The sequence below is a fragment of the Mytilus trossulus genome, chromosome 4, assembly GCF_036588685.1.
Source record: "Mytilus trossulus isolate FHL-02 chromosome 4, PNRI_Mtr1.1.1.hap1, whole genome shotgun sequence".
NCBI classification, from domain to species: Eukaryota; Metazoa; Mollusca; class Bivalvia; order Mytilida; family Mytilidae; genus Mytilus; species Mytilus trossulus.
This window is the reverse complement of record NC_086376.1, coordinates 92,579,815-92,651,903: the sequence shown is the minus strand read 5'-3', so window position 1 is coordinate 92,651,903 and position 72,089 is coordinate 92,579,815. Positions and strand designations below refer to the sequence as shown.

Below are 72,089 nucleotides of genomic sequence, written 5' to 3'. Positions count from 1 at the left end.
CACCTGACATCCATGATATAATAGGAATCAGAATATTTTTTATTTAAGATTGCTGTAATCTAGAAAAAGGTGTACATTGAAATTGAGTATCAAGAAATTGTTAAAAGATAGGACAGGAGTTATTTTCCTTTATTTGAAAACAAAAGATTTACAGAATCACTGCCACTCCATGTTTTTAGGCAGTGAGAGAATTTACTCCCTAATATTACCTCAGCAAAAAAAATGGAGCTGAGCTGTTAAATAACCTTGCCAGACATTAACAATTGTTAATTGAACAAGGGAGATAATCAGACATTTACCAGCTTTATTGGACAAGGGAAATAACTGGTGTTAGCTTTTCTTATACTTTATTTATTTTAGAAAACAATGTAAAATAGTTAAAATATAAAATGGGCTGTGACATTTATATATATTTAATGTAGTATTTGACTGTTGTATTTAGTCTGATTCCATCTTCTGACTAAATATATTATTAACTAAATGTTGTATCATTGTTAATTAATTCTAGTCCACGTCAAGTTTGTTTAATGAATTCTGTTTTCTTGTAATATGGTGCCTTATTAAAACATGAATGATCTTATACAGCAGCTAATGGAATTAAATAAATACTATTTGAAAGCATTAAACTGTGACAATATTATAAGTACAGAATTGGTATTGTGTTTAGTAGTATGAACATCTATAAATAAACATGATTAATTCAGTTTTTGAAAGTTTTTTTCTAACCCTCCCCCAAAAAGTAATACAAAAATTGAGTGAAGAATGGCTCATAGCTATGCACTTTTGGTACAGTTCAAACACAACTCTTTACCTCACCACACTATTTCTATGCACAAATATAAATCTAGTGAACATGAATCTGTGTATTATATTTTATAGATTAATGTTGTTATAATGTTAAATAAATATAGTTTATAGTCATTCTATATAAATGTGAAATTACATTTTAATATTTATAAACTTTCAAAGTTATTCAGCATAGTATACATGTATATTAAAACCTTGTTATGATAGAATTATTGGGTGTATAAGAGAGAAGAACCTGCACTATTTTGAAGATAATTTAAGATATCCGACAAATAAAAAACTGATGATAGGATAATAAGACAATAGCAGAAAAGAAAAAAAATAGAGAAATATAACAAGGTTTAAATATTAGATTTAAGTCATCCTGACCATATTCCTCTGGTGAATGTTTTGAACCTTAAAAAAATAATAAATTGATATACACCTGTTAATTTGTTTATTTTATGCCTTTCTTGACTTGTTGGAGTGTATGCAATACTGGCCACTTGTTGGGAGTGTATGAAATATTGGCCACTTGTTGTAGTGTATGAAATATTGGTGGCTTGTTTAAGTGTATGAAATATTGGCCACTTGTTAAAGTGTATAAAATATTGGCCCAGGTGTTGGAGTGTATGAACTATTGGCCACTTGTTGTAGTGTATGAAATATTGGTGGCTTGTTTAAGTGTATGAAATATTGGCCACTTGTTAGAGTGTATAAAATATTGGCCCAGGTGTTGGAGTGTATGAACTATTGGCCACTTGTTGTAGTGTATGAAATATTGGTGGCTTGTTTAAGTGTATGAAATATTGACCACGTGTTGGAGTGTATAAAATATTGGCCACTTGTTGGAGTGTATGAAATATTGGTCATTTGTTGGAGAGTATGAAATATTGGCCACTTGTTGGAGTGTTTAAAATATTAGCCACTTGTTGTAGTGTATGAAATACTGGTCATTTGTTGGAGAGTATGAAATATTGGCCACTTGTTGGAGTGTTTAAAATATTAGCCACTTGTTGTAGTGTATGAAATACTGGTCATTTGTTGGAGAGTATGAAATATTGGCCACTTGTTGGTGTGTATGAAATATTGGCCACTTGTAGTGTATGAAATATTGGTGGCTTGTTTAAGTGTATGAAATATTGACCACGTGTTGGAGTGTATAAAATATTGGCCACTTGTTGGAGTGTATGAAATATTGGTCATTTGTTGGAGAGTATGAAATATTGGCCACTTGTTGGAGTGTTTAAAAATATTAGCCACTTGTTGTAGTGTATGAAGTACTGGTCATTTGTTGGAGAGTATGAAATATTGGCCACTTGTTGGTGTGTATGAAATATTGGCCACTTGTTGGAGTGTATGAAATATTGGCCACTTGTTGGAGTGTATGAAATATTGACCACTTGTTGGAGTGTATGAAATATTGGCCACTAGTCGGAGTGTATGAAATATTGACCATTTGTTGGAAAGTATGAAATATTGGCCAATTGTTGCAGTGTTTGAAAAAAGTTTCAAATGTCAAGTCTGATTCAAATACTAAAGCGATTGGTCAACTATCTTTGTTGTTTGGAATGACACAGATGTACATGTCTGTCTTGTTTTGACTGACCGTTTCTTCATTTTCATGGTAAAGTGTTTCTGTTAAGGTTTCTACACCATTATCAGTAGAAGATGAAAATGTCTTGGTGTAAGGAATAAAAGTAAGGTTTACATGTAAAGAAACTTGCCACTTTTTATATAAAAGTATACAGATTAAATAATTTGGGAGAAAAATGCCTATGTGAAGATGTCCATATAACAAGAGTCCTTTTAGATGGTTTCTCGGTCAAGGTCAAGTTTTGAGGTTGGATCAGTTTTGAGATGTTTTCATAACTACATGAAGGTAAACTTTGTCTGGAAACTGTAATGATTGAAAGAACACGATTGCCTGAACTGGATCAAATCATCATGAAATGTTACAAATTCTTCAGGACATCTACTTTTCTATATTTAACTTATAAATGGACTTCGTTTTTTGGCAGTCAATAGTGAACTTTTACCCTGACAGCGGCAATCACAGGCGAGAAACAGGATAACGCTGTACTGTAAATTCTGAAATTTTTGTGTGCATTTCTTATTGAGTCTTTCATTTTAGATTAAAACACCATTTAATTTTTTGTCATATTGAGAACAAGAATATTTTTGTCATATTAAGAACAAGAAACCCTTGCTATAGTACACGGATGCCCAACTCGCACCATCAATTTCTATGTTCAATAAACCACAGAAATTGAGATAAAAAATCTTTATTTGGCATTAAAATTGAAAAGAACATGTGCACTATTAAGTAGCAAGTTGTTTCATCAAAAACTACCTTGACCAAAAAGTTGAACCTGAATATGGACAGACTGAATGGACACAGACCAGAAAAATTCCAGTTAATAGTATTGTGATTATAACCCTGTTATATTTTTTGCAGTAATAAAAACATTGCAATAATTTCTGAATTTACAGTAGATAGTTGTCAGTGTTAAGGAGTCCGTGGAATTTGTTTTGCCATAAATTACCAGTGAATCAACATTTTATCAAATAGAGATGTTATTAACCGAAAAAATCCTCAAACATATGTTAGAATATCTGATACAGTGTATTTGCCATCTGGTATATAGCTGCTTTAGCTTTGTTGGTAACAAGTAAAATAAATAAATTGCAGTAGTGATGTAGTTAAATAATACAGGAGGAGTTTAGACTTGTTTGTTTTTCAGTGAACAGGCTGTTTTTGTGAAAAGACCACAGATATGTAAACATTGTATTAGTTTGTGATTAGGTCAGTTTAAGGATAAACCAGAAGGATATGTAGGTCAATGAAAATAAGTGTTCTAATGTAATGAATGTGTATTATAAAATTGACTTTGAAAGTATGACAAAGGCAAAACCCCTTACAAGGCATACAATGTGGATCTGGTTTAAAGTTGATGTGACCACCTAACATGGCTAACCCAACACTCAAACCAGATACATTTATGTATATGGGTTTAACTCACAAACAAACCAATGTAGAAAACATCTTACACCACATAATGTAGAAAATATCTTACACCACATCTATAAGCATTTGGCATCATGAACATGTAAATGGCTCTATTTTTAAAAGATATTTATTTTCAAATGGAACTTATTTGAAATCACAGAAACACATATAAAGAGAGCTGTCTCTAATTGTTAACAATCAATCTTTTAGAGGTATCCTTTGATGTTAGGAATCTTTTCTACCTGAAAAAAGAAATTGAATTACCTTATTATGCAGTTAATTCTTAGTATAGCAAAATCCATGTTTATCAAAATGAAATCCTATCATGACTTAATTTTGATAACAATAATACAAACTTCAATTCTTTTCCACTGATTTTTATACATGTATAAAAAAGACTGTTGATTGCCTAGTGTGTTTAATGTTTTGCTCTGATAATCATATAAATATATATACACTTTAAATTCTTGTGAGACAAATTTTTACTAAACAAACTTTTTTTAAATTGTAAATTTTGTTTTTTACTGCAATTCTAGCCTATGGTTGTTCTACTGTATACTGAGTTGATTGTTTGATTGTTGTTTCCCCCCTAAGTAGACACCATATAAATTGAAGTCAGTGATGGCAGTTTTACATTCTTCTTTTATTTCTAATACACCTAATCGCTATTTATTCCATTCCGTATAAGTTCTAAAATTACACAACTTTTTCATCCAGTTGAAGCTATCTTCATGATCTTGGACCCTGTTTAAACAATTCACCATGCATGATACTTTTAAACGAGACCTGTTTGAACTACCGTAAATACTTGAGAGAAAATATATTTTACTTCGATTTTCATTTCGATAAAAGTGGATCATACTATATCAAAGTTTCTTGATGATCACTTTCAAAAGTTTTTTCTCCCTCAGCTCACTTCTGATGACCTCCATTTTTCAGACGGTGACCCAAACAGGAAGTTTGTATAAAATTAAATGACTGTTTTTCCCGGAATGGACTAAATAGCGATAAGGTGTATTCCCTCAAGAGAAGAATTTCAGTTGAGCACCTTCAATATTTCTCAAAGACAACCAGGGAACTTGTAGTTCTTATAAAAGATAAGTTTTAATATGGTTCCATGTAAGCCATATTTACAATGTTCCACCAGTTATATATTCATTGTACAATGTTCCACAAGTACTATATAGAGACATGCCTTCCATTGATTTCTATGAGGAATTACCTACCTATTAGACATAAAGTTAATGAATATCTTCAGTATCTACAAGATATAGCTCTGGTTTGTCGTAACCGTGCTCTTCTGGTGATAAAACTCCTAACTCATCTAATGTTGGTCTAATTTCTTGAACTATATATGGCCAGATGGCAGTATCAGCCTTTGCTTTCTCCTACAACAACAACAATATTAAATATTAAATCAATTTTAATAATCTGTCGTTTGTTTATGTGTCACATAATTGTTTTTCATTCATTTTTTATATAAATTAGGCTGTTAAGTTTTCTCGTTTGAATTGTTTTATATTGTCTTATCAGGGCCTTTCGTAGCTGACTAGGCGGTATGGGATTTGCTCATTGTTGAAGGCCGTACGGTGACCTATAGTTGTTAATGTGTCATTTTGGTCTCTTGCCGACAGTTGTCTCATTGGCAATCATACCTCATCTTCTTTTTTATATGAACATGTGCTGAATCAAATCCATACAAAAGTATTATGGGATTTGCCTCTTTAATATTCTAGTGTAAAATATAAGTCCTTAATACTGCATTCAATTATAGATGTGACCTTTCGTTTTAGGAATTTTGATAAAGAATCAAAGCCCCATATCATAAAGTAAGCTAGAATTGCTCTGCTATCAACACAACTAACTTCACCAGTAATTAACTTCAGTTGTATTATAGAACTAAAATGGGACTACCTATCCCAAAAAAACCAGAAACTAATGTTTCATGCAGCTTCTTGACTATTTAATTTTTTATCTTTAACCTGCGTTTGGAAGAGTAAATTAATTTCTAAAGAAAAAAATACTGGTCAATAGTACAAAAATATAAACTAGAAGCTCCAAAGAGCCTGTGTCGCTCACCTTGGTCTATGTGAATATTAAGGACACAGATGGATTCATGACAAAATTCTGTTATGGTGATGGGGATATGTTTGTAGATCTTACTTTTCTAAACATTCTTGCTGATTCCAATTATCTCTATCTATAATGAACTTGACCCATAGATTCAGTGGAAAATGTGAGAATTTAAAAATTTTTGAAAATTGTTAAATATTGACTAAAAAGGGCAATAACTCCCTAGGGGTCAATTGACCATTTTGGTCATGTTGACTTATTTTTAGGTCTTACTTTACTGTACATTATTGCTGTTTACAGTTTATCTCTATCTATAGTAATATTTAAGATAATAACCAAAAACAGCAAAGTTTCCTTAAAATTACCAATTCAGGGGCAGTAACCTAACAACAGGTTGTCTGATTCAGCTAAAAATTTCAGGGCAGATAGATCTTGACCTGATAAACACTTTAAAATAGTCAGATTTGCTCTAAATGCTTTGGTTTTTGAGTTATAATCCAAAAACTGCATTTTACCCCTATGTTCCATTTTTAGCTGTGGTGGCCATCTTGGTTGGTATGCCAGGTCACCGGATACAATTTTTAAACTAAATACCCCAATGATGATTGTGGCCAAGTTTAGTTCAATTTGTCCCAGTAGTTTCAGAGGAGAAGATTTTTCTAAAAGATTACTAAGATTTACGAAAAATTGTTAAAAATTGACTATAAAGGGCAATAACTCCTTAGAGGGTCAATGGACTATTTTGGTAATGATGACTTATTGTAGATCTTACTTTGCTGAACATTTTTGCTGTTTATAGTTTATCTCTATCTATAATAATTTTCAAGATAATAACCAAAAACAGCAAAATTTCCTAAAGGGGTTGTCTGATTCATCTAAATATTTCAGGGCAGATAGATCTTGACCTGATATACACTTTTACCAAAGTCAGATTTGCTTTAAATGCTTTGGTTTTTGAGTTATAAGCCAAACACTGCATTTTACCCCTATGTTCTATTTTTAGCCATGGTGGCCATCTTGGTTGGTATGCCGCATCACTGGACACAATTTTTAAACTAAATACCCTTTTGATGATTGTGGTTAAGTTTGGTTAAATTTGGCCCAGTAGTTTCAGAAGATTTTAGTAAAAGTTTATAGACGACAGACGCAGGACAATGAGAGACGCCAAGTGATGAGAAAAGCTCACTTGGCCCTTTGGGCCAGGTGAGCTAAAAAGATAACAGAGAGAAACTGAAAATATATTTATATTGGATTACCTTGACAGATTCTAAATACCGTACAGCAAGGGCATAGTCATTTACTTTCCTACATGCATGAAGTACAGCACTTATAACCTTTGGCTCTGGTACCAAATCTTCACCCTGAAAAAAAAAACCTAAGCAATTATTCAAAGAATGCATAGATTCAATATTCTGCTTTGAACTGGTTTTTAAACAGCACCATATAAAAATAAGATATATAATTATCATAAGTACAACAATCAATCATGACAGTAAAAGTTACATTGTCTTATCGGAGACTTTTATAGCTGAATATGCGGTATGGGGTTTGCTCATTGTTGAAGACCGTACGGTAACCTATAGTTGTTAATGTTTGTGTCATTTTGGTCTTTTGAGGATAGTTGTCTCATTGGCAATAATACCACATCTTCTTTTTTTATATAAGGTTTATTTGTGTTTTCAATTTATAATCTTTTTTGTGTTGGCTTGTTTCAATGTAAGTTGCAAACAAGATAGATAAACACTTACACTAACCAGCACTATTTATTTGATGTTGATGTTTGATGTGTACTGATTGATCATTTAGTTTCAGGTGCATGATTTTTTTTATTACATGTAGATGCTATCGGCTTTGAACTTGCAGTCAGTAACTGAAAGGTCTCTCAGATCTGTACTTTGTATCTTTTTTTGGTTGGGATGTACAATTTTAGTATCTGTCCATGTCATTTTGTTATTCAAATAATCTGGTGAGATAAGCCTTTTTCAACAGATTTTTATGATTTGTTCTTATATATGTTGTACTGTTACACCACTGTCCCAGGTTATGATTAGTAATGAGTTACTGCTAACATGTTTAACCCAGTCACATGCAGTATGTGCCTTCCAAAGTCAGGAACCTGTACTTCTATGGTTGTCATTTGTTCTGTGTTACAAATTTGGGTTTTGTTTATTATTTTGTAATAGGCTGTTGAATTATTTTAAATTTGTCATTTCTATGCCTTTATAAGCTGACTAGTTAGTCTATGTGGTATGGCCATAATGGGCTTTGCTAATTGTTGAAAGCTGTACACTGACCTATAGTTGTTAATTTCTGTATCATTTTGTATCTTGTGGACAGTTGTATTATTGGCAATCATACAAGATATTTTGTATATTTTTGATAAACCTACATGTTGATGTGTAATAAAACTTCTGATCTGCCACCCAGTAATATTTGGCCTGTTAAGATAGGTTACACATGAATCATCAAATTCTTCATCAGACTGAGGAACATATGTCACATGACGTACTGTTGCTGCTGCTGAAAATAAAAAATATAAAATCACATCTCTGTATGATCAAGTTCATAATTAAGCATGATTTGTGCACAATTTTATTTAGTAATAAACCAGTTAAGTGATTAGTAATGATAAATTAAGTTTCATGAATGCAAACAGTAGTTCAAAGAGAGGTTGATAACAAGTCTCATTTTCATTTTTTCCACATTGATTATTCATGTACTGCATCATTTAATGAAAACAAAACAATGCATCACTTTCAGAGATAAATAAATAGTTTAAAATCATTTTACACCAAACTGTATAAAATTTGTTTAGACATAAAAATTCTGAGCATAATAAATCTAAAATTTTGGAAATTCTGGTCTGTCAAATAATGAGGTTGATGTGAAGAATCTTGGGAAATCAGGGAAGCCATTTCAATGAAAGCAGTAAATTTCATGACTCTGTGGGATATAACTTATTTCATCATTACATTTAAAAATATCTGGAAAAAATTTGCACAAACAAGGTAAGAATTTGTATACAAGTTGTATGCTTATGTTACGTGTAGCTCCTGATTCAAACAAAAGCTTAAGGTGTCCAAAGTCAAAGGCAACAATTTCCATGCTTTTAGAATGGTTTTTGCTTTACATGAAAAATTGCTTTTACACTGCTTTCATATTGTTGATACACAATGTTTTTTTTTGTTCCACTTCAAATATGACCAGTCGGACACCTTCATGCAGAATTTCTGTCTGTGCTGGTCAGACCCATGCTGCACAACACATTATAAAGGCAGAATATATAAATATTCAAATGGAATGGATACTACATTCGATTACCTGGTTAATGGTTTGATTCCTGTTTAATATCTAGGCAAGATAATGTATGTATAAATACTTGTAAATTTGATTGCTACACTTGTACTTTTTTTTTGTGTTATTTTTTTGAAGACCTCAGATTAATCTTGGCCAAGTCTGTCCTTGGACTTATGGTTTCTGATTAGCATCTGTGCCCTTGAATAAACCTTATCCCTATATGCAAATGATATGTCCACCATCACAACAGTTCCCATAAAATAATGTATGAGGTCATAATAGAAAGTATCTGATGCCACAATGAAAAGGAGGTTGTTGTAAGACATCAAAAGTTCAAATGGGACAGATTCTTTGGTCAAGCAGGACAGATTTCCAATTAGCAATAAGCCAGAACATGAGGTGAATTCAATACAAATATCGCTGATCCAATCTGACATAAGAAACTGTGCCGCTTGAACTACTGACGTCATACAACAATCACTTTTCCTTTGTGGCGTCAGATATTTTGTATTATAAAGTCAAAATTTTACAGGAACCTGTGTGATATCCAGTAATGACAGACAAATAGCAATAAGCATGATAAGGTGTATATATTTTTTTTTATCAAATTCATGGGACAGGATTGCTCCCCTTTGAACATGTGGTAGATACTTAGTCAGCCGTAAGCGGTTGAGCTAAATTAGTACTTCTTTTGCTCAGTCTGTTTAAGCACTGCCTTGTAAAACAGAGGTCCCAAGTTTGAGTCCCTGTGGAGACAAAGATGATTTTGTATGTAGAATCATGCTCTCTGGTTACACATATATATTTCATAATTTGCAATATTGACATTGCCAAAGACATAGATTGAACATGATTACAGTTTTTGAATATTGCCTTCCCTTTTCCCTGTTTAATGATAAATTATATGTATGTATGTATGTACTGGTATATTCCTCCGTCAATCTGAGCACCCCTTGAGAGCTGCGAGTGTACAGTGGAATCTGTGTACACTCCCTTTCGGGATTAATGGAGATGTGTCACCAACGTATTTTACAATGTGCAATATTTACAAGGACAATCCCCACCCCAACACAAAGGGAGTGCTAGGACACCTGGGTAAACGTTATTACGGTGGAGGAAGCCGAAGTACTTAGAGATGAACACGGTGACACTCAGAAGAAACAGACAAACCAAAGAAATATCAGTAGCTGATTGATCTCCTGGTCAAAGCAGGGTACAACTTTGACCAACCAAGGCCCCCAAAGTACCCATTCTAGTTTAAACTCCGGTCTGGGTACCAGAGATGTGTGTGAGAGGGTGAAAGCACCCTTCTGATGTACTGATAATTTTAGCATCCCTAGTTAGAATCAGATACATGTCAACTCGTACTCAACCAACTCGTACTTTTACCAACTTGTACTTCTACTAAGTTGTACCGAATATTTTTTAACATTATAATATAAGTTATCTACGTTCATATCCGTAAATATGGATATTTTAACACCCTGGAGTACCCAAGTACATCCTGAGGCGCATATTTTATTATTTTGTAGATCCATTTTTACTGAATATTGTGATGGACATGTTGTTTGTTGATGGTTTACATATTTGTTTTTCATTCATTTTTAATATCAATAAGGCAGTTAGTTTTCTCAATAGTTTAAGAAAAATAAAAAATAAATTTTGTAGAAATAAGCGTTTTTTCTTCAAAGAAAATATTCAGAAAAAATAAATTGTGACTTTTTGTCCTGTGACTAGTTGTCCGTGACTTTTTGTCCTGTAACTTTCTGTCCTACATTCAAATATTCACATCTCTTGGGCATAAAAGATTTATATAAAGTCAGTTATACATATAACAATACAACATGTATATATTTTAAATTGCTCTATAGGTCCGTAACTTTCTATCCAGGTGTATAAACGAAGGGTCGACAAGTGCGTAATTTGTTTTATATAAATATTTCTGGTATGTTCTTATCTGTCCTTCACTATTACATGATTGACGAGTATATACTCACATTTTCCAAAATTTACCCTTGGAAAATTCGATGAGGATGATGATTGTTGAGGTATAACTCAACGGCCTTTGATGTTCATAGTGCCGCACTTATACCAAATTTTTGTTTTCATATACTTCTCTATGTTTATTCAAATTTAAATTTAAACAAATCTATTCTACTTTTGTAGGTCTGTTACCCACTAATTAGTATATTGTGTACTCATAATTATTTTAACTTTGCATATCAAATAAATTGCCCTCCTAACAATTTCAAACAATCAATTCTAAGGAATACTAATGATTATAATGATTAGCATTAGATAAGCTTTGATATATTTAAAACAATTATGATTGCATCTTATCAAGGATTTGTATAGTCTTACTATACAAATCCTTGATCTTATTAACAATGTTTTTTTTTAAATTTATATGTTGCTACATGCATGACATGTATATAATGATATACGAAAGAAAGTTACAACAACTATGCATATAAATAATAACAAATAAAGCATGTCCATGGGTGGTATCGGGACCGTTCGCCCTAGTAACATGTTCGCCCTGGGTCCGTTTGCCCTGAGTTCGTTCGCCCTTAGAGTCCGTTCGCCCTACTGAAAAATATTGATATTCAGGGCATTGAAGTTGAATAAACTTAATCAGATATATTTCTATGGTATATATTCTTGAAATTTATGGAAACATGGAAATATCTAAAAGTGTATGGCTTGTTAAGGATCATTTATTTATTGTTTTATGACAAAATAATTCGGATCACTGCTTATTGTGATACCTGTCTTTTGATGGATTTATAATATAAAAAATAAATTTCTTTTGATAATATATTCAGCTTGAAATTAATTTAAAAAAAATGTACGAACTGTAAAACGGATTTACAAGTTCATTCATTACAATACTCTAAGACTAGTCTTTAAAAGTTATACTGCATACATTAGTGAATGACTGAATACAATTATTTTGTTAACAAATATCAACAAAGATAAATACATTGTATTCCAGTATTCTACTGCAATCAAAGGGAAAATGACGAAATCGATTGCGGCAATATCAATATTCGGTGATTTTTTCAACAAACTTCAACATATTTTATTCAAATACTTAAAATTATGCCACTAGACAACAATTAGTAAAAAATAAAAATCAGGGCGAATGGACCCTGGGCGAACAGGTATCAGGGCGAACAGGTACTAGGGCGAACGTGAATTAGGGTGTACGGACCCGGATTCGCCATGGGTACAAGTTGGTTGAGTATGAGTGGCCAAAAGTACAAGTTGTTGTGTACCCATTAGAATCAAACTCGGGACCTTCAGCACTGCAGCCATCGGTCTTAACCACTAGACCACACACATGATTTTATATACGGTAGACTAGAAAAAATCTCACACACATGATTTCATAAATTAAGATCAAGATTTATAGAACTTAGAAGGAAAATGGATGTATTTAAAAGGCATAATTTTGAATGGCTGTTTAATGTGAAAATAATGCTATCTTTTCTATCATTCACCTGTTTGTGGTTTAGCAAAGAGATTAGAGCGAACACTGGCTTGTACAGTTGTTCCAAGTCTGTTTGCTACAGTACGAAACATTTCGACCTTGGATGAAAAGAAAGATCTCTGGCGTGTTTCTAAATTCTGAACCAACTGCGTTTTTTTTTATTTCCGGTGTCGAATTTCCGGGTAATTTGTTTTAGATGTTTCCGAATAAAAAATAATCAAAAAGTGAGAGAAAGTACTTAGCTTGTGCAAGATGATAGAACAGAACTATGAACATGCAAAATGCATACAAAATTATTATTGGAAATTTAATCTTCCGTCGTACTTGATTTGTAAGATAAGATAAGATAACTTTATTAGCACTAACACATTGACAATAAATGGTTATGGCAACAAATTAAAGACTAACTACAATAACATATATACAATGAAGGAGTGACAGTGGATATTATTATGAGAGAAATATATATAAAAAAAAAATGAGAAGCAAATACATTATTACAGAAATCAAGTACCTTTTAATAATGAGTTTCTCACCAACAAGCATTCATTCAAATAGTTGACAACAATTTTTAATATTGTTTGGGAATTACTATTTAGAATTGATATAAGCAAGTAATATGATAAGGAAGGAAATTTGTTGTTCAATAGAACATTATTTAATTTTTTAATAAGGTTATCTCTCACATATTTATAGGAGGAACATTTTAAAAGAAAGTGAAGTTCATCTTCAATGTCTCCATTGTTGCAGCAAAGACATACCCTACTCTGCTTTGGTATTTTTAGATATCGCCCTCTTTCAATAGATAAAGTATGAGCACTTAACCTCAATTTGTATGAAGCAGTTTCGACCATTTTCAGCAATTTATCTCGCCCATGAATCAGACTTTGTAATCAGTTAAATGTTTATTTCCACGGTGGCAATGTTCATTGAAAATGATTGAGTTTTGCAATAAGAAGAAAATGGCTTTTGCCATACTGTTATTAATAAGGTAGACTTTGAAATACACACTGTTAACTGTCAGTCCTTCAGTACAAGCTAAATATAATAGTTTGTTCATGTTGCACTGTGAATTTAATTTCTCTGATTCCACAGACAGTGTCGTACACTTTTTCTTGATACAGTAACTACACCCTGCATAGGTCTATATATTCATAATAACAACAAATTACAACAGTAACTGCACCCTGTATGGTCTTAGATACACTATAACAACAAATTACAACAGTAACTGCACCCTGTGTGTCTATAGATTCCTTATATTTATAACAACAAATTACAACAGTAACTGCACCCTGTATGGTCTATATAAACACTATAACAACACATTACAACATTAACTGCACCCTGTATGGTCTATAGATTCCTTATAACAACAAACTACGACAGTAACTGCACCCTGTATGGCCTATAGATTCATTATAACAACAAATTACAACAGTAACTGCACCCTGTATGGTCTATAGATTCCTTATAACAACAAATTACAACAGTAACTACACCCTATATGGTCTATAGATTCCGTATAACAACAAATTACAACAGTAACTGCACCCTGTATGGTCTATAGATTCCTTATAACAACAAACTACGACAGTAACTGCACCCTGTATGGTCTATAGATTCCTTATAATCACAGATTACAACAGTAACTACACCCTGTATGGTCTATAGATTCCTTATAACAACAGATTACAACAGTAACTACACCATGTGTGGTATATAGATTCCTAATAACAACAAATTACAACAGTAACTGCACCCTGTATGGTCTATAGATTCCTTATAACAACAAATTACAACAGTAACTACACCCTGTGTGGTCTGTAGATTCCTTATAACAACAAATTACAAGTGGGTCTCATAATCTGGGGTCTAAGCGTGATGAGGGATTGCCGATTTTTGGTAAGTGTGAAACGTGAAAGTGGGTCTCATTGGGGTCTTTGCGTGACGCGGGATTGCTGATTTTTTTGTAAGCGTTACACGTGTAAGTCATATTATTGTGTCGTACAAACGGGAAATGAGGCCTTGCGGGACCTGTGAAATGAGAAAAAAAAATAAAATTGCTTACTTACATAGTGTAAGAGGGATACAGGAATCGGACAAAACCGTAAGCGGGATCCGAACACCCCAATGAGACCCCTGTGAAAGTCAAATTATTTTGTTGTGAAAACGGGAAATGAGGTCTTGCGGTACCCGGGAAATGACAAAAAAATGAGAATTGCTTACACACATAGTGTAAGCGGGATACGGGAATCTAACAAAACAGTAAGCAGGATACGGGATCGGAACCCCCAATGAGACCCCCTTACAACAGTCACTACACCCTGTATGGTCTATAGATTCCTTATAACAACAAATTACAACAGTAACTACACCATGTATGGTCTATAGATTCCTTATAACAACAAATTACAACAGTAACTACACCATGTATGGTCTATAGATTCCTAATAACAACAAATTACAACAGTAACTGCACCCTGCATGGTCTTAGATACACTATAACAAAATAATAAAAACAGCTTATGTTCGTCTATGTTTATATACCTTGCCGACTCTACATAAAGCTTATTTATAGTAACTGCACCCTGTATGGTCTATAAATTCCTTATAACACCAAATTACAACAGTAACTGCACCCTGTAGTGTATGATCTATATACATGATACCTTGTAACAACATTTTTTTTGATATGTCTGGTTCTTTTGTGGCCAAGACTCTCTGACCTATAAACATATCTATTTGAGATCTATCATCATATATTCAATAGGGTGAATGGTAAATAAAGTCTCCTGAATTGGAACAAACACTCAAAGATTGTGTCGGGGTTAATCATGTTTGTGATTTAGTGCCATATCTAAGTCTGGTTACAAAGGTTACATATACATAGGAAAGTCAGGTTATAAGGATGTTTGTGGCAATGCTACCCAATACATGGTTTTCATAACCTGATAACTGCTGATACAAATAAAAAATGTGGCCTTCAAGAAAACTGAAGAAAAATAAATGAATAAATTGTCTGTTTTTCAGCTTTTCTGTGATAACATTGATAGTAAAGAGTGTGTGGGCATCAACAGACTTCCAAAAACTTAGTAAGTACAGGTAACATTTATATGGTCATTTACAGATAAAACATGCCACAAAAAGCACTTCAAATAATATGCCCTTGTGCTATTTTCAACTGCCATTATATAAATATCAATATCAAAGTTTTATGTTTTCCATTCTCCCTGTACAATATTCTAATATAGTATAAGATTCTAATAATTTATAGTTTCATTTATTTAGAGGAACTATAAGTTATTTTATCTATATAAGTGGTTGTAGTCTGTTTTAGCATAATAAAACATGCACGATATTACCAGTACATAACAAAAAATAAAGAAACAACTAAACAATAAAAATTACAATTATAAATTTGTAGCATGGACCACTAGTACATGTATAAAAATAAAAGAAAAGAAAAGGCTGGAATAAATTCACAATAAAAGTTAACTCTTTAAATAAATTTTCTAATTAATTTCAACATGGTAAATGTAAAATATAAGTACAATGTATTTTCTGATTTATATGTTTCAGTATCCAACACAACAGCATGTAAAGATGTAGATATAGTTAATACTCAGACTTGTTTTAGATGCAGTAAAAAAGAACTGGTTAGTCTAATAGAAATAAGAAGATGTGGTATGAGTGCCAATGCAACAACTCTCCATCCTAGTCACAATTTGTAAAAGTAAACCATAATTTAACCATTATTGGTCAAATGTATGGCCTTCAACACTGAGCCTTGACTCAAACCAAACAGCAAACTTTAAAAATTACTACCCGGTAATTTAAAACCTTTCTAACAGGAAAAGCCCACAGTCTAATTCATAAAAAAAAGTAAAAACGAAGAACCCTTACATGACTTATGAACCACATCAACAAATAACTACCACTGAGTAACAGGTTCCAAAGTTTAGAAATGTATTGTTGTTATGTAGCTTTGCAATATGTTTCAAATAAAAATCTTTCTCAAGACAAAATATACATTAAGAAGTCATGCATATTTTAGACAAGATCCCATCCAAATAACACTTAATATGAACTCTTAATACAGCAGATATTCTACTACCCAATTTAAACATAATTTATTCTAAACTCCATGAGGTGAACCAACGCCTGTGTGAATCATTTCAATAGAGTCCCTAAAGTGGATACCTTGGTATGCAGGGTTGTCAAATTATGCAAATGAATGCAACATTAAAATAACACTCCAAAAACAACACTTCAAATGCTCTGCAATTTTTTTTGCTATGGTCTACATGTTACGCCCGCAAGGCAGGCTTCATCAGGACAATTTTTATACAGAAATTAATCCCTGAAGTACTCCAAGTGGTGCATTGAGAGAAACAATGAAAAGTGAAAGTAGCAATACAGAGTTATAAATAATTTATTTTAAAAATAGAAAAAACAAGCATGTGCAATTATATAGTGAAGATTTTTCTAGGTCTGTTTGATTTTGTGTTTTAGATTAAAAATGAATGATCTGTTGTATACAAAATAAGTCTGTGGACTGAGTTATGAATTTAGCTTTTTCATCTGATCAGTTTTCTGATAGGTTGAAAAACATCACAATATAGGCATAATGCAAAATGTACAGATTCTTCCTCCTTTTGTAGAGAGCAGAAGTTCCAGTATGTTCAAAAACAGGATACAAACAGACAGTTCAATGTAAAGATGGAACACAATTTTGGAGAAGGTACATATTTATTGCAAGTTTATCATTTTAAAGAGATGAAACTAGGAGAGTCTTTATGGCCATTTGGTATTGAGTAAGACAACATGTTCAAAGCCTTTTGAATAAGCTCTTATCAAAAAAATTATCTACTTTCAATCAGATTTGATTGAAAACAAAAAAGAAAGAAGAATGTGCTTAAGAACATGAATGCTCCGCTCAAGCTTTGCAATGTACTTACAGTAGTTAAAAATGTATGGACTGAAGAGTTGTTTAGGGGGTGGCAAAATTATCTACTTACAATCCAGTGTGTTTATAAATGAAAATTAAAATTGAGATTTAGAAATATAAAATATGACAATAAAAATGAAATCTCACAAAATTATTTCAGCATTTAACAATCAAACGACTGATATACATGTAATTGTAGCTAAAACTTATGAATACAGTAAACTAAAACATTGAAAATATTTTGCTGTCATGTTTTGTCACACTATTACGTAACATGGACATTTAAAAAAAAAATCTGTAACATCAATAGTACACAGATGATTTTATGGCTTAAGATTTAAAAAAAAAAGAATGAATGATGTCTGAGGTGAAAAATCAATTACATGTTGGTAACAGATTCTCTCCTTGATAGAAATGATTGCATAATTCAATTTGATTATCTTTTTCCATTATACAGATAGCTATACATCTGATGCAGATTAATTTTAAACATTTTATCTCAGATTTTTTTTTTAGACATATTGAATTAATTTGACCATGTAAAAAAAATATTCATCATAAGGAACATTTATTTCATTAATTTGTCAGATTTAAAAGGAATACTAAATTGGTTGTGTACAGAAAGATGTTTGGGAAATGTTATTGAGATAGCAACAAAAGAAGTCAAACTAATAAAACTCATTAGGGATTGGATTGACTTCTACATGGGAAAGTAACCATTTCAAATGACAAGCTCATTGTTGTCCTAAGTCATTTATTAATAAAATTAAATAGAGAAAACAAAAGTATCAACACTAAATTAACAATTAATCACAAAGAAACAGTGACATTCCTTATTTGTGACTACAAAAAATATGGAAAGGTTACACTAATTGTGTAAGAACTCAATCTTCATACAATACCTTGGTCTTTGGAATAATAAAATGATTTATGAACATAGAATAAAAACATGCCAAAGAAATAACAACTCAATAAAACCAATACAGTAATGACAGTACATGTATTACAGAAAACAAGACAAAATGTCCAGAATTCCAACAATTCAATTTTAAAGCAGGCCCACTTTTCATATAAAAAGTGAGACCAACCAGCTTTTACATCTTCTTATTTTTTAAGCATTATACATTTTAGCTTTTTATGTCTTTTACAGCTGTGAAATAACACCTGATATGGATGAGAAGAATTTCTGGATATTTTGGGCTGTTAATATAGTGATAGGACTTGTGGCTTTTGTATATGTCAGAAGAAGACAGAAAACATTGGATGGAATTCTTATGGAAAAAATTAATAAGCAATTAGCATCTGGTTTATAATAGATACTTGTAACGGTTGTTTGGTGGAGAAGGATTTGATATGCAGAGGCGGATTTAGGGGGGGCAGGGGGGCTAGGGCCCCTCCTTTTGAGAAAAAAATTTTGGTTGATTATATAAGGAATCACTGAAACGGGATGGAAGCAGGCCCCCTCTTAGTCAGCCAGTGGGCCCCCACTTATGAAAATTTTTAGATCCGCCACTGAATTATTGTTTGTCAATATCAATTAAAACACAAGTTTTCACACATTATCTGAGTTTAGCTATTTGATGCATTATTCAGTAGTCTGATAAATTATTGTGAAGGAAGTATTCTTCATGGGATGTTGTTTACAACTTTATCTTGAGAATTATTCAGAATATGCTAATATGAAATTTAAGAGCAAGAACAATTTTCATTATTTTATATCTTTTAGATATTACTGCTTTTGAATATTTATTATCCCATTCTGATTCATAGGTAGTGAACATGTATACTGCCTTACTTCTGTCAGTCCACCAATGTGTCCATCTGTTCTATAAATGTTTTGTCACTTTTTTCTCATGAACCATAACTCCTTCCATTGTTTTGGTATCAATCTTCATGTAAGCACTCTTTACCATGTGATATATAAACACATTCTGTTATTAACTTTCTGTTTATGCAATACAATTCGTCCACAAAATAGCCATGTATAAAAAGATTTTACCCATTATTCATACAGGAACTACAAATCAGAGTTGCCTGAAATTTGGTATTAAGCTTCATGCAAGCTATATAAAGAGCATCTGATGTGTTTGCACATTTCCTGTCATCTACACTCAGTTTATCCAATTCTTATTTTAGGTTAATCGTTATCATCAGTCGGCAATACATGAATAAAAATTCTTGCCATGATTAATAGTAGGGTGTGAATAAAAAAAAACATAAGTCATTTAGTTTGATTCTAAAGAAAATGAATGGTCGATTTATGTCTTCGAGAAAATGAATTGTTTGAAAGTATTCTCTCAAGAAAACACTTTTTAGATATCTTCCTGAACCATGGTGGTAATAAATGTATGGTTAGAAAGAATTTGTAATGAATTTAGAAATAAATCTCATATATAGACATAGAACTGGAACATATTTACTGAATTCATTATCAATGTTTGCATCATATGTACATTTAGCTTCTATCATGTCTATCACAAATCATCATGTTAGTATTTTGTTATTTATTATTAATACATACTTGAATTATTGCACACTTTGTTTTTGGAATAAAAACTAAAATTTTATTTTACTCTCCATTATATTTCATTTGGCTGTTCAAAGGACCATGTATAGCCAAATTATTGCCCCCATACAAAAGTGTACATGAACAACTCTTTGACAAAATTAAAAGGATCCACCTAGTTGAAAAAGAAGTAATGTCTTTTTGCACAAATTTAGAACGTATACAATTTAATACTGTTCTACAGAATAAAAGGTGCTATGTCTTGCATACTATAAGAAATTTTGATAGACAAACCCTGTACTCTAGGCAAAATTTCCATAAAAATTCAAAAAGTTCAACAAATATAATTTTGTGAAAAATCAAAGAAGATCAAACATGAATATCTCCTACAAATGATCACATATGTATGTACACATATTCTAAAAAATAAAAAGTTCTACCTTGTTAACAATGAAAATTCAATACTAGACATCCTATAGAAAGATGGATGGCAGGAAGGACTCAACCAACTGGAGAAGATTCATTGATATGTGCTGACTTTTCCTCGCAAGGTTTAAAGAGTCCAAAGTCTACATACTCCCCCTATGTTAATTACTCCAAATGATTCCCCCTGGAAGTAAAAAGGTAGTACTGTTGGTTTAAGTCCATTTTTAGAACGTTCAAACTGTTTCAAACATTTCAAGTTTTATGGATTCTAGGGACGATCATGGGTGGCTTTGTATATACATTCCCTGACTTGATTTATTTACCTTTATATTATTACCTAAAACATAACCATGCATTGTCTTGAAATACAATGTATTTCTTCAAGGCTTAAGGAGGCTCGAGGGTATAAAAATTTCAGAAAAAAATTAAACATTTGTTTTTCATTACAAATTTTATTTGTTACCTTTTGTAGTTGTTACTTTATCATATGGTACAAAAATCATTCAAAATAATCAATTCGTGTTGGCCCCAAATGACTTTTAAAATGTATACATCATTGAAAAAGTTCCAAATTATCTCCCTTTGGTGTAAAAATGCCAGTTTTTTGCTTTAGAATTGTCATATCTTTTTTAACTCATCGGTGACCTATATCTTTTAATATAATTTCCATATAAGCTGCACTTAAACTAAACTATTGTAAAATTTGGGCGATTTCTGTAATAAATTTCTTTTTTTATTTCGATATAACCTTTTATTTCTCCTATTACTTCAACAGAAAAAAAACACCTTTACATAAATGTATGCTTTTTTTGAAGGCAGATTGTGAGCGCAAATGAACGGTGACCCCATTTTTTTATTTTATTTTTCTATTAACTATAAGATAAAGTTCTTTTATAGAAAAATATAGAGAAATCCTATATAAATGATTAAGACCCGCGAACCCCCTTAAAAATGGTAGAATGTGAGGCTAACCGATTTTTAAAAAGACTGCAAAAATTGAATTTTTTTTGGTCTTATATTGGTATCACGTCGTCCTCATCAGCGTCTTTGTCAGCGTCGTCTGAAAACAAATGGTTTCTGGATAATAACTTTATTATAAGTCAATAGAAATCGCAACAGCAAAGTGTATTATAAAAAGCCAAAAATTTAGCATATATTACCATTTTCTAAGTTCTTTGACTATGGTAAGTTGTTCTGTGTCCGAAACCTATTATGTGTCAAATATTTAGTGGGCCCTGTTATCAAATTGGTCCACATTAAGGTCATAAGGGTCCATAATTAAACTTTGTTTGATTTCATCAAAAATTGAATTCTTGGGATTCTTTGATATGCTGAATCAATCCATGGTCATGTATTTAGATTTTGGATCAATTTGGACCATAATAGGTTAAAAAAAAAATAAGTTCATTAGACCACATTTGAGACCTTATGCTGTGTCAACTATTTAATCACAATAAAATATTCAAAGCTGTATCAAGCTTGAATGTTGTGTCCATACTTGCCCCAACTGTTCATGGTTCGTCCTCTGCAGTCGTATAAAGCTGCACCCTGCAGAGCATCTGGTTATCCTTTCAAGCAGAGTACAAACAACATTTATAGTTATTCTTTATACTTTATCTTGTACAACTGTTCCAAATTATATTTATGGTAATTTAAAACTTTGCTTTTTAATGCTTTTTGGAAAATGACGCAGTCATTGTTCCATAACTGCCGACCTGATTTCTCTGGCTACCGCGCTTGGTTTCGTATTTACTAATTTCAATACAAACTGGAATGTGCTTGCATTGTGTTATCATTATGCATGAGCATTGTGTAGTAATCAGCCAGGAACCAGTTTACAAACTAACTGGTTTCTGTTTGTATTCCACTACAGTCGAACAAAGTGTTGTAGTTTTACAGGAACCAGTCCAGAATTTTGTAAACTACAAAACGTAATCGGTTATTATCATTCCGTTTTGGTGTTTCATACCGACTTATATGGTTTGAATAAGCTTAAAACCCTCCAAACCTTAATGTGATAGGTATATTAAAGACTGTTTTACAAAAGGATGAAACTGTTTTGCTTTAAAAGTCGTACTATAGTGATATATGTTATGTACGGATTTTCACTCTCACCGGTTAATTTCTTCTTTTACACGTGCTTTTGAAACTTCCTGTTTAAACATCGCAAGTTTTAAAATTGTTTTTTGAGTGAATTAAACTTATTTTAACAATCACGAAGCGTTCGGGAATCATTTCAAGCAGTTTCTTCTTCTCTTTGATGATGGAAAATAGGTTTTCTCAAGAAAATACCGCAAACGATCGCAGAGGAATTGAAATGTACAAGTCAAGTCGGCACCTGGTTAAATTGGCATCTAGTCAAATCGGCACCTATTTGACGGTAATTCGGCTTCCAATAATATTTATTATAATATTTTCTATTCAATTAATTAAAAACTGTTACCAAGTACATAGTGAATATTAGGAAAAACAACGAAACCAAATTGAATATGTTGTTGTGTCTAAAAGTAAACAACGAAGCTATTGTTTTAACCATTAGACAATTATTAAGATTAAATGGAAAACTATGAGTCCCTTTCAATAAATCAAACTTTCATGCCAAATAATTAGCAAATTTAAGGTGTTTTTTTTTTCAGTAATGTTTAAACAGCATTAAACAAACAATCCTGTAAAAGACTCAACTGGTTAAATAATGCATAAAAATATCCAATATCTCATGTATAATTTAGTCCAAATAATAATGATGTCTGACAAGGCTATTTTATTTTTTTCTGGGACGCCTTCCTAAGACGTTAGTAGGAAGGCTTCCTAAGAAGGCGTCCCAGAAAAAAATTAACATAGCCTTGTGGTCATAGGAAGGTGTCCCAGAATAAAATTTAAAAAGCCTTGCCAGACGAAATAATTATTTGGACTACTCATATATATCATTAAAAATACACCAAAAAATTCATGTAGTTGAGAAAAATAAATACATACAAAATGTACATGAACATCCAAAAAAGTGAAAGTTAGTATTAACTCTTTTTGCTTTAAAAATTTACAACTGCATTTAAGTATTGAATGCTTTTTTTTTGTAAATTCATTGAGGTGTAAAAGCGTTGACCAAAGTACTTTTTGTATGAAGCGCGTAAGCGTAAGCGCTTCATTCTAAAAATGTGCACACAGTCAACGCTTTTGCAACCCTATGAGGTTACAAAAAGAAACATTCAATACTTATAATTACTTTTTTTAGCTAGGATAATGAAAACACGAATTTTATAACTTTTTTATTCAATTCATCTGTGCACTTTATTGTGGGACCACGTGTTATCATGAATGAAAAGTTTTATTTAGTGATGCAATTGCTTGAGGAATAACATGTGATGTGCAGTTAGCCAATCAGAATAAAGTATTATAATGAAACATATATCAAATGTAATTATAACAAAATACATTACGTTGTAAGAGTTATCTCCCCAAACACTGTTTTTCTTGTGGCCACCTCTCCTTCGTAACCGTAAAAGATTTTATTTTACCAAATTGCTAGTTACATATTTAGGATAATAATATTCGTTTGAACCATAGCTCTATGGGGACTCCATATGAGAGTTATTCCCCCTTTTTCATTTGATTCAAGCGATATGCATTTTCAACTGGTAAACCATAACTGATAGAGACCTAGGGTCTTCATGAGGTCATTGGTACTAAAAATGAAAATGAGGTCAATGTCAAAGGTCAAGGTCATATTATAAATTTTGATTTTGGCTTATTTTCACTTCTTTTCAAATACTGTATGACATTTTGACAAATAATTTTTCATAAATTATTAGTTGCAACATGTCCTTACTTGTATATTTTGGTTGAAAGGCTGCGCATACAATAACAGGGAGTTTTGTCCATCTTACATTTATAATTACGCGTCAAGTGGTAGTACTCATTAACCAAACATATTAAAGACCTAGGATATTTTGATTCAAGGTCTATGGTTTGTGACCTTGAAACTGAGATCAAGGTCATAGGTTAATAGGACGTCATAAAGCCATAGGAACTAACATTTTTAAACTGATTTTTCATATTTCAATATAAAAATAGATCTTTTCTAGTGGAAAGACTTCAATTGTTTTCTGAACAATTTGTTTTTAATTTACTTCATATTTTGTGGGAGAAGGGGGTTCAGACTATGTGGTATCAGGTCTGTTTGCGCCCAATACACTTTCGCACCTCGCACGTTCACACCCAAGGTTCGTTCGCACTCTACTCATTTGAGCCCAATTTTAATTCAAATTCAAGTTGAATAATTGGAAAATCATGATTGTTGTTTTAAATTGCTTTGGTGTAAATACTGAATGTATTTATAGCTTGGTATGAGTAAAACATTGAAGATTTTAAAGGAAAAACACAAAATATAATTGTTTTTAAGCCCTTTGATCTGAAACAACGAAACAATAAAATATAGGAACCAAAATATAGCAATCCACTATTATAACCAAAACATGATAAAATTTATTCAACACACAGAAAAAAAAAAGTCAGAATCTCACTTCATTATGAAAGAGGTCAATGAAACAAAGTATAGCAATGCACTAACCAAAACATGATTAAGAGTTATTCAACGCTAAATAAAACGTTGACAAAATACCACTTTATTTAGAAAGGATTATTATTATCTTTAACAATACGCTATCACAAAACATGATTAAGATTTATTCAACACAAAAAAAAAATGCTGTCTCACTTTATTTTGAGACAATGACAACAATTATACTTATAAGAAAACACTTGCTTACAGAGTTATTAAACACAAAACCAATTAAGATTAGTTGCGAACATATAGGGTGTGAAAGTGAAAGGGGGCGAACGGACCCGGATTCAGCCTATGTACCAGTGAGAAATATAGAAGCCTTTCTACGGTATTTATTTGTACAATTCAGGTAGTCTTGACCTATTCATTTGTCTTAAAAAAAAACAGCCAGTTGGCACCTTCACTTCACACACACACATATACGAATATCAATTATATGCTTACAAGACATGTTGCATTGTTAAACTAATTACGGTATGTGAAAATCAAGACTTGCATAAAAACTATATCAATATTAGAGACAGTGGCGTCATTTTTCTTCAGAGCTTTCAGCTCTTTGATTAAAGCTGTAGTATAAAGTATTTAGTAAATAGTCTCATAATTTAGTTTTATCAGTGCATTCCTTATCTTTATGTGGTTTATCCAACCTAGTGCAATTGCTTATAATTTCCATATTCAAACCTTATGTCTATTTTGCCGAGAGATTATTATTTTCTTTTATGTTGTGGTAAATGAATATGAAAGTTATTTTTTTATAACATAACAAGTGTGGACACAGATGAGTGTGGATAGTATGTATGGATGTTTGACAGTGTCTTATGACAAAATGAGTTCTATGTTTTTTCTATATGGTGTTATTAACTATGTTGCACGATGACAACCAATCTGAGCATTATGAGTATTATTTATTAAATTTTTTATGCCCCCACCTACAATAGTAGATAGGCATTATGTTTTCTGGTCTGTGGGTCCGTTCGTTACTTTAGGTTAAAGTTTTTGGTCAAGGTAGTTTTTGATGAAGCTGAAGTCAAATCAACTCGAAACTTAGTACACATGTTCATTATGATATGATCTTTCTAATTTTAAAGCCAAATTAGACTTTTGACCCCAATTTCACGGTCCATTGAACATAGAAAATGAAAGTGGGAGTTTCAGGTTAAAGTTTTTGGTCAAAGTAGTTTTTGATGAAGCTGAAGTCCAATCAACTTGAAACTTAGTACACTTGTTGCATATGATATGATCTTTCTAATTTCAAAACTCATAACTGCTCCAAAAGTAATCTGATAGCATTTCAAGCATTTTAAGCCAATATTATCAACATCTACTAATGAGTCTTAATATGTCTACATATCTAAAAAGTCATAGTATTCAAAAGGTAATGCAAAATTATTCCTTTTCATTTTTTTTGTTATATGGATACACATTTGAGTGATACATGTACCAATACAATATTTGTTGTGGTATGAAAGTGCAGTAATTAGCATTTACTGTAACTATGTTAATTCACACAAATTGAAAAATAAACAAATGAATGGACCAGAAGCTCCGCAGAGCCCAGCTTTATACGACTGCAGAGGTCGAAGCCTGAACAGTTGGGGCTAGTATTGACACAACATTCAAGCTGGAAACAGTTTGGATTGTGATTAAATAGATGACACAGCTTAGTTTTCTGACACAGAATGAATGTGGTCTAATGAACTTAAAATATTTGTTTTGCTTTTGGGTTAGGAGCAATTCACTATGGAGTTGAATATTAATCCTTTCAAACAAAAATATCTGAAGAAATTTTCTTTTTAATTTCTGAAATGAGAAACATTTAGGGGAGACAAACTTAAGTTAAGAGATCAGAAACTAAAAAAATGTATAATTTTTCCATTTGTAAAAGGGCATACCCTAGAAAGTGCTTGCAATCACTGAATGGTTATTAATGACTGCTTTAATTTATCAGTTGGTAATAAAGTGAATATTGCATTGTATATTGTATAATTGATTTAAGTTGACTGAACAAAGAAAGATAACTCCAATTTTCAAAGAAGATTTCATAAAGCATTGGTATTAGGTAATTCAAGAACCATTCTGGACAAACTCCAATTAAGGGTCTTGAATTTACAAAAATGTTTGTTTTTGGTCCGTAATTATTAGACTGTTTGTCCCATAACCCACACAATATATCCGAACCTTCTACTTATGGTATTAAACATTGTGGTACAATTTCAGAACAATTGAAATACTTATACACAACTTTTTAAACCGACACTAGATTAAGGCTTGATTTGGGCACCTTTGTACCCCTTATTCCTAAACCTTAGGGACCAGAACCCCCAAAATCAATCCCAAGCTTCCTTTTGTGGTTATAAACGTTGTGTTATAATTTTGTTGATTTCTGTTTACTTATAATAAAGTTATTATCCAGAAACCATCCATCTTTCGGACAGGATACCAATTTACGACCCCAATTTTTTTGTGGTTGTATAAAAATGTTGAACATGTGCAATGAAGTATAGTTTTAGAAATCGATTAGGGAGCTTCCATTTGATTTTTATGGGGGGGCTAGGATGAAAAATTTTGTCCTGCCTTTTTTTTTAGTTGTAATCTCTGTCCTGCCTTTTTATTTTTCAGTCTATTCGGTCCTGCCTTTTTTTTTCTTAGCTTATCCTGACTTTTTTACAACAATTGTCATCCTGCCTTTTTTTTTTGCCAAGTTACTCATCCTGCCTTTCTTTTTTACTCAAAATCCTGTCCTGCCTTTTTTTCAAATTCCCCCCCCCCCCCCCCCATAAAAATAAAATGGTAGCTCCCTTAGACTGGATAGGCCTTATAATTTTTTTCCCTCCTAATTGAAGGACCATTTACACTCAGGGCCGAGTGATCAACAGGCAATACAGATGTATTAAAACAACCTAGCATCATATTGCTAGTAGTGGGAGTAGCATTGTCTGGTAAATTTGTTCCCACTTTTTTTTATAAAATGTATGGTTCAAATCAAAATAGAATGCTTTTATCTCCTGAATACTTACATTGTACATAGAGATGATACTACTTTGACAAATCCTTGTCCATTAGAGTTGTCTGTCAAATCTTAATTTCACAAAGAATGAATTGCATAACAATGAACTGAGCTCAAAGCAAAGTACTTTAACAATACACTTAGACAAAGAGCTAAATCCAGTGATATACTTTGTACTACAGGTCCTTCATGACCATCCATCCACCCAAACCATATCTCAATAACATTCCATACTACATGATTGGATTCAGAAGTCCTGAAAAAGACATGACTTTTTTTATCTTGTTTTAAGTATATATGCACAGGTTAAACCTTTATTGTGGATATAATCATTCAGTATCTAGCAACTATCAATTTGCTTCATGCACATATTGATATAGGTTGATTGCTCCTCTGTTGGAAATTAGAACACACCTCCATCTAATTTTAGTCAACTGACGAAGAAAAATTCAAAACTATATAAAATGTTATCTAAAACTTGTCAGTCATGTCAGTGTCTATTTCCTTTGCCACTGAATAAGATTCCATATTTACAACCAATGAAAATCAAATATCCCTCTAATAGACTTAGCATTGAAATCGTTTTCTAAAATGGTAGTTATGTGGACCCTAGAACTAAAAAAATTGAAACAATATATCTTAATTATTTCAAATGCATGTACATTTAATAATTCTCCAAAATTCACTTTATTTTTCCTTTTATGTAGCCTTTTCAACTTATAAAAGGGGGGATACATTTCCATAGAATTAAACTTTTCTGAAAGAATTGATTCCATTTATTTTCAATAAACAATAAATATTGAAGTCTATAACAGGCATCTAGGAACAACATGTATTAATATATACCAAAATGTGGACTAACCTACATTAAATATTCTACTTCAACGACTTTAATTAGTGGAGTAGATCATATTAAAAAGTCACAATGGTTAAAAACTCCAATGGCAGTCTTTCCTGCTAAAATCTTGATGTGTAGAATGTGATATACCATTTTTGGGTCTATATACTGTCCTTTAAATTTAGGTCATTTTGACACGGCAAAATATGAAAAAAAATGTAAACTATGGTCTGGCAAGCACACATTTTGTGATATTTTAAGGTATCTTTACTAAGAAAACCTGCAAATCTCAGTGGCAGATCCAGAACTTTTCAAAAAGGTGTGGGGGCTCTGATGGACCAGAGGGTTGCCCATTCCCATCAAGCTTCAATGATTTCTTACATATATGTCATCAGCTAAATTTCCCCCACCCCCTTGGTCTGTCTATGCATCTGTTTATCGTTCTGCGAAATAGTACTAATACTAATTTTTCCCCTCCCTTACCTGGCCCTAGACAGATGCTTACCTTTGTAAACATTTTATAATTATAGTCAGGTATATATTGATTGAGAGTAACTTACATAGTAGTTAATGGGACTCTATTTCACACGGTTCTGTGAAATATAATACGGCAAATATATACCCGTACATACTATCCGCATAACACAGAAATCTGATATATTTTCACTCCTCTGGGAAAAATCAACCTGTGAAATGAAATACCATGCCTGGAAAAAAATTACCGGGACAAATTATCCTCAGGATAAAATATCACAGAGGACGAAATAAACCGTTACATTGCATGAGAAGCCGGTTTGGTTACAAATAATTATGTCACGTGAAGGCGCACTGACGTCACAATTTGCATTAATTTTGCAATACACTACAGTTCACTCATACAGAACCCATTATCATGCAATCATGCAACGTGAATGTGATTGGTTATCAAATAATACAGAATTTATGCACGTACAGTTAATATAGAAGAAATTAGTTCATCAAATGTGAGTTCGTGATCTTGTGGTTAAGACCGATGGCTACAGTGCTGAAAGTCCTGAGTTAGATTCTCACTTGGGGTGCTAAAAATATCAGTACACCAGAAGGGTAATTTTCATCCTCTCACACACATCTTTGTTAATGTTCCGGGATTGTTGAAAACTTGCATATTCATCAATATTTGATTTTATGGTTTTAACAATCCAGACAGACAAATAGCAATAAGGTGTTTAGGAAAACATGACCTAAAACCTCCTTCATATATGACAAAAATACATGTGTGGTCAAATGTGTTCAATATGAAAATTGAGATGGTAAAATCAAATATTAGCCGTTACTGTAAATGGACTTAAAGTATGACTTTTCAGCAAATTTAAAGGGAAATGACACGGAAGGGGCCAAATAGTGTTCAAGGGGAGCAAATGCTGTTTAAGTTAGTATGCAGGTTTTAAATATAGAGGGAAGTTGAGTCATCTTTTTGGGTGAAGTTAAATACTGACTAGTGTGTGGGTCTCATTGGGTCTAAGCGTGACCAATATTGACAATTTTTCGTAAGCGTGAAAAGTGAAAGTCAAATTATTGTGTCATGAAAACGGGAAGTGAGGTCTGTCGTGAAAACGGGAAATGGGGTTCTGCAGGACCCCGGAAATGACAAAAAAATGAAAATTGCTCATGTACAAAGTGTAAGCGGGATATGGGAATCTGACAAAACAGTAAGTGGGATCTGGGATCAGAACACCCCCCCTCCCCCCCCCCCCCCCCCCCCAAATGAGACCCCCTTATGTAGATTTACCTTCTAATTCTATATATAAAAAAAAACTAATAAGAACTACGTTTAATTCACTTTGACTACTGATATGCAAACCTAGAAATATTTCATAAAATAGTGATTGAAAGATTCATAACACTTTGAAAGGATAATTCAGACACGTGTTACGCGGGAGCATGTTTTAAATTTGTTTACAAATAATAATTTCACGTGATCGCGCACTGACCTCAAGTTGCATCGCCCTTACAATTCACTAATACATGACCATTTTCATGCAAACATGCAACGTGAATGTGATTGGTTATCATATAATCAGAGACATATAATACATTGTATTATATGTCTCTGATATAATACAGAAATAATGCATGCACAGTTTAATAAGAAATTAGTTCAATAAATCGATGCGATTTTCACTTTTGACACGAATAGGTCGGGTTGACATTACTGTCATCGGAGATAATATTGAGATAAATGGGATAAAACGGACCGTCAAAAAGGTCTAGAGAAGCACATCAGTAGAACCTTAACATTAATAAGTAATACTTACCAAAATTTCTCTAATTAAAGAACTATATAACTGAAATTTCACAAAGATAACGGTAAACATTTTGTTGATGGTGATCATCATGATGCTATTATCGATCCGTTGAATTCAGGGTCAACGGAATTTTTTGCGTTGCGTTTAAATCATTGAGGCCGTCTATTTTTATTGCGGGTTCCACATATATAAATCGGAATATAAGAAAAAATGGAATGTTGTTAGCAGAATCAAAACAGAAATGATGAACATTGCAACATTTTCAGCAAAATATAAATAGGATGGAGGATCTGTGTATTCACATTATTTGTAAAACTCTCCTTATTCATGTGAAGCGTGTGCTTTACATCGAGGCTTGCTATGCTTATCATTGACGCCACAGTACTTCAACCAATCAGACAATGTTTATTTTGGGCATTTGACTTTTTTTAACTCAGATTTTGGAATATTTTAATCGAAATTATAGAAAAATGGAATGTTGTTAGTACATATAAAATAGAAAATGATGAATACTTTTAGCTAAAGATAATTTGGATGGGGGTTCTGTGTATTCACATTATTTGCACAACTCTCCTTACTGATGCCATATTTTGGAATTTCCGTGACCTAAATGGTTCGCGAAAATTAATATTTTTATATATAGTATAGTAACTAGGCAACGAACTCCCAAGGCAAATTGAAAAAAGGAGAAATCCATCACAAAACCTGACTAAAATAACGCTACCAATCAACAGAACAAGTGGAAAACAACTGCCTTGTTATTTAATTGTTGCAGGAATTTGCCACTTGCATGACAGTTGTATAGTTCAATTACATGGAAGTTAGGTTTGAGGGCTATCTCAATTGTCATTTGAATGGCAAAGATGTAAGAAGATTACTTTAAATTATGTTTCCACTGAGTGTTGCATAAAAAATTATTCCATGGCATAATTATTTGGAGCAATAAAAGAATTTGACACAGATTTTAGAAAAGCTCCAATTTTTTCAATAGAATAAACCTGGTAAAGTGAGATTTATATGGATAAATCAAATGTATTTATGAAATAAGCCTATTCATCTTCAGTTTAATATAATTTTAAAGATGATAGTTCTTTTTTTTAACACAGAAACATCGGCTCAAAAGCAACTATTTACAATATATTTAGGAGGAAGGCCAGTTTGATTTGTCACCTTAAAAAGTTATGCGATATATATACAAGACAATATTATATCTGGGAACAGTATGATTATATCAATTTTTGTTTTGTTTACACTCCTGACTCACTCCTTTCCCAATCTTTCAATTAGTAATTTGATCACTTTAATTATATAGGAAGTATATCACAAGACACGTTTTTCTCAGAATTTTATGAGCTGAAAGGGGTGCGTATAAAGAGGAAAATAACGTATTTTTTACTGAAAAATTAAAGAAAACAAACTTCTACAATTCATTCCTCGAGTCGTCCGATTTTATACGCCCCTTTACAGCAGTGTGTTTTACTATTATCCCTCCGTCCGTAAGCCGACTCGTAAATATATCAGGACAATTTATCAAAAACGCTTTTTCAAATTAGCAAGAAACTTTGATGAATTGTTTATATCTAAAGTTATGAGCTCCCGTTTAATTTTTATAAATTTTAGTTTTACGGTTTCGAGTTAAGCGATTGTCGAGCTCGACATACATGTAGGGATAGTGATCCGGCGTCGGTGTTAGCCAACTTCTTTAAAGCTTTATATTTTAGAAGGTGAAAAACTTGATGCTTCATACATTATATACAGATGTCATATGTTACGAAGTTTCCGTCTGTCATATGTCCATTGTCCTTTACCTCATTTTCAAGGTTCAGAAAGAGCTCTGTCTGATGGACTTCTTCTTCTTCTTTCGGTACAGAAAACCATCAACATTTTGAAGATTGCTTTCCGTTCTCACTTAGAACTTGATCGCAAAACATACTTATGTGATTAGAGGAACAAAAATATAAGAAAGAATAGAAAGGTCAAACAACATAGAATGAACAGCACATATCTTGGCAAAAAAACTTGTAAGTTTCAGAACTTGAATAACTGCATGGCCATTACCGAAAAAGTTCCTAGTATTTATAAGATCATTGATACAATAACCATGTTATATTGTAGTCTGGCTATCGGTAGTCTATGAGACAGATGATACCATTAAAATTTACCATCAACGTCAAATATCCCAAATAAATCTATATGATCCTTGTTAAAATATCAAGGACTTATATTTCAATTATACGTCCTTGGTTTATATATGCCGGGTATGTTCAGATTAAGGTCTTCTTAAACATCAGAACACAGATAATGAATTCTTGATTTTTAACCGTGAATAGTAACAGCATCCCTAATTATGTCATTAAAAGATAAAGTATGATCAATGTCCTCAATGTTCAGTATTGTCCAATCTAGAATCAAAATTGCAACTGAATGCCGGGGGTAATACTGATTTTTTTTAAATAGTTTACTATGATTTATTACTACCAGAACGTTTTCACAATTCTGAACTTCATGAACGGAGAAGCAAATTTCGGGTATATATGGTAAAAAGTCTGTAATATCTGGGACTATTATACTAACTTTGAATAATAGTCCCAGATAATATTCAAGGATTTGTATAGTAAGTCTTACTATGGCAAATCCTTGTTAAATCAGAAATATTGTAGATCATTGTAGCTTATCGAAGAGGTCTACGAGTCGCAACAGTAATAATAAAAAAAAGTTTATATAATACATTTTATAATATTGTAGACTAGTTCTATCAAAGAGGTCTACAAGGCGCAACAGGAATGAAAGCTAGAAAGTTTTATAAGTCCGTAAAAAAGACGTTTCATTCTCCGAAATCGTTCCGATTTCTATCATTCCAAACAGGAAGTAAACAATGAAAGACAAATGAACAACTTCATGTTTTCTATTTATTTACTTATTATACTCTTGATTCATTCGTCATGCGTTATTTCTTCAAACGATAATGTAAATGGTATGAAAGTCTTGAATTTAGATATATTCAGTTGTCATATGCGTTTGAGAATTTGCCTGTTACTCAATAATTGTGGCATTTATTGATTTAAGATTGGTATCTCATCATTATCTGAAAAAAGATTCAACATGACGAAGACAATATGCTGTATAGATATTCATTTTATATTCATCAATATAAAATCTTTTATTTTTTAATCCTAAATTTTATTATATGTCATTGATATTCAATGCACTTGTACATGTATCATGTTTACATATACTTTAATTTTATAGGTCTAAATATGTGACAACTTTATGACCTTTATCAGGACTCCAGGATCGGCCTTTTTAAGGTCGGGATTGACCCTTTCGGGATCCAAGAATTCTTTTTTTTGAATATCAGGCTGTCAGGATTTTTTGTTTTTAAGCCCAGGATTTCGGGATCAGGACTGTTTTTACCCCGACCCACCCAACCATTAAATCTATTTCATTGCTCTCTGAAGTTATTCCTTAAATCACTTTTCCATATTAATTTCCTCTAAAATATAGAAATGTGACAAAACAAAATGTATGTGCTGTTGTTAAAAGTTTATGATAATTATACATCAGTTGTCATGGGAGTTGAAATTAAGCAAAAGGAATTCAATGATACATGTATATCAGGGGCGTAGCTGCCGTTAGGCACTATAGGCACGTGCCTACACATAATTTTTTCACAATTTTTTTTTTTAATTAAAAAAAATCATGTATAAACAACGTTATCTGTAGATGAACGCCAGTGAAGTTGTCAAAACTCTTTGATTATCGAATGTCAGGTGTACACTAGCCTCTCGTCGATCCTTAGTGAATGGAATATTGGATATAATTGAATGTTTTTATATGATTTTATCTTATATGAGGGGGAGGACAGGGGGGTACCCTTCTCCCTTCTCCCACCCCTCTTCTCCTTTCTCCTATCCCAGTTCTCCTTTCTCCCATTTGAATAAAACATCTCCTTTTGAGATATTTTTTCTTGAAATATTAGATCATTTTTTAAAAGGAGAGATATTTTATTTTTTCTCCTTTCTCCCAGCCTTCCTCTCCTTTCTCATACCCCCTTTCTCCCTGTCTCCCTTACCCCTGTCCTCCCCCTCTTATATATAAACTAGAACTTTGGTCATTTGTTGGTACTGATCATTTCACTTCTATGAACAAAAACTTGAATGAATCAAAACTTATACACATGATTTTTTTAATTAGTTGTTGTTAGTTTTCAACTAGTTTTCCACTTTGTCTTCACCCGACCTACAATCAAACCTTTGCCAATGTTGGTCGTCCGTTTTTTGCCCATCGCTTTACAGGATGTATGAATACGCATTCACGTCTGGTCAGAATGGGGACATTAAATCTGATGCCTAGTTGTAGAGAGAATGCCACTCTTTGAGGAGTTCGTATTTAGTCTACTGACAGGCAAAATTTCTGCTCCTATCCAAGTAATCCATCATTTTCCAATGCATGCCATTTTCAAATTTCCAGACCTTCGTTCTATACGGCACCTATTACAGGACCTAGCTCCCTGTTGCATTTATTGTAAAAAAAAAATTTGTCCTGAATTTGCATAAATATTTGACACTGGATGTTTAAAAATCGATCAATCAACAAGCTTCCAGTAATTTTGAGTACTCTCAGATCTGCGTGTAATGATCACAATTATTCAAATTTCTAAGCAGGTAGGGATTTTACAGTAGAAGATATAAAGACATATAAATTTCTTGAATTTTGTTACGAGAGTATGAACAGATCAGAACTTTTGGATTAGGCATCGACTATGTGTGTATGTGTTTGTGTGGCTTGGGTGAAGGTTTAAGAATCAAAAGATTGCATTGCATGATGGTTGATGTCTAGCCAAAAGGATAGTTTGATTATATAGTAATATCAGTGTAAACGACTTGCCTAATTTTTTTTATGAAGGATTGTCAATATGTACGTACTATAAATTAAGTTAAATGTATATATCAGTCAGAACGGGATAGTCTTAGATATGAAAATACCAAACAGAGTGTACTGCTTAATTAAAGGGATACGCTGATCTATGCTGGGCAATGCATACTTTGAAATATATATTTTTTTATATCCTGCGTTCCTGATTGTACTGCGTTTTTCACCAGTCAGATGTTATGGTAAATTATTCATAATTCTTCGAACTTTTCATCATGTATATTATAATTTCCATGATTAGATAACCAGTAAATTTAATATTTTTGTACATAAAATTTTGCAGCTAAAACGCTGAAAACTGTTTTCTGTCGGGGGGCTCTGCCCCCCTGAATCCCCTACCAGCAGCCCTGGACCTGCTGGGGGCCTTGAGCGGACCCCAGACCCCCTGCCGATTTGTGCCTACAGTTGACTGAATACCTAGCTACGCCCCTGTATATACAAATGTATGAATTATATATATTATATAGGGTGCATTTTTTAACTAAATTTATTATCATGATTCAATGACCATAATGACTATGCATAGGTCCAAGTCTACCAAATTTGCACCAAGGGAAAGTTCATAAAAAGTAAAATGATGCATAAGCGACCAATCAAAAGTTGTTTTAAGTCTGCTAAAATGTTAAGCTAATATTTTAACATTTTCAAAATATACATTGTAGGTCAAGGGTCAACACCAACTGTTGGTAAAGAAGTTACTTCCCCTTCTTACGATGTCAACAGTACAACAATTTCAACAACAACAACATTAGCACCAGAGTTTAATGCCAGATGTCCTGATAATGTACAATGTTATAAACTAGGAGGAGAATGTATCAACTGTAAATACAATAAACATTGTTTCTACGGGAAACCTAATGAAACATCAGAATGTCAAGTTAAAGATGAGATACGTTGTATAGTAAGTAAAGTGCTATCAAATTGAGAAAGTTGTTAATCAGTTCAGATGTTGATTATTGGTTCACTATGGAATATAAATATTTGGAGTGGATAACACATAATGTAGACACCTACATTGCAGAATTATCATTATCACAAAATGATGCAAAAGAGAAAGACTTCAACAGTCTCAACTTATAAGTTACATCCAAGCGTTACTTAATATATCATTCTATATTTATTGTGTTCATTAGAAAATCTATCAGAGTTTGAAACGTGTTTGATGAATTTTTATTTAAATAATCTTGTTTAAAGCAATGTTTAATAGTCAACAAACTCTAACAACAGAGATATACATGTACATACACTGTTGCTATATAAATATTTTCTATTGTAGGGTCAGAGAAAATTTAACAGGACTCATGAATGTAAATACTGTTACCAGTTGGACAAGTCTAATTACTCATGTGATACAACAAATGCCTCATGTCAAGTTATAAATGGACAGATACAAAAATATATAGCACAATGTACAGTAAAAGACAATGTTTTATGTCTAGGTAAGTAAATAAAGACAACAGTAGTATACCCTGTTCAAACGTCATAAATCAATTGAGAGAAAACAAATCTGGGTTACAAATTAAAACGGAGGGAAACACATCAACTATAAGAGGAAAACAAATTAACAACAGAACACTGCAGTGCAACAAAAAACAAACATCAATGCAACATACATAGAAACGAACTATAAGTTAAAAAACTGTCTTATTCCTGACAGTGACTTGGTATAGGACATTTTAAGAAAAAATGGTGGGTTGAACCTGGTTTTGTGGATAGCCAAACCTAGAACAAGAAAAGAAACCTTATCATCTATACTTAAGGTGGTTCCTAACACTTTCACTAAAATTAATTAGGCTCCTTTAATTTCGATAAAATTTGACAAAGTATTTAATTTACCCTTTAACAAAAATATAAAAATTTCATAAATTTTGAACCAACCGTTTTGTCAGAAAAATTACACTGGTTTAAAAGCAGATTGACAAACACCAATTTTGATCTTTGGGAAGCTTATTATTCCCTTTACAACACAACGTAATTAAAACGTTCAGCTGACTTTACAGAGTTATCTCCCTGTATTGTTAGGTACCACCTTAAGTACATGTACATGATTTAAAAACAAATGTGATTTGGTATGAATCGTATGATTGCCAAATGCCAATGAGACAACTATCTAGCAGAGGTCAAATGATGTAGATGTAAGAAAATAGTGGTGCAAGAGAGGTAACTGGAATTGATCTTGATCTATTTTGGGTTTGAAAGGTTAAATGATCTAAAATCAATCATGATATTGAACTTTCTGAAATGCTTATACATTTGTTTTATTATATATGTAAATTCATGGTATAACACTCAACTCATTTTAATTGTCCTCAGAATTTTATAAATGCACATAGAAATTAACATAGCACTGTTTTTCCAAAAAAATATAAGACCATGGCTGTTATACATTCTATTATAAATCATTTGATCAATAAAAGAAATTACTTTAAAAGTTAATTAAGTTTACTTTAAAATCTATTTCCTTAGGACAAAGAACATTCCTGAAGAATTTGCCATGTAACTGGACCAGTGGATATAAATGGTCAACAGCACTCATTTTAAGGTAAGAGTAGTTAACCATTAAATTTTTTTTTTAAAATGTGTAAAGATTTTTTTAAGGACACAAAGAGATTTTAATGTTTGTGTCGTTAGATTGCTGCTACATTGTTGTATGTACATCACATCTCCATTTACTTTTTCTTGAAGACATCTCCTATATGTTGATTTGATTTAGGAATAAATAGAATGTTGATTTCATATATGAAAAATAGCATATTTCTTTCCAAGATCTTACGTCTCAGTCCATCTGATCTGAATATACATGCTTCACATCTGTATGCTCAGTGTACTAAATTTAAGGCCTCACATTAATTTGTGAGCATTCTTCAAAATAATAAATCAACCCTATAATCTCTGAATTCACAGTACTTGCTTTTAATCTCTCCAATTAAATGATATTGAGTTATTAATCCTAGCATGACGACCCTTGCCACTCCAATTGCAATATAGTACATTTTTTGTACCTTTTATAGTATATCTTGTATATCTGGTATAAACCTGAACAAAAAATGAATAATATTAAGTTTATATATTTTGTTTTGTTTTCCTCTGTCTATCAATGTTTATTGTACATATTACAGATATGATGTATTTAATCAATTCTTCTTATTTTCAGCATAACACTTGGTGGATTTGGTGTTGACAGATTCTATCTCGGACTATGGAAGGAAGGAATCGGTAAACTGTTCAGTTTTGGAGGACTAGGTGTCTGGACTTTAGTAGATGTAATTTTAATAGCTATTGGATATGTTGGGCCGTCTGATGGATCATTGTACATATAATATCATGTCACTTTTTTAATTAAAATTACTTTTTTACACAGAGTTGTTTGTTTTGCTGCTTTATTTCTTAAGGTATATGTCATAATGATAATAAATTGAAGTTTTCAAATGTCTAGAATTGCCAACTTATCAGTCAATCGTATTTTTCTGTACTGACATTATACCATACCTTTTTTAATTCTCTGTTGATTAATTTAGAAATAATCCAGAAACTAAGAACCAACTTCGCAGGCAAAGTCGATCTTAGGTTAATATGGTCACATTATCATAGCTTTTCAAGTAGTTACTTTAAAAAATTAAAACCCAGGGGAATACACCAACTACAGGAAAAATACAACAAAACAACAGAAACACCGAAGTATAACAACTAAAGATTGATAATGTTTAAAAAAGTTGGTTGTATTTATATTTTATCTAAAATGAAAACCACTTTTATATGAGAATTTCACAGAAAAACTCTTAGTTAAAAACAAAAGAGGTAAAGCCTTACACATAGCTGTCGATAGCAATTGGGATACATAAAGGCAACAGTAGTATACCGCTGTTCAAAATTCATAAATCGATAGAGAAAAAAACAAATGCGGGTTACAAACTAAAACTGAGGGAAATGTTATATACTAGAGTAAAGTAAAAAGCACAAAATCTTTGATCCCATCTTTGCCCATAATAACAATTTGACAGTCTTTAAACTGATCTTGGTGTTGTATGGGTACTTGTTTTTTTTCTCCTTGAGTTTTACTATACACCAAAAAACCTTCTGATAGCATTCAAAGGTATGGTGTAAAAAAAGCATTTCATAGGCGAGTAGGGTGGCTGTTGGCCGGGTTAACATTGTTTTAGTGCGAGCAAGATGGTGTAGACTGCGCCATAGCCCAATCAAGTAAGAGACCAGAGTAATCTTGGACAAGATGTAAAGGTGACTAAGACTCAAAGCTTTTATTATTAGCTGAGATATGATCAGAGAGTCGTTTGTTGAAACTTGTTTTGTTCACAGAAAGCCAATCAGAATATATCAATCTTCACATAGATACATTGTAAACATAAACTTTACTAGATACTGTCATTATTGTAATTCATTTTGTTTACCATTGTATATGTTTTTATATTATTTTAGGTTTAACACACCATCTTCATGAATATGGCAGTTGTTTTCACCTGGTTCTTTAGTAATAGTGTTTCATTTTGTCACTCTTTTTACTTCACCTTTTTTAATTTGCCTGGGTATTTTTTAATACCTTTTACACATACAATCGGATTAAAATTATATATTTTACTTTTCTCCGTTATATTTCTATGTCTCTAGTGTAAACAACCATCACTAATAAGTGGGCCGATGCATTTGTGTCCATACTAACTAATGGGATGTATTTGCGGTCTCAGAATGTTATATTCTAGAATAATGGTCTGATCTGTAATTTTCCAGATTGTGTCCTTTTTCCAATAGTGACATTTTGTTTTACATATTTCGGGTGATGAATGCATCGTTGCAGATGTTACCTTTTTGGAGGAACGGGTATAAGGTAAAATCACAAAAATAATGAACTCCAAGGACAATTAGAAAAGGAAAGTCCCTAATCAAATGGCAAAATCAAAAACTCAAAACACATCAAACAAATGGATAATAACTGTTAGATATTTTCTTATGCAGAAAATGGTGGATTAAACCTGGATTGCCAAACCTCTCACTTGTATGACAGTCGCATCAAATTATCTTTTTGGAGACCACTCAATCAACCAAGTGTTTTCTTGTTATTTGATGTGTCTCTACGATTTACGGGATTTAAATATTTTCACCTACATTAATAAATTGCCGAAAAAAACAGTAACAAGTTATTTATATGTACAATTGACATATATTCAGGTGCCATATCTGACCATAAGAACAAAATCTTCTACATCACACCCTACAGACTCGTGCAATACACATATTTAACTACTAAAGTAATGGGTTTCGAAAATACGCCTGTATATCTTATCAAAGTTGAATTTCAAAGAAGTTTCAGTCTGTATATCCATCACTATGATAACGCAAATGATTCAAGTAAAAAATCCTCTTGAATTGGATGAATTATCTGTTTTATTTGTTAAAATGACTTGAGGTCAATATATTGGATTGGACTGGATTAAACAAGCCGAAATGTTTCAAATCGTATAAAGATAAATATAACAACCTTATCTATGGTGTTTCACAGTCATATTAGGAACAGGTGACTAGCAGTATGGCCGGTACTAACGTATTATTTACTGTTATAATCATTTTGATATATACTATCTGCACAGTAGACAGTATCAGTACCGCCAATTTAGAGGCTAATTTGGATGAGTATATCAATGCTGTAAGTTTTACTAGAATCATTAATAAATATTTTAACAGAAAAATGGTGTTCTACTATTTCACCACTGTAAATATTTATGCTAGCAATGCACTTCAATGGACGGGAAATACTGCCTTTCTCTCTCTTGTTAACAAAAATGTATGAACTCTTAAGTTTTCATGTGAATCTCCGTGACACGTCTTTTCAGACCAAAAAAAATATACAAAGAATGATCGTAAAAGAAAGAAAGATACAACATGACAAACCACAGATATCTAAGATACATTTTGTCAGACTTCTGGTTTTTTTCAGACTATTTTTCTGTGATAACTTTGATGAGTTTTGAATAATTAATTGCAAAGATACCAGGTTGCAAGTTCCACAGCAATTTTAATTTGAGATGATTTACCTAGTTTGATGATTTTGGTTTTGACTTAACCTTAAGATAACTGATAACGGTTATTCCTTGCTGTACAAAATTATATCGGAATATGCATTTACATTACCAACAATTCCGTTAAATTGGTACCATTGATAGTAAGTTACTAAGTCGGACGAACATAGGTCCATATCCACGTTTTGACAAGGGTTGCTTTGTGGTCATGACGCTCTGAATAATCTTGTAATGCTTTAATCTGAACCTTGACTGTGATAGGCTTCATTAGTGTTTTTTGTTTACAGAGAATAGGGGGGGGGGGTCCAGAGCCCCCAACCCCCTTTTTAGTTAGCTTATATGCGAACATTGATATTTTATCGTATGTTTTTCTATGTTGTGATGTTATGCTATTGTTTCAGAAAAAGGGAGAAGGTTTGGGCCCATTAAAACGTTTAATCCCGCTGCAAATGTTTGCACCTGTCATAAGTCAGGAATCTGATGTACAGTAGTTGTCGTTTGTTTATGTAATATATACGTGTTTCTCGTTTTGTTTATATAGATTAGACCGTTGGTTTTCCTGTTTGAATGGTTTTACACTAGTAATTTTGGGGCCCTTTATAGCTTGTAGTTCGGTGTGAGCCAAGGCTCCGTGTCGAAGGCCGTACTTAACCTATAATGGTTTAATTTTTAAATTGTTATTTGGATGGAGAGTTGTCTCATTGGCACTCACACCACATCTTCCTATATCTAAGGTAATATGATAATATCGTACTAGTCTATAACTGAAGAAAAAGAAAAAAAAACCTGTGCACAATTACAGTTCAAACACTGAAAACAGATAAATCAGCATTTTCTCCATTTAGGGACTGAAATGTCATACAAAGAATCCCGGACTTGCTCTAGCAATTGTAAAAGACGGAAAGGTTATATTGACAAAGGGCTATGGTGTCCGAGATTTGTCTACAAACTCGCCAGTTACTGATCATACATTATTTGGTATTGCGTCCATGTCCAAAGCATTTGCTTCTACTCTCCTAGTAAAATTGTTGGCCAAACATACGAAGTAAGTATCTATGTATATGTTATATGAAGTGTTCTTAACTTAATATGTAATACGATATAAATAAAATTGAGAAAGGAAATGGGGCATATATCAAAGCGACAACAACCCGACCATATAGTAGGCAACAGCCGAAGGCCACCAATGAGTCTTCAATGTAGTGAGCAACTCCCGCATCCGTAGGCGTCATTCAGCTGGCCACAAAACTAGTATATAATAGTTCATTGATTTTCACACAAGAAACTAAAATTAAAAATCATACAAGTCTAAACAAAGGCCAGAGGCTCCTGACTTGGGACAGGCGCAAAAATGCGGCGGGGTTAAACATGTTTTTAACAGTCTCTCATAGTTCTTTTAAGAATGGCACATGCATTCTTCATATTGTGTACTTGATATTATATTGCGTTTATAGTTGTATGTATATGGTGATACTTTAATAAACTATTGAATCTTGAATCTTGTATCTTGAATGGTTTTACACTAGTAATTTTGGGGCCCTTTATAGCTTGATGTTCGGTGTGAACCAAGACTCAGTGTTGAAGGCCGTACATTGACCTATAATAGTTTACTTTTGCAAACTGTTATTTGGATGGATAGTTGTCTCATTGACACTCACACCACATCTTCCTATATCTACTAAATAACACCTCAGCAATCGCTGGTCTAAATTTCTTTGCAGGAGACATCATTCTTGAATAGGATATGACTTTTGTGACTTATAATAATAATAATAATTAAAAACCAATTGTTCAGAGAACAATTGCAGCTCTTTCCATCAAAACAATGTATTTAGATATGAAAGTTGTGAAACTAAGTTTAAAATGTCATTACAATCGTCAAATGATAGCTCATAGTACTCTGATTCCAAAAATATATTGTTTCCATACATTTTTTTTTAAATAAGGGAGATAATTTGTGACTTCCGGTTTGAAAAATGTTACTTACGATTATATTTGAATATTTACTTGACACTGATTCCAAAAATATCTGGTTCTATATACTTTTATATTAATAAAGTACAAAAAAATGCCACTTCCGGTTTACAAAAGGTCACTTCCGGTTGTTGTTTTCAAGGTTAAATGGTTTGATACCTTTTTCCAAAAGTTTCATAGCTGAATCATGTATACATATAGAATAAAAGCAAAGGTCAACATCGATAACGTCAAATTAAGCTATGACCTTTAGATCAATTTCAAGGTCATGAACTTAGGACCTCAAATAAAAAGACCATAGGTCTTAATTATATTTGGTTAATGAGTTATATCACCAAATACGTATTTTTAAAAACAAGAGGGGAGAAAACTCCCTTTTACGTTCAACGTGCCCTTGCAATAAAAATGTATGTGTTACGACATGTCCCAACTAACAATTAAGTAAATCTAATTTGTTGATATCTTATAAGGTCTTTGGATATAAGTGAAAATAAGCCAAATTCAAATATGAGAATATGACCTTGACCTTATTTTATTTTTTTGGACCAAGGACCTCAAATCAAAAGATCATAGGTCTCTATCACTTATGGTTTATAAGATATGGAGCGGTCATATTGCTCGGTCAAAATAGGACAAATCATGCGAAGGATATAATGAGCAATTTTGTAAAATAAATTTGTCCTTATCTTTTATGGTTGCGAAGGAGTTGTGAACACAAGGAAAACAGTGTTTGGGGAGATAACTCCTTCAAAGAAAAGTATTCAGTTACGCAGGGTTAATTTCAAAAGCGCATAAACTGTTCAATATCATATACCAAATATATAAGCGACATATTGCAAAACAAATGTTTATCGCAAGAACAAAATAAGGCTGAAAAAAAAAAGAAAATAATCAGAAGAAAAACAATAGGTCTTTCCACAGAAAAGTGGAAAGACCTAATAATATCTTTAATTACTTATGATGACTAAGAGTTTTCAGTTTTCTTCTTTTTCAGTATGAGTATATATACTGATATTGCAAAGATTTTACCAAATTTCAAGTTTACAACACATATTCGTACTGACAATGCAAACATACGAGATATTCTATCTCATACTATGGGATTCCCACCTCATAATCTGATGAGATTGGACCCTAATTTCACACGAGATGATATTGCAAGGTAAACTATGATTTTTTTGGTTTTAACTGTTTGTGTGCTATTTTGTATATCTCTCCTTATAATAATGACAAAATAGGCAAAAATGTGCAATATTTACCAAATCAGATAACAGTAAAAGTAAATAATACCTTTGTATGTAATTAAGTGTTAATGGAACTTTTGGTAGTTTTCAAATAACAATATTCTAGGTAAATGAATTTTTCCATCAACAGTATCACACTATGCTCGCTGTTATTGTAAGTTGTATAACGAAAAAAGAACTATGGAAATAATTTAAGAAAAAAAAAACTCACTTATCTTAGTAAAACACAATCCCAATTTCACAACACAAAAATAGACAGAGTGTTCAAGATTGCTATACAAATATCTTGTAGAGCTTCATTTATTTTACAACTGTTTAACGATATCACTTTCCAGTATTAATACCGTAACATACTATATTAATCAGATTACAGGGACAATTACTTACACATGTATTTATGGGTTTTGTAAAGGTTGCGTGTATACAATGAAACTGGAATCAAATTTTTATCCAACTGTCGTTTTGAATGATAGTTTTAAATTACAATGTTTAACCACAGGTTCTTGTCTCAGAAATATATTTTCCTATATACCTTAATATATATGTTATACTAAGGTATATAGCAAACAAAATTTCTGAGACAAGTGCCTGTGTGTTTAGCGGATATTGACTCCAACTATATCCTCATGTTTGCTATAACAATTACTAACAGCAGACAAGTGATATAAAGAAATGCACCCTGAAAATCAATCAAGAAAAAACACTAAACTGACAATGACAGGAACAACAAAAATCACAAATGCACAACACATAAATCGACAGAATGTTTAAGGTTACTAGAACAGATAGCTTGTAGTACTTGATATATTTCAAACTGTAAAACGGTCTCACTTTCAATATCAAAGTTTAGTTTTCTATGTTGTGTCATGTATACTATAGTTTGTCTGTTTGTCCTTTTTAGCCATGCCGTTGGCAGTCTATTTTTGATTTATGAGTTTGACTGTTCCTCTGGTATCTTTCATTCCTCTTTTTCGATATCAACTATATGTGAATTAAATTACTACACCATCATCAGATATTTCATTTTTTATGTTTTAATCAAATAATATACACATCTTTCATTGCACATTTCTAGTCGCTCACAGAAGGTGCATAGTGTACATCCTTTTCGCGAGTCTTACCTGTATAACAATATGATGTACGGACTGGCAAGTGTGGTAGCTGAAAGAATTGGCGGGAAACGATGGGAAGATCTAATTGAAGAAGAATTATATACACCACTAGGAATGTCAGGTTCTTCATTCATGACAAAAGTTGATTTGAGTGGTAATGTTGCGAAGGGATATGGAACTGATGATGCTACGGGAGGTCCTGTGCCAATAAATTTTGCCATGAACAGGTACATACTTTAATCTTATCATGGGGTTAAACATGTAGATAACATTATCATTATTACCAGGTTTTGTTCCATGTTGAAATGTACTAGTATATTATGTATTCAAGTGTTTTGCGTTTGTTTGTTCTGCATTCCTATCATGTAGTTCTGTCATTTTAGCGATATTTTTCAACATTAAAATATGAGCTGGAGGTTTGGCTAGCCATAAAGCCAGGTTCAATCCACCATTTTTCTTAAAATGTCCTGTTCTAAGCCAGGAACTTGGCAGTTGTTATCAAATAGTTCGTTTCTATGTTTGTTGACGTTTATTTTTGTTGCATTTCAGTGTTCCTGTTGTTCATTTGTCATTCCTCTTATAGTTGATGTGTTCCCCTCAGTTTAAGTTTGTAACCCAGATTTGTTTTCTCTCTATCGATTTATGACTTTCGAACAGCAGTATACTACTGTTGCTTTTATTGAATTTTCCTCGGAGTGTTGTATTTTTGTTATATAACTTTTTACTTAGATGTCTAATATTCTACATAAAAGGGCATAAGGCTTACGAAAGTATATTCACTATAAAAAAACAAAACCAAATTTTTGACGTGTAAATCAATCTAAAAGATGAACTGTCAGCCCAATCACTAGACAAAGCTAGAATACTATGCATCTTGCACAGGTATGAAATAAATATAGTGATTATTGGCAGTCTTATCAGGTGAATCGATGTCATATAACAGTTACTTGTTATTTTCTTATTACATTGTATTCTTTTTTTTTAAGTTTATCGCTAAGAATAATGAACGCATGATTGTTCTGCGAACGCAGTAATTTTATTTTATTATATTTTGATTGGCAGACGGTGGGGACAAATGGGCGGCTCTACCAATATCATGAGTAATGCGGTGGACATCTCAAAGTGGATGCTTTTCCATTTGAGTAAGGGCCGTAACCAAGCAGGACAACAAATCTTAAGTGAGAGTGATATGGCGACACTTCACCGAAGGCGGAATACTATTTCAGCTCCAACATCAGAAAAATATTTCTCACAACCACAAGTTCCCGTGTCCTCGTTAGAAGAAAACTACGCCTTGGGATGGAAAAATGGTGTATACAGAGGCAAGTCTTCTTTATAGCCGGATTCAACTGATTCGTTATCAGTCAAATAACTTATTGTTTCTCGGCATTCTATTTCCTTTTTAAATGCCTTCATGGTTTTTATTTCATTTTATAAAGCGGTCAGCTCATTGACAGTAAAAACAAAACCGCAAATGGAGTATAGTTAACTTTTCGGAAGATTCTTTCGGTTGTTGGAAAACTAGATGGACGAAAGATACCATGCTTATAAATCTAAATGGCTAAAAATTAAAAAGACAAACATACAAATAATAGTACACAAGAAACAACATAGAAAACTAAAGACTGAGCAATGCGAACCCCACCAAAGACTGGGGGTGTTCTCAGGTGCTCCGGAAGGATGATGCTCGACATATGGCACCCGTGACGTTGGTCATGTTATGACAAATACGATAATGAGTCTAATTCGGTAGGTCACATTCATGAAAAGGGAAGGGGATGGTAGTTACGACGTAAGAAACATATCTGCTATCATCTGTGAAACGGTTATTCCTTTAAATATGTGCGTATAATTGATTTCCTTAAATTTCGAGATTATTATCATGTTTCGACATTTGTTCTACCGAGCTTGCCAGATATGAATCAAAAGCTGCTGGAGGCGTTAACATATAAAACAATGACATATTATGACCACTATATTTTGCAGATAAACATGATATAAAGAAATAATTGTATGGTTTAAAGGGTTGTTTTTCTTTATGAATATGTCTTCACAAGGAAAGCTATAAACACAGCATTTGAAAGCTATGCAGTGATGTACATGTATAAATATAAAGGGAGCTATATAAACAATAGGAAAAAAAGAATAACCAAATAGACTTAATGTCAATTCTGTCTAATCAAATTCGAGAGAGTTGGAACTTTAGTTTCTGAATAATTTCTTGTTTTATGATCATATAATCTAAGTAGTGTCAATATCAAATCATGAACGCCTGAGCTGATAATACTCTAGGAGCAGCCCATCACGCACGATATCGACAAAATGATAGTAAATAACTCTGTAAAATATCGTGCGTCCAAAACGTCCAATTTCAACAAAAACGGATAATCCAAAGTGAAAACAGAAATCTACGGTTTTTAAATCTGTATCATTTAGTAATGTATACCCAACCACAGAAAAACTTATTATGAGATCACACGGAAGTTGCATATTTAAAATCACTTAAAGCGCGATATATTGTAACACTTAAAAACTGAAGAGAACTTAATAACAACCGTGATTTCGAAATCCGTGTGACTTAAAGACGAAAATAAATATTTGACAAAATTAAATAAAATAAAAATATTAAAATTTTTACCAAATAGAACAGTTATATTATACATGTACATAACTCCATGAAATTCCGTTTTGCATTTTCTAAGAGTTCAGTATTTTTGTGAATAGACTTTTTTCTTTTTATCTTAGTCAATCTATAATTTCACTATCCCGAAATTTTGTCTCAGTTATTCATATTGCAAAACTCAATTATAACAACTACTTTTCTTATCATGAAAAGGGCGAGCCGGTCTTATTACCATGCAAATTTAGAAAACGTTTTTATCGAAAAAGAAAATATTTTTTTCTGGTCCTTTAGTTTGTCAGATTCGGCTGTATATTGTTAACAATTATAAGAGAAAAAGATATAACCAATGTCTCGTATGATACGCCACACTTGACAAATAAATATATCTCAATAGGAAATATATCGTGTTATATAATAAATGTAGTAGTTATATCAATATATGTTATACTGCAGTGATAAATTCCGGTTAAACCTCCAATTTAATTAGTTTCTTCGATCTACAAGGGTTACGATCCACTTCCGTCCTCTTCTTGAAGTGGATCGTAACCAAGAAGGGTAGGGGAGTTAATCGTAACTGTTGGATATGGAAAATACTAAACAGACGATATAAGCTTATATCCTCTGTGAAGATAAAATGCTAATCAGTACACTACAGTATAATATAATAATTATTCGGACTTTATGGGCTGATATTACATATTTGTGTCCTTTATCCTTGCGATTGGTGGCTTAGAAAATATAAAATAATGACTAATGAATATGAACCCATATCTCCTGTGAAGAGACATATTAATATATGAGCTGCGTCGGATAAAAATCGAAATTATGCATATGAATATCAATACATGTTTCCTTATCTCAGGAAATCAAAAAATTTCTATGCAAATTTAGTAACTGTTTGAAAGTGATTTGTAATAAAAGACTTCCAAAAAGATCAAAATTCATCTTTCTTTTCGTACTTGAATGTTACAAAAAAGATGTTAACAAATACTGGTAGTCTGTTGGCGTTTGTTTTTGTTGCGGTTCAGTGTTGCTGTTGTTTCCTCTTATAGTATATTTTTTCCTTCGGTTTTAGTTTGTAACTCGGATTTGTTTTAGCTTAATAGATTTATGACTATTGAAAAGTGATATACTACTGTTGCCTTTATCTATACATGAACAGGTATATGTGTACTTGCATAAGGTCGATTTTATCCGACAAAGCCCATATACGAATCGGCATAGATCGTAATCTGAGCTTTGTATTTTAACATCTTTCCTTAAAACAAGATTGTGAATTTTTAGATCGAATATGTTGCAATTTTTTTTAGGATACAGAGTTTTACGACACACTGGTACAACTTGGGGTTATAGTTCATTGGTGACACTGATTCCGGACATGAACATAGGGTTTTTCACAACAATGACTGGTGCCGATCCAGGATATCAATTCCGCTATTTACTCCACAACTACATCGGAGACCTACTCCTAGGGGAGACGCCATGGTTGAATAAAACAACACTATGTTCCTTTCCCGAACCGTGGTACAACCAATCTACTAGCGTATACCATCCAATTAACAAGCACATTAACCCAACAAGGGCACTTAGTTACTATGTAGGCGTTTACCATAACAGTATGTACGGCGACCTACACGTGACCATGAATACGTCCGCAAACACGTTGCAGATGAATTATGGGATAGGATCATGGCTTCTATATCCAAAAGTAACACATGACAAATTTGTGGGCGAAGGGACGAACATTGTACACAAAATTATTGATCTTTCTTCAATTCAATTTCATTCTTCTAATTTGCATGGGAGAAGTACCATTGATAGCGTAAAAGTAATTAGCTTTGAGACAAGAGCGCCACCTGTTTTCACCAAAACAAGTAGTCATGTCAACACTGGGACTATTGTCGGTTAAAATTTATATAAGTTGAACGATTGAAATTTTGGAAGTGAAAATAAATATTGATTTGTGCATTGTTTTTCACTGTATAAATTTGAAGATAAAGTAACTTCATTTGTAGTTTTCAACCCATTGATGTGAGGATTAGTAACTTAAACAGCGACTAAGCATCATCTTTGGTGTCATTGGCTAATAATAAGGATTCCTTATCATTCTCCCAAAGTAAACCATTCGTCTAACCTGGTGACCTTATTTTTATGAGTTTGCCTACAGCTAATAATGAATTTGATGGATATAAAAGCTAGCTTTGCAATGCATTTTGTAGGCCATTCAAACTTTGCAACAAAAGCATTGACATTTTGAACATTTATTAAAGAAAGATGAAAACATTAACGTTGTTCATTTACACACATTAGAGTATCAACACTGAAAATGCTAAATAAAGTAAAACGAGGCAAATATTATTTGACGCATTTAAAAAACAACTTTTGTTTGTTAGACTGGTCTCATCTGCTCTAATAAACTCTGGAGGATCTTTCCATTCAAAATTGGGTATCTCCAATTTGACAGTTTTATTTTCAAAACTGAATTTAAATGAGTAGAAGTTGAATATGTGTGCCGTAGTCCCGATAGACTCACCATAAAATTCATCTGTTTTGTTTTTAGGATACAAAACGAAGTTACTAAAACCATAAACCACTGTTAGTTTATTTCTATCCTTGTGTTTTTTCACTTCAAGATTTCCATAAGCATGATTCTTGTATATTCCATAGAAATCAGTAATCTGACGCGAAGGTTTCCTTTGCTTGCTGTACCTTGGCTTCAAAGATTTGACTTTTGCATTTAACCATGGTCTTGGATAGGAGCAAATTGTTGATGAGTTTAACCATGGTTTATAACCCATAACTATATCAAATATTACATTGTGCAAGGTTTGTCTGTACAAATAACTAGGATCATTTCCAGTCATTGCAGTATAAATGGCAAGGTGGTCAGCAGTGGGGAAAACGGAAAGTAGTGCTCTGTAACCAAACGTTGTTCCAGAATGTTCCAGCATTTTGTATCCTTAAATTACAAAAATAAACAATTTAACAGTAAAAAGATGAGAGCAAAAAATATATGTTGAGGTTCATACTTATGTAAATACATGTATTTATATGCGTATACTAAGCATTTATGTTTATGTGTTTGAAAATTTTATAGCAATTAATGATTGATTTTCGATCTATTTAATGTAAGAATTTGTCAATTGTTCAATAATTCATCTCTGGCTTTTGTGTTTGCTCGCTAATAAAATGAAGAAATGTAATCATTTTCACCATACTTATGGCATTCATGTGGTTTGAAAAGGATACAGGCTTACAAATAATCATGGATTGAAAACATTTAGAAAAATAATGACCGAAATACATTTAAAAAAACCCACATTTACCTCTGTAGTGTCCAGTTCTCCATCCCAGGGCATATCCTGTATTACTTGTTGTTACAGGAACTTTTGGTTTAGTAAAGTAGGACGACGTATAGGTTGTCGCAATGATATTTTCTGGTCTTGTTAAATCTTTAAATGCATCTTTCGAAATAAGTATTGTGCCATTAGCTAGTTTCCCTTCATCCAGATAGAATTTCATCCATTTTGCCATATCACGTGCCGATGACAATACACAACCGGAACCACACAAGTCTGCCCATCGTCTGTAGAATTATTAAAAAAAGAAAACAATACTACATGTAGATATACTATATATAAGAAGATGTGGTATAAATGCCAATTAGAAAACTCTCCATTCATGTATACAAATTTCATGTGTTCGAAGCTTTTTTTTATGGATTTTAATAGTTCATCTTAAACACTCAAAACCAAATATTTGAAAGCAAATGATTCATAACACTTCACTTATCGTTTCGATCCTGATACATATAAACATCTTATACCACATTTTTCAATGATTTTTATCTATTTTTTACTTAGTTGCTGATAATTATTTAGAAAGTAAAAGTCCAGCAAATTTCTTCAGAGAAGCTTTTAATTCATGATTTCTTTGACTGAAGTGATGACTGAAGCAATATACATTATTTAAAACAAAACGGAAATTCCTTTTTTTTTACCCGTCCTGATAAACATTCAAAAAGCGCCTCATCTTTTTTATATAGTAGAAATAAAATACATTTTACGTTATAAAGTTACTCAAATATAAAATGATACTGGAAAATAATTGGTCTATAGACGGTGGCGTATGTAGTATTCAATAATAATAATTAAAAAAAGAAGATGATTAGTTTTTCGAGTTTTTCGAAATAATGGATTTATAGTTTTGAAATAAAAGCAATGTGCCTTGTTAAATCTCACCTGGAAAATTCAAATGGAACAGGTTTCAGATCACCATAATATTCAATATACCCTTTAGCTAAGTCAATCTTCTCAAAATCAGCTGTTGTCAAAAAGGAAGAAGAGTTCATACCGATTGGATCAAAAAGATGTGTCTTGACTAAGTTCTCCCAACTGTCTCCACCAATCAATTCAGCAAGATGCGTCAGTGCACCGTATATCAAATTGTTGTAGAGGAAACTGTCTCGGAATAAGCCTTTTGGTTGCAAATACTTTAATCGACTAAATAATAAAAACATTGTCTTTATTATTCGTGAGTAAAAAATTGCTACATATCAAATATATCTTCAGATTTTTCAATAAAATAACTAATAGATACGCGTCTGGCGTATAAAAATATTTTTTAACCTATTACCTTTTCATGGCTATTATTCGTTTGTTTCTCTGTCCTATATTTTCTCCTATTTATCTGTTTATTTATTGTAACCCTGTCGTGTCATGTTGTCATTTAAATATTTTAATTAACACTGCCATTAAAGGGGGAGGTTTCGCATACCACAAAACCAGGTTCAACCCACCATTTTTTCATAAAATGCTCTGTACCAAGTCAGGAAATTGGCCATTGTTACATTATAGTTCGTTTCTGTGTGTGATACGTTTCGGTGTTGTGTCGTAGTTCTCTTATATTTGATACGTTACCCTCCGTTTTAGTTTGTAACCCGGGTTAGTGTTTTCTCTGTCGATTTATGAATTTTGAACAGAGGTATACTACTGTTGCCTTTATTTACAAAGTAATGTCAAATTGTTTCGTGGGATATTTACTTTAAATGAGTAGACAAGAACTACTAAAAAGAGAAAGAAGAATACACATTTAAAAAAAAAGTAAAAAAGGACCTCAACGCAGTCTAATGTAACGTATGAATGAGAACCTTACGCACTATGTTTGGATATTGCATTATTCCAGATCTGTGTTAATACTGACTTGATTTATCATGCAGGTAAATATCAAACTTTCGCCAGGCAAATCAATATAGTAAATGTTAATATATTATTGATTTGCCTGGTGGAAGTTTGATATTTACCTGTATGAACTATTAAAAAGATTATAGATTATTTGGTACTAAATGTCCAGTGGCAGATATTTGAGGCATGCATGCTCAAAGACGATAATATAAAGAACAATTGTTTAACCTAATACACACTAACAGAATTATGATTTGTCTTGATATTAGTGTATCAATACATTAGCATAATATTAAGGTACGAGATTCTTAACAACTTAACGTCCACTTGTATTTTTGTCCATTTGATGAGTTAAGCCTTTTTCAACTGATTTTTATAGTTCGTTCTTATGTTGTACTGTTATACCACTGTCCCAGGTTAGGGGGAGGGTTGGGATCCCGATAACATGTTTAACCCAGCCACATTATTTATGTATGTGCCTGTCCCAAGTCAGGAGCCTGTAATTTAGTGGGTGTCGTTTGCTTATGTGTTATATATTTGTGTTTCGTTTATTTTTTATTTATATAAATAAGGCCGTTAGTTTGCTGGTTTGAATTGTTTTACATGGTCTTATCGGGGTCTTTTATAGCTGACTATGCGGTATGGGCTTTGTTCATTGTTGAAAGCCGTACGGTGACCTATAGTTGTTAATGTCTGTGTCATTTTGGTCTTTTGTGGATAGTTGTCTCATTGGCAATCCTACCACGTCTTCTTTTTTATATTATATTAATTGTTTACTTACTGTATAACATTAGCACGTGTCAAGTTGTTATCCAATCGTATACGGTTGTTTCCTGGTATTCCCAGTCTATGAGATAAAAGATCTCGGACGGTAGCATACTTTGACCTTAACAAGTCGATAAAAATCCCTTCGTTGTTAAATATGGTACTGACTTTTGTGTTTAGAGAGTATCTGAAAATACTTATATGTGTACAGAATCACAGATTTTAGTTTGGATACAAAATAAAGGTAGAAAAAAATCCAGATTATGACAGTTTTTCGGCAGAGGATTTTTTTATAGCTATTTTCTTCAATTATAATCCTGGTACCTTCGGTAACTATTCTTGCCGAACAAAGAACACTAGTTTGTCTTTTTGGCTCAACATGTGCATACACTGGCTGTAATATGGAACTTAGGCCGTGTTCACATTGACCTAAACTCGGTGTTGTGTTAGTGTAACTCACACATAAACTAAACATAATTACGTTCCCATTGACAAAACTCAATGTTTACATGTAGTTAAAATCATGTTTTGTCTACATGCAGTCGATAGTCGATGTAGGCCTTGTGTATGTTCAGTGTACACAAAACTAGTCATTCCGAACTGTAATTTTTCCATTTATATGTAAAAAAAAAACCAATTTTTATATAAAATTGATATTTATAACACTTATTAATTAAGTTATTTACAGAAATATTTGTCTAAACTTGATATATTTATTTGTTATACAAACACTTTACGTAGCTTTATTAATCCCTTATCAAAACTCATCCATCATCATTGCCAAATACATAATTCCTTAGAAAAGGTCTTCTCGAATCGACTGTACGTACACACTGACAGACATATTTGCCACTGGTCTTTACTCAAACAACGATTCACTCATAAATGCATTACTGAAAAAGGGTGAGGTCAATTGTTTGTTTGTGTAGAATCTCAGATCAGTTAAAATACAATTAGAAATAAAAAAAATATCGCCCTCTCCTTTTGCCAAAAAAAAAACCAACTTGTAGAAACAATACCATTTGAAACAAACAGAAAATATAAAAATGTAGTGATCCTCAACATCGCAATTCTTTTTTTGTCTATAAGCACGCTGATGCAGCCTATATTTTTAATGCGTAGACATCTTTAAACTACCGCAAATCATCCAAAATGACTTTCTTAAAGGAGCAACCACTTTACTTAAAAAAAAGGGGGGAGGTCTGAGTCCGCGTGAAAGTTAAATTTCAATTTTTTCGATGGTACCGATTCTTTTTCAATCAAATTGTGGAAAAATCCATCCCCCCCTTTTTTTTAAGTCAAATGGTCGTTCCCTTACTGCTAGAAAAGTTGTTCGAAAATTTGAGTTCGGTTCTACGTAATGAACATTTAAATGACATATAGTTTACAAGTGTGAACACATCTTATGTACAGGTAACTAAACAAGGTGTATAGATGTGGACAAATCTTAGGTGCAACTAGTGTAGATTACATTAAACCAAATGTAAACATGTTTACTGTACACGGCGTTTGGTGTGAACACGGCCTTAGTTGGCAACGACCATCAGTTTTAATTTCTTTTTTGGGTTGCAAAATAATTGAGCAATCTTTTTTTTTGTATAAACCGTTTTAAACAAACTATGTCATAATTCAAAGTAGTAACCATAAAAAAATGTTTTCCGGCTTTAAAAGAAATTTCTACTTTTACATGAGTATCCGATTTTTTTCAATGTGCTGAGCATGTATTACTGAATTGTGGGTCCTTACTACTCTTCAATTTTGTACTTGTTTGGCTGTATAAATATTTTGATCTGCGCGTTACAGATGAGTCCTATGTAAAAGAAACGCGCGTATGGCGTATAAAATTATAATCCTGAAACTTTTGATAACTATTTACACCACTGGGTCAATGCCACTGCTGGTGGACGTTTCGTCCCCGAGTGAATCACCAGCCCAGTAGCCAGCACTTCGGTGTTGACATGAATATGTAAACGAAACGCCAGTCTGGCGTATACAATTACTGTCTGGGTATCTTTGATAAATATTTACCCCACGCCTGTCAAACTTCATGTTACAGTTACACCATAAACACCATTTTAATTCTTCATGATAATTTGACTTTTTAAATGACATCTTCAGTTTATAAATAATCTCGTCTCATCCTTATCCATATCTTATAATAACATTACTCATACAAATGACACCGAATATCTAATCTACCATCTTGAACACTGCGTTTGTTCATACAAATGACACCGAATATCTCATCTATCATCTTGAACACTGCGTTTGTTCATACAAATGACACCGAATATCTAATCTACCATCTTGAACACCTGCGTTTGTTCATACAAATGACACCGAATATCTAATCTACCATCTTGAACACTGCGTTTGTTCATACAAATGACACCGAATATCTAATCTACCATCTTGAACACTGCGTTTGTTCATACACATGACACCGAATATCTAATCTACCATCTTAAACACTGCGTTTGTTCATACAAATGACACCGAATATCTAATCTACCATCTTGAACACTGCGTTTGTTCATACAAATGACACCGAATATCTAATCTACCATCTTGAACACTGCGTTTGTTCATACAAATGACACCGAATATCTTATCTACCATCTTGAACACTGCGTTTGTTCATACAAATTACACCGAATATCTAATCTACCATCTTGAACACTGCGTTTGAATAATTTACAAATAATAACAAACCTTTTGATACAATGGGTGATTAGGAGTGCAAGTAGAATAAGATATACAGTAATAGTATCTCCGTACTTACTTTGTTTTCTCCTCTATTAGTTTCACAAGTAATGTACTTGCGAAAGCTTTTGACAAGGACGCTACTCCAAACAAAGTTTCCTCCGTCACTGTTTCGTTCGTGTCTAAATCCTTCACGCCGTATCCTTTTACTAAAATATCTTCTCCAGATCTTACCACAGCAACTGAAACCCCAACAATCTGTTTTGATTTGCATCGTAAGGTATTTTGAATTATAGTGTCGATTTTTTCAAAACAATCTGGACACCCAACAGTCAAATTAAAAATTGCAGTTAGGAAAAAGAGAACGCACACAGCATACATATCCAATGTTATAAGGAAAAGCACTTATCATACATATCTAATGTCATAAGAAAACGCACACAGCATACACATCCAATATTATAGGAAAACCTCTTTCATTATACATAAATATCTACATGTATTTAAGGTGGAGTAGTAGTTTTTGATGTTTTTAAGGATCTCAAGTGGGTGTAAATAGCCATTAATTGGTCATGATGACAGTATCTAATTACAACTACTTGGGTTTAAGCCATAAATTCACTCAGTAGTAGGATTTCATTAAGACTATTTGCTCTCCACATATTTAACATTTATCAAATATTTAATGAAAGGAAACCGAAATCGGCGACGAAAATAACAAATATTCGTTCTTCACATAGTGCTATTCGATTCCCTCCTTCTGTGAGATTGAAGCTACATCGCCTTGCACTGTGTCCAGCCAGTGCCCTCAAATTTGTTTATGCATGCAAAATGTTAATAATTGATAATATAAAAAAAATATATAAAAAATTACATTTACCGTTGTTTCGGCATAATAACAATGCAATTCTTTAAAATATTAAAAATAGCTGGGTATTTCAGTTAATATATATATCATATAAATAATTTCAAAGTGTAGAATGTTTCTAATACACTAATTACGTGCCCAATTAAGACAATTACAATCAAAACCAAGAAGTAAACAAAAACTCGTAAAACCAAAAGACATTTATATCAACAGTTATAAATAATAAATAATAAACAGCACGAACTCCACTAAAAACCGAGAGTGAATTCAGGTGCTCCGGAAGGGTAAGCATTTCCTGCACCGTAAACGGCACCCGTCGTGCTATTTCTTTGTTCAGTCCGGTAATGATGGAAGGTTATAATGACTGAAGAAGAATATCAGATATGATTTCTGACAAACTTTTGTCATATATTATATTGTCGACGGCGTCAACATTAATTTGGTTAAAGTTTTGGATAAGTCAATCGAACGGGAACCGTGAACATTAGGTTAAAATAATTCATTTTTATAAGTAAATTTCATTTGTAATAGACAATTTCATTTGAATTTGCACGTCTCATCTGTAATTGACACATTTCATTTTATGGCACATCTCCCTTGTATTGGCACACCACATTTCAATGTCGATTATTTGGCCCTAACTTCAGTCATGATTTGTCGCTTTAATTTTCTTTAAAAATCCATAGTTTATGAGAGGAGATATGCATACAAAGTAAATCAATAATATTTGGCAGTCCGTTGTATCAGCATCTGATCATCTGATTTCCATGGAGATCGTTTTGTCCCAAATCCTCAACCATGTTCCAATGACAAAAATCTTTGTATACAAGTATCAAGGGGCGAGACTTATTTCCATACCAACAATTAACATTAATGTTAATATTTCTGACTTTTGATTAGCTCTTCAAGACCAACAAAGGATCATAAAGAATACTTTGCAAGCGTAAAACTTAATTTGCTACGTCGCAAATATATATATATATATCTTTGACTGTTCTACAATAAGAATATTTTCCAAACATTAGAAAAACCTTTGAAAAATTCATAATAATTATTATCTCATAAAAACTTAATGTTATCTTTACTTTATCTTTACTATCCATAAATCTTCTGTGCTTTAATACTTTCATGACGAATGACAAATACTGTTTGTTGTTCCAATAATTTTTCTGTTAAGATATACAATTACGAATAAAAATAGGGAATAAGTCAAAGAGACAAAAAACGTACCAAAGAGCAGATAAAAACCTAAGGCCATCAATTGGTTTTTAACGCAGTGAGAAAATCCCACACCAGGAGGTTGATCTCAGCATGCCTATAAATAAAGATGTGTACTAGCTCTGTAAAATTGATGTCATACTTCAAAACGTATAAATGAACTAAAATTTACAAGGCTCCGTGTTGAAGGCCGTACTTTAACCTATAATGGTTTACTTTTTATATTGTTACTTGGATGGAGAGTTGTCTCATTGGCACTCACACCACATCTTCCTATATCTATTATGTACTTTATATAGTTTCATTGATACTCTTTGATAAATCTTTTTCACAAAATTTCTGTTCTATGTACGATATAACCTTTGTCATTGTTATATTATAGATCGTTTCTGTATGTGTTACATTTTAATGTTGTGATTCTGTTGTATCGTAGTTCTCCTCTTATATTTGATGTGTTTCCCTAAGTTTTAGTTTGTAACCCTGACTTTTTTTCAATCGATTTATGAATTTCGAACAGCGGTATACTACTGTTGCCTTTATATATTGTAAATAGCTATCAAAGGTACCATGATTATAATTTAATACGTCAGATGCGCATTTTCTCCACACGAGACTCATCAGTGACGCTCATATCAAAATAGTTATAAAGCCAAAGAAGAAAACAATTTGAAGAGCATTGAGGACCAAAAAATAAAATTCCAAAAAGTTGTGCCAAAATACGGCTAAGGTTATTTATTCCTGGGATAAGAATCCTTAGTTTTTCGAAAAATTCAAAGTTTTGTCACAGTAAATTTATATAAAAAAAAATGCCTTAAATAAACTCATCAAAGATACCAGGATTAAAATTTTATAATTACACCAGACGCGCGTTGATAAGAAATAAATAGTTGATATTCATGTCAAGAAAGAAGTGCTGACTACTGGGCGGGTGATACCCTCGGAGCCGAAACATCCACCAGCAGTGTCATCGTGTAAATATTAATCAAAGGTACCATGATTATTATTTAATACGCCAGACGCGAGTTTCGTCTACACAGAACTCTCAGATCAAAATAGTTATAAAGCCAAAAAAGTAAACAAATGAAGAGCATTAAGGACCCGAAATTTCAAAAAGTTGTGCCAAATATGGATAAGTTAATCTATTCCCTGGATAAGAAAAAATCCTCAGTAGAACACTTTAAAGGGTGCAATCAACAGTTGCTATGACGTCACATTTTGAGGGACCATGCATAAGTGACCCTTAGTGGTGGACTGATTAATAAAGATACTTGTATAAAACTAGATATCACTGGAATCAGAATGTTCTCTAGTTTATAATGAAATAAAAATAATGTGTACTTTAATATATGACAAATATTCCATCCAATGAACATGGGAAAAAAAGGTATAATTTGAACATCCAATGACATCAAAAACTTGAAATCAGGTCCTGTGCACACCCATGAAGACATGATCCATGCACATTTTACATAATCAAAACTGTATGAAATTTGTACGTTTTTACCTGGCCTTTCAAAAAAATCTTGTTTCAGGGTACGGTCTCCTGTTGCGAAAAGAACTACAGTGGCTGCAAATAAGTTTTCAATTTTCACTCCCCTCAAAACATGTAAAGTTAATATAATTTTTAAAATTATTTCAATCATTTAACGTGTTTTAATTGAAAGCTAATTAATTAATTTTTACAATCAAATACAAAAAACATGATACTTTTTCACCAATTGAGTAAATAAACAGGAGTTTCCCTCCATCGTTGTTTTTAGTCGGGGAATAACCCTCCCTTTTTTTTTATACGAAACTGTTTATAGCACCCTAAAGAGTTGGTCTATATAGTTAAATTTATTAGTTTGGTTGGGTTGTTGTCTCGTTGGTGTTTATCGTCATTTCCTGTTATGGCATTACAAAGTATGAGAAAATGGGGAAAACATATCTGAATTATAGAACCATTTCATTACATAATACATTTTCATTAAAACAGTAAAGAGTAAATGGGTAATTTTAAGTACAAAATAAACATTACTGATCACAATCATGCTTTTCCAATATTTACTTTTTTGTCTTTCTCTTTTTAATCACATTTGTAAACAATTGACTGTCTTAAAACCAAAGGTACATTACGAAAATATTTTTAATTAGTACCAAATGGTAGCAGCACATTACGAATAAATTTACAATGTGGACTTTTTAATTGGGATATAAAATATTCTGGTCCATTAATGGAATATACATGAAACAAATATTCTAAGCAATAAAAATAATGCTCTATTTAGGACTTTTGTAAATGAACAAAGGTGTGATACATGTGAGACTTAATTGTGCATCAAATCATAGATGTATGAAATAATCTATGATCGAAAAAAGAAATGAATATAAAACAACATTATTTATTTATGTATCAATCAGTTAATAGATCAATTTATATACTATATGTTTATTAAAACAAATGAGATTCGATACGTAACACATTGAAACACATAGGATATGCTTAAGTAGCTCAATCATTACAGTAAATGATTGGTTAAATACATTGTATCAAAGGCAAAAATTGATTAACAAGGAATTGTTATAGATATCAATACAATACAAAGTCCAAAGATAGCAAAATGTAGTAATATGCTTATCAGAGTATTTGATAGACAAAATTTCTATACAGCATCAGTACTGATATGGATTCGAGATGGTGAAACTGATCAAATTTACATTGTGTGGAGTCTGTTATATGGTTTTGGTTGTAACAGTTTTTGGTGAAATAATTCCAATACCATGTATGAAGAGACAATATGACTTATATGCATATGACTCTTTAATACGGAGAATTCAACCTACATCTCTTTACACATGTGCTGAAAATTGTCTGCAGATGAAAATATGCAAGTCTTTGAATTATTATAAAGACGAATGGAAATGTGAATTGAATTTTGGCGTGACTACCAAAGAGAAAACTTCTGTAATTTTTGTCGATGCTTTGGACATCCCAATGGTGAGTGAACTCATATCATAGAAAAATATACTTTAATTTTTGTGTCTCTTTAAATGTTTTACGAATTTGATATAAAAGAAATTTATAGCTGTGAAGTTTTTAGAACAAAGATCAAACAAAAGAAAGGCTTTATGGTTTCTCAAAAAAAGTTTCTATATACATAGGGATAATGATCATTACTTTTGAGATATTTTGCAGGAATATGCATGGCATTGCAAAAATCATAACTGTACACGCGAAGAGAGATGTTTTACTGATGACAGTTTCCAAGTTTTGTGTTTACCGTTAAGTATGTAAATATATTACTTTACAAATCTGTTCATTTAAGTTATATTTATTTTGTGTATCAATATTACAGAAGTTTGCTTTGTTGAGTTAAATTACCAAACACTGTATGTTTCCTCTTTATGTATTTCAAATAATATAACCAGAAAGTGCATACATATACAATATTAGGTCGATGTCAGAAAAATAGCATCCTATTTGTATAAGGCTGAGAAACTTTGGAAGAGCGAGGTTCTACCGAGCCCTTCCCCAGTTTGCGCCAAGAACAAAAAAGTTTTTTCGACATTGACCTAATATTGTTTGTATACTGCAACTTTAATAAATACATTGATAGGTATTTAAATTGTAACAAAATTTTCGAACTTATTTACACCCCTTTTTGAACCCCTGACTAGTAAAAGTGTCCATGTTTACGTTGACACACACATGTATGATTTGTTTTAATATTTTTTCATCCTCATGCTACTCATTATTAAATTTATTTTCTATTCACCTTTTGTTATTTTTTATCTATAATATTTTTTGGGTTCGAGCACTAATTTTAATTTTTGACTACACATAAGTTTGGTGCGGCAAATCAAATTAGCAATGATTAAATTTGATTCACTCGTTTAATGACGCAAAGGCACCAGAATTGGAAAATTAACATCTGGATGATATTTGCTTGCTTGTAAAAATGTAAAATACACTATGAAAATCTGAACCAAATATCAAACGTTCGATACGCCAAGATGCTTGTTCCAGCGATTGACTAAATATCAAACGTTCGGTACGTCAAGATGCTTGTTCCAGCGATTGACTAAATATCAAACGTTCGGTACGTCAAGATGCTTGTTCCAGCGATTGACTAAATATCAAACGTTCGGTACGTCAAGATGCTTGTTCCAGCGATTGACTAACTATCAAACGTTCGGTACGTCAAGATGCTTGTTCCAGCGATTGACCAAATATCAAACGTTCGGTACGCCAAGATGCTTGTTCCAGCGATTGACCAAATATCAAATGTTCGATACGACAAGATGCTTGTTCCAGCGATTGACCAAATATCAAACGTTCGATACGTCAAGATGCTTGTTCCAGCGATTGACCAAATATCAAATGTTCGATACGACAAGATGCTTGTTCCAGCGATTGACTAAATATCAAACGTTCGATACGCCAAGATGCTTGTTCCAGCGAATGACCAAATATCAAACGTTCGGTACGCCAAGATGTTTGTTCCAGCGAATGACCAAATATCAAACGTCCGATACGCCAAGATGCTTGTTCCAGCGATTGACCAAATATCAAATGTTCGATACGACAAGATGCTTGTTCCAGCGATTGACTAAATATCAAACGTTCGATACGCCAAGATGCTTGTTCCAGCGAATGACCAAATATCAAACGTTCGGTACGCCAAGATGTTTGTTCCAGCGAATGACCAAATATCAAACGTCCGATATGCCAAGATGTTTGTTCCAGCGAATGATCAAATATCAAATGTTCGGTACGCCAAGATGCTTGTTCCAGCGATTGACTAAATATCAAACGTTCGATACGCCAAGATGCTTGTTCCAGCGATTGACCAAATATCAAACGTTCGGTACGCCAAGATGCTTGTTCCAGCGATTGACCAAATATCAAACGTTCGATACGCCAAGATTGCTTGTTCCAGCGATTGACCAAATATCAAACGTTCGGTACGCCAAGATGCTTGTTCCAGCGATTTAATTCTTCATTAACTTCAATTCATTAGTTTGAACTTACATTTTTCTTATTATGTCTCCATTCAGTTTTATCTTAAACATCTTCTTACTATAACGATATGCAATATACGTAGAATAACCCATTATATCACCTTCCAAGTCATTCAATTAATTTTGTCAAATACATCAGTCCAGTTTTCCACATCATATGATTTATTATGAATGCGACAGTTCTTTTTGTAAATTTTTGTTATATAAAATGTTAATATCCAGACAAAATCTCAAACTTTTAATGTAAACTGACATTTTTAATTATAAAATAAACTCTATCATAATATTCAATATTTTTTAAAAGGCTAAAATAAATAAGAGTAGCTGATACGTTTTGTATGAAACATTGCTTGTAAAATTCTTATGTCAGAGCGTAAATCCCTTTAAGTATTTGACAGAAACATTCATTTCAGACATAGAATGTGGAAGCGACATTGAAGAAGTTCCAAATGCATCTTGGTTGAACGGAGGTTCGTTGATGGGAAACGAAACGTATTATACATGTGAAAATAAAACGGTTCCTTTACCAGAAAAATGCAACCGACAAATTTGTGTAAATTCAACTGCAACTTGGCATCTCATAACAGAAGTTGAATGTCAGCCAAATGGAAACTGGGAAACAGCTAGTTTTTCCTGCATAGGTAAAAATAAAAATATTATATATGAAATTTATCATTCATAAAACATCTTTATTGAAATTTATTATAGATAATTGAAAAATGTTTCTTAGAATATTATCTATTTAATTTGTTTATCTTTCGGTTATTCAAGAGCACTTTCAACAAATATGTTGAAGGTATGAAAAAAGTGGTATAGAAAAATTATCTACAAGTTGGAAAAGTAAGCTAACGTTGTTAGTAAAAACCAAGAGTTCGACATTGAATAACGCCGTAGTCAGGATTATTAAAAAAGACCAACAATCTTCTTTATAACATTTATGTTCCTAATCAAAGAATGGTAAGGATTACACCTCTGAAGAACTTAAGGGGAAAGGACATTTTGCCTCTTGTCTAAGTTTTATTAAAATCAAATGGTTGACACAACTTTATGTTCTTGTCTCGATTATGTTCATATTTAAGTTTTGACTGTCCCTCTAGTATCTTTTGCCCCCAAAAACAATACACAATATTTGATGCGGACAGTAGGTAATATCCAGAGACACAATGATACAAACAAAGAAGTAGGTTCACTGAGAGCCATTCTCGTGTCGCTTAAGAAGAATAAAATAATTAATTCAACCTACAACTATTGTAACGGGCGACGAATGCTTTGACAGTTTTCCGTAAAACAGTGAATAAAGAAATAAATTTTAAACCCCGATCGATATTGATGAAAAGGCAACAGAAGTATACCAGTGTTCAAAAGTCATAAATCGACAAAGAGAAGGAAATCCGGAGTACAAACCAAAACCGAGTGACACATACTATTAACTATGGAAAACCTACGAATAACAGGAACACCAAAGTGAAACAAAAACAAACGCCAACACACATTGAAACGAATTATTTGATACAATTGCCATATTCCTGACTTGGTACTGGACATTTCAATAACAATGGTGGGTTGAACTTAGTTTAATGGTATGCCAATCTATGCGTTTGACTTGTCCCTCTGCTATCTTTCGTCCCTTTTTTTCACTATAAGTTTGTTGTCAGTGTTAAAATATATCGCTAAAATATTACGTGACAGTAATAATGTCAATAAATTGATAAAATTATTAATCAACGTTCAAAAAATGTAGTTCATAGAATTTTACATCGAATATTCTGTTTCACATTTCTAAAACATACATTACATTATACCTTTTTTTAGAGTGCTTCGAAAGCCTTAGTGGTACAAAGTCTAACACTTCAATAACACTGACCGGTCAACATTGCCAAAGATGGGACAAAACGTCACAGGCTCAATCTTCCAAACTTACACCTGCAATGTTTCCAGACGATACTATCTCAGCCGCTGATAATTACTGCCGCTCTCCAGTAACCGGAAGTGACCTTGATCGGCCTTACTTTTGGTGTATGACGGGGGACCCGAAAATGACCTTCGATGTGTGTTCCGTTCCAATGTGTTATACTGAAGGTTTGACTTATTATTAGAACTCAAAATACAATTGACCATATTTCCTTTGAAATTTGCTTTATGATTAAAGATTTGTTTTGTTACAAATAAAACAATAATGACTTATATGTATTCATGCTCTAATTGGATTCGTTCATTGATGAAAGCCATACAGTGACATCAAGATGTATTTTTTTTGTGTCATTTGGTCTCTTGTGAAGACTTGTCTCATTGTTAATCATATCAAATCTTCATTTTAATATCTAAGCATACACACACAAATTTGCAGTGAAAAGAATCGTCTTCATTATCCGAAGACTCAATATCAAATTCTTTACGATGACAAAAAATTGACAATTTACCAAAAGTTCAGATTGCTTCACTTCTTTATCCTTGTGTCACAGAACGACACTGAAATAAGATAAGTAGAGAAGATTTTGGGAAAATTTTAAAACATTTAACCTATCGAAGATAACTCTGTCCGAACCAAAGTAAGGAAAGAAAGGATGTTTCCCTGACTTTAGATAACGTCATTCCTACAATGAAACCCAATGAAAAACAACAGCAATATCAATACACAGCATGGACAGATACAACTAAGAGTACATTACGAAGGGAATAGCCTGTAACGCCTTTATAATCTACCTCATCTATTTTTTTTCAGATCCAAATAATCATTACCAACAGCTACCGGACCCCATTCATTCGTACACTCAACATTTTGCAGACGTACCGATCACCCGCTTTAAGTGCTACGAAACAAACAGTACCACCATTCTTGAACATTGTCCTGTGTCTCGGTATGAAAACCGGAAATGGTCATCAGTGAATCTATCATGTTCAGGTAGGAAATAACATCCTCTTAATTTACTGGTTACGACAATGCATGTCATACACCACAACCCTTAAGTCTTGTAGAGGTGAGGTTTCCTTGAAAATGTATGTACCAAGTCAGGAATATGACAGTTCTTGTTCATTCGTTATTGATTTTTTTTTGTTATTTGATTTTGTCATGTGATTATAAACTTTCCGATTAGATTTCCCTCTAGGTTCAGTATCTTGTGATTTTACTTTTTTCCTCGGAGTTCGGTATTTTTGTAAATGAGGAATGAAGCTTAAGTTTCATGACAGATGTTTGAAATTACATGAAACAAATTGAGAACAAAACAAATGTGTGATTAAATTATAACCAAAAAACAATTGCATTTTACAAATCTGATTAAGTTTTAACTCACAGGAAAGAAAGAAAAAAACGAGAACTGATACGAACTTCGCGTTGTCAGTTAATTTCGATCTTTGAGTTTGTCTGTCCCTCTGGTATCTTTCGACTCTCCTTTGAAAAAAACATAAAACACACTCAACAGATATAAAATTGATAGACACTAAACTGTACAAGAAGAGTATATCATCCAAAAAATATGGGAAAGGATTGCTGTATAATTTCATTATTTCTATGTTTTAAGAACCAAATGATGGTCTTATCATACTTTTCCCTTTCAAAACAAGTAATTAAAGTAGGTACTAAAAGATGTGTCACCTGTCATAAAGTAAGGGTATATTTCAACTGGTAACAATACAAGGAAGTAACATTGAAAAAGGGAAGAACATTTTGCTTGCAACATGAAACCTCTTATCCTTCCAAAAGATTTTCAAATGTCCAAATGCCTATCTAAAGTGCGAAATCGAATCACTTTCACGGTTGAATATTATTTTCGAACGTGACTGTCTATCTATACATCCCGCAATTCAAGACCTGAATCTCAAAATTAGATTCGGTTGCCATATGGTTACCTTACCACTTATAATGAGTTTTGTGACCTTCAAGCAACCAAAGATCCAGCAATCTTTAAACCTTAAACAAAAATAAACTATAGATTGGCTGTGGTAAACACATACAATTTTTTGAACTTCTATTGTTCAATCAAGAACAAGTTGAGTTGGATAGAATTATCATATTTTTTTGTTATCAAATCTCCTACAAGGAAACAGGAAACTGAATAATCATAATTGAAAAATAGATTATAGAGACACCGTTTGTTTTTGATTGAAATTGCTAAAGAGCGATGCAGCAGCTCGAATGCATCCTTGATTATTTCTAATATCACCGGACGTAGAAAACTTATATAGTTATGTAAACATGGAATATCATATTTTGTAATATAACATTGTAAAATTATTACTTTGATAAAATTTGTATTGCGTTTTTAAATGACTTATGCAAATATAAGCCATATGGTATATAAATTAATAAGCATTGTATTGGTAATATAACTTTTAGAACAAAGAAATTTTTTGTTTTAATTAAAATAAAAACCAAATTAAAACATGTTATGGAACAAAAGAAATATTTAGTTTAGTCATGATAATAAGAACGCCTGTACCAAATCAGGAATATGACAGTTGTTTTCTATTCGTTTGATGTGTTTGGACTTTGAATTATTAGGAACTTTCCGTTTTAAAATTTCCTTGGAGTTCGGTATTAGGAGCTGGACCTGCGTATCCTTCCGGAGCACCTGATATCACCCCAGTTTTTGGTGGAGTTCGTGTTGGTTCGTGTTGCTTAGTCTTTAGTTTTCTATGTGCTGCCTATTATTCTATTATTTGTCCGTTTGTCTTTTTATTCTTAGCCATGACGTTGTCAGTTTATTTTCAATCTATAATATTTGTTTGTGACTTTACTTTTTAGATGTTGATTGTCACGATCCAGGTTCTGCCTACATAGGGAAGATGACGTGCACCGTGACCGGAAGGACCTGTCAGAACTGGAATAGTCAAACACCTCATGTACATACAACTGTACCGGATGACCCAAAGGACCAGACTAGCAATTACTGTCGCAATCCCGGGGATGGTTACAGTGTACCATGGTGTTACACAACGGATCCAGAAGTGAAATATGAGTACTGTTGGATCCCAAATTGTTAGTGCAGTTTAACACAGTTCAACATATTTTACTTTTTTTCTGTAAAATATTTATTTTATATTTTTATTGGTCAATCCTAATCAAACTTAGGAAACTATTGTATTTGCCTTGATTATCATCATAGAAGTTTGAAACTTGCCGTTCTTTCTCCATATTTATTATGAGTATTATCATTCTCTCTCGCAACGGAACAGTAATCGCTGAATCTGCATTTAAGCCCAGTATCAGATATATGAATTGTGTGATTGAAATTTGCTGTTATGAAAATTTTGAGCTCATTCTAAATAAGAAATGTCTCTCCCTCGTGCAGTTTTCTGATTTTCTTTACCAAATTTAGATACACTTTATGTACGTTTTAGTTTCAATAGCTCTTCGACTTTTTTATGTTTCCTTTTTTCCGAATACTTTCGTCTCTTGCATCAATAACATTTAAGTTCGAAATTGTTTTCAAAGGTACCAGGATTATAATTAAGTACGACAGACGCTCATATCAAAATATATATAAAGCCAAAGTTGAAGAGCATTGAGGATCCGAAATTCCAAAAAGTTGTGCCAAATACGACTAAGGAATCTATGCCTGGTATAAGAAAATCCGTAGTTTTTCGAAATATTCAAAGTTTTGTAAACAGAAAATTTATAAAAATGTTCATCTGTTGCAGTATAAGTTGATATTGATAGATATACTTATTGTTTTATATGTGGTCGATTACAGCATACCTATTCAAACATTTTGATTGAATATTGCAATAAAGATGAAACACTTTTACCATTATTTAACCCTTTATGAATGAAAAAATGTCAAATTATTCAAGGTGTTCAAAATCAAAGACGTGTCAATTGTGAAAAGTAAAATCACAAAAATACTGAACTTAGAGGAAAATCTAATCGGAAAGTCCATAATCACATGGTAAAATTAAAAAACAAAACACATCAAAAACGAATGGACAATAACCGTCATATTCCTGACTTGGTACAGGCATTTTCAAATGTAGAAAATGGAGGATTAAACCTAGTTTTATAGCGCAAAGCCTCTCACTCTGATGAGTCTCATCAAATTCCGATATATTTACAATGATGCGTAAATTAAACGGACATAATAAATAAAATAGTCAAGATATGGGTACAGCAGTCATCATCGTGTAACAATCTTAAAAGGAACAATTTAACAGACAACAATTTTTTTTATCTACAAACACTGATTCATTGATTCGCGTGTCTGACGTTTTTTTATACGTCACAAATGTTTGACGTTCAATGTATGTACAAACAATTTTTAAATTTCACATAGGCAATGTTAGCATACAGGGTTAAAATATCAAAAGTATGTAAGAATTAATTTCAGAAATAGACCGAGATTTAGAATAGTACAAAAGTTGTATAGAATTCATAAGAATCCACAAAGTGAAGTAATTTAATGGCTTAAACATTTCAAAAATGTTAACAAACTGAATATGAGCAGCTGTAGCAGTGAGGGTTTAAATCGAATACTAAAATTACGAAAGAGAGCTGCTGGAAAAATTATAGAAACAGACCCTTTCACTCATTCTGAGCTCTTATTCAGTATTTTTACTGGATGACAGTTGAACGAAAAAAGTTGGAATAAAATATCACAAGTTTATAATAAAATTTAAGCGCATCAAAAATTATGCCCAATAATATCTTAACAAGTTTTATTAATTTTTCAGACAGAAATCCATACCCCTAAATTATGTTCAATGAAACCACATGGTCTCTAAACCAAAAATAAAATGATCAATAAATCGTTTATGTAATCTAGACCATTATTGTGGATCAATTTGCCAATATTGAACATTACAAATTTTAATTCTTTCAAAAATAAAAATCATTTATAGAAATCAACCAGTTGAAGGAACAATTGAATATTAAAGTCATAAGAAACCTCAAATTAAAAAATAATAATAATGCATATGGGTTTTTTTCATAACTCAATGGATAGTTTTTATTATAAAACTTATGTACATATACTTTTTTCTGAAGAAAATTCTTTAATTTGTTCATATTTAGATTAGTTTACTCTATTCTATTCCAGAAAGCAATTCCCCGACATCTTTTCCGTATGCAAAAAGACCTCAGTGTCACCTATCTCGTAAAAATCAGGTGATCGCAATACGCATGAATGTCTTTAAAATAAACTATTATCTGATGGTACATGTTAAACACGTGCTCAATATCCATGTTTTTTTGTTGTTTGTTGACAAACAG

General features: G+C 32.4%; 6 protein-coding genes across 9 annotated transcripts; 4 read left to right on the top strand and 2 right to left on the bottom strand.

The window, feature by feature from the left end:
• Window positions 1–3,905: 3,905 nt before the first annotated feature.
• Window positions 3,906–12,829, bottom strand: LOC134716325 (cytochrome c oxidase subunit 5A, mitochondrial-like). Of its 2 annotated transcripts, none has more exons than XM_063579238.1 (5): window positions 12,670–12,829; window positions 8,259–8,389; window positions 7,126–7,230; window positions 5,023–5,184; window positions 3,906–4,038 (listed from the first exon to the last, which is right to left on the bottom strand). In XM_063579238.1, exons 1-4 carry the CDS (start codon window positions 12,749–12,751, stop codon window positions 5,038–5,040), a joined length of 465 nt encoding a protein of 154 aa, XP_063435308.1. In that variant the 5' UTR covers window positions 12,752–12,829; the 3' UTR covers window positions 3,906–4,038; window positions 5,023–5,037. The 2 variants fall into 2 exon arrangements, with proteins under 2 accessions (XP_063435308.1, XP_063435309.1); XM_063579239.1 differs by having other exon boundaries at window positions 8,259–8,386; window positions 12,670–12,828.
• Window positions 12,830–13,526: 697 nt separating this feature from the next.
• On the top strand, window positions 13,527–20,177 carry LOC134716324 (protein JTB-like). The gene is made up of 5 exons (XM_063579237.1): window positions 13,527–13,650; window positions 15,693–15,754; window positions 16,242–16,318; window positions 17,324–17,403; window positions 18,761–20,177. The coding sequence occupies exons 1-5, from the start codon at window positions 13,595–13,597 to the stop codon at window positions 18,921–18,923; spliced, it is 438 nt and encodes a 145-aa protein (XP_063435307.1). The 5' UTR covers window positions 13,527–13,594; the 3' UTR covers window positions 18,924–20,177.
• Window positions 20,178–34,060: 13,883 nt separating this feature from the next.
• On the top strand, window positions 34,061–39,527 carry LOC134716323 (TM2 domain-containing protein 3-like). The gene is made up of 5 exons (XM_063579236.1): window positions 34,061–34,207; window positions 36,828–37,066; window positions 37,442–37,604; window positions 38,632–38,707; window positions 39,320–39,527. Exons 1-5 carry the CDS (start codon window positions 34,120–34,122, stop codon window positions 39,483–39,485), a joined length of 732 nt encoding a protein of 243 aa, XP_063435306.1. The 5' UTR covers window positions 34,061–34,119; the 3' UTR covers window positions 39,486–39,527.
• Window positions 39,528–41,674: 2,147 nt separating this feature from the next.
• Window positions 41,675–51,120, top strand: LOC134716322 (gigasin-6-like). Its single transcript, XM_063579235.1, has 6 exons — window positions 41,675–41,821; window positions 43,040–43,239; window positions 45,163–45,330; window positions 46,488–46,751; window positions 47,587–47,846; window positions 50,458–51,120. Exons 1-6 carry the CDS (start codon window positions 41,705–41,707, stop codon window positions 51,054–51,056), a joined length of 1,608 nt encoding a protein of 535 aa, XP_063435305.1. The 5' UTR covers window positions 41,675–41,704; the 3' UTR covers window positions 51,057–51,120.
• A 272-nt stretch (window positions 51,121–51,392) lies between these two features.
• Window positions 51,393–61,489, bottom strand: LOC134716321 (uncharacterized). Of its 3 annotated transcripts, XM_063579233.1 has the most exons (7): window positions 61,389–61,489; window positions 59,897–59,981; window positions 57,878–58,040; window positions 55,112–55,291; window positions 53,389–53,649; window positions 52,474–52,733; window positions 51,393–52,106 (listed from the first exon to the last, which is right to left on the bottom strand). In XM_063579233.1, the coding sequence occupies exons 2-7, from the start codon at window positions 59,922–59,924 to the stop codon at window positions 51,454–51,456; spliced, it is 1,545 nt and encodes a 514-aa protein (XP_063435303.1). In that variant the 5' UTR covers window positions 59,925–59,981; window positions 61,389–61,489; the 3' UTR covers window positions 51,393–51,453. The 3 variants fall into 3 exon arrangements, with proteins under 3 accessions (XP_063435303.1, XP_063435301.1, XP_063435302.1); XM_063579231.1 differs by lacking the exons at window positions 59,897–59,981; window positions 61,389–61,489 and having other exon boundaries at window positions 57,878–58,355; XM_063579232.1 differs by lacking the exons at window positions 59,897–59,981; window positions 61,389–61,489 and having other exon boundaries at window positions 55,112–55,282; window positions 57,878–58,353.
• A 998-nt stretch (window positions 61,490–62,487) lies between these two features.
• On the top strand, window positions 62,488–70,451 carry LOC134714305 (plasminogen-like). Its single transcript, XM_063575540.1, has 6 exons — window positions 62,488–62,861; window positions 63,060–63,150; window positions 65,299–65,526; window positions 66,698–66,964; window positions 67,608–67,787; window positions 69,630–70,451. Exons 1-6 carry the CDS (start codon window positions 62,559–62,561, stop codon window positions 69,866–69,868), a joined length of 1,308 nt encoding a protein of 435 aa, XP_063431610.1. The 5' UTR covers window positions 62,488–62,558; the 3' UTR covers window positions 69,869–70,451.
• Window positions 70,452–72,089: the final 1,638 nt, after the last annotated feature.

Excerpts from the sequence above, each read along its gene's own strand:
- LOC134716325 (XM_063579238.1), bottom strand. The coding sequence starts at position 12,751 with ATGTTTCGTACTGTAGCAAACAGACTTGGAACAACTGTACAAGCCAGT. Across the intron at positions 8,390-12,669 it reads CTTTGCTAAACCACAAACAG|CAGCAGCAACAGTACGTCAT; the intron begins GTGAATGATAGA and ends TTTTATTTTCAG. Across the intron at positions 5,185-7,125 it reads GGTATTTAGAATCTGTCAAG|GAGAAAGCAAAGGCTGATAC; the intron begins GTAATCCAATAT and ends TTGTTGTTGTAG.
- LOC134716324 (XM_063579237.1), top strand. The coding sequence starts at position 13,595 with ATGATTGAGTTTTGCAATAAGAAGAAAATGGCTTTTGCCATACTGTTA. Across the intron at positions 13,651-15,692 it reads GCCATACTGTTATTAATAAG|CTTTTCTGTGATAACATTGA; the intron begins GTAGACTTTGAA and ends TCTGTTTTTCAG. Across the intron at positions 16,319-17,323 it reads GATGCAGTAAAAAAGAACTG|AGAGCAGAAGTTCCAGTATG; the intron begins GTTAGTCTAATA and ends CTCCTTTTGTAG.
- LOC134716323 (XM_063579236.1), top strand. The coding sequence starts at position 34,120 with ATGAACAACTTCATGTTTTCTATTTATTTACTTATTATACTCTTGATT. Across the intron at positions 37,067-37,441 it reads AAGATGAGATACGTTGTATA|GGTCAGAGAAAATTTAACAG; the intron begins GTAAGTAAAGTG and ends TTTCTATTGTAG. Across the intron at positions 37,605-38,631 it reads AGACAATGTTTTATGTCTAG|GACAAAGAACATTCCTGAAG; the intron begins GTAAGTAAATAA and ends CTATTTCCTTAG.
- LOC134716322 (XM_063579235.1), top strand. The coding sequence starts at position 41,705 with ATGGCCGGTACTAACGTATTATTTACTGTTATAATCATTTTGATATAT. Across the intron at positions 45,331-46,487 it reads ACACGAGATGATATTGCAAG|TCGCTCACAGAAGGTGCATA; the intron begins GTAAACTATGAT and ends GCACATTTCTAG. Across the intron at positions 46,752-47,586 it reads ATAAATTTTGCCATGAACAG|ACGGTGGGGACAAATGGGCG; the intron begins GTACATACTTTA and ends TTTGATTGGCAG.
- LOC134716321 (XM_063579231.1), bottom strand. The coding sequence starts at position 58,179 with ATGTATGCTGTGTGCGTTCTCTTTTTCCTAACTGCAATTTTTAATTTG. Across the intron at positions 53,650-55,111 it reads ACACGTGCTAATGTTATACA|TCGATTAAAGTATTTGCAAC; the intron begins GTAAGTAAACAA and ends TTTATTATTTAG. Across the intron at positions 52,107-52,473 it reads GAGAACTGGACACTACAGAG|GATACAAAATGCTGGAACAT; the intron begins GTAAATGTGGGT and ends TTGTAATTTAAG.
- LOC134714305 (XM_063575540.1), top strand. The coding sequence starts at position 62,559 with ATGGTGAAACTGATCAAATTTACATTGTGTGGAGTCTGTTATATGGTT. Across the intron at positions 63,151-65,298 it reads AGTTTTGTGTTTACCGTTAA|ACATAGAATGTGGAAGCGAC; the intron begins GTATGTAAATAT and ends CATTCATTTCAG. Across the intron at positions 66,965-67,607 it reads TCCAATGTGTTATACTGAAG|ATCCAAATAATCATTACCAA; the intron begins GTTTGACTTATT and ends ATTTTTTTTCAG.